Raw genomic sequence first — 69,370 nt, forward strand, 5'->3', positions numbered from 1 at the left:
TTGGCCATGGCTGAGCAGTGCTGGCACAGCATCAAGGCCGTCTCTCTAACATTCCCCCCCCCCCCAGTAGGCTGGGGGTGGGCAAGATCTTGGGAGGCGGCGTAGCCAGGAAGAAGGCATACAGGCAGCAAGAAGAGGCATATAGGTAGCAAGTAAATCTGAGGTCCCTTCAGATGCTGGGAACCCTGCGTTCATGCAGCATTGGGCAGACCCCAGGTGGATTTTCCCTTGGCACACTGTACAGATCCTGCCTGTGGAGAAGTTCCTCCTTTTTGGTCATTCACGGTGTTATACAACTTTTCTTAGAAGAAAACAACTCTATTCATGAAGGATGTTCACACGCGGACTTCTTGCTGCGCTTCAGATAACGGCAGGGCCGCGCAGGTGGCGTAATCGCTGGTACCAAGCAGGAGCTGCCTGGAGGCTCCTCTGTTACAGTCAACCAGCTCCGTTTATCCTGCGGCCAAGGGACACGTGTAGGGACACAGCCTGAAGGCCATGTTGTGCGTACAGCGCAGCACAGACCTGCACCCGCTCAGGTTAACTGTTAGGTGGATCCCTAACTGCTGGAGGTACAGTGATCTCCCAGTCAGGATCTCTGCGCCAGGCTGTTAAACTGCAGGGTAACTCGGGAACCAGAGAAGGTCCAGATCTGGAGGGGATGGTTAACCTGTGGTTACAGGGCCTCACGTTGAACCTCCTCTAAGCTCGTCCTGTGCTTACAGGGTTCTTGAGCCTCTCGGGCATCTCCCAGACTGCCCGGTTACTGCCAGCTCCCTCGTTCCTGCGTTCCCCTCCCTGCCTGCCTGCCCCACTTTGGCCCCTGCAGCAGCACTCAGCTGAGCACCCTCCGTTGCTCCTGGGGAAAAAGCGTCCTCCTTGCTCTCCGTGGCGTTCCCCCAGCACACGGTGCTGTAGCAAGGACAAGGCAGTCAGATACAGACACAGCCTGTTGAACAGAGCGTCCTGCACGCAGTGCTTCCGATAGAGCAGCTCAGGAGCAAGGAGGTGAGCTAGGTGTGCTGCCTCTCACAAAGAGCATTTTACATCAGCGACCTTCCCCGTTGGACCCTCTGCTGCCTCTCTTTTTCCCGGTGTTGTAGGTGTTAGGTTGTGTGGTTCAAGGTTCATCTCCACAAACACAGAGGAGGACCAAGGAGCAATGGCAGGCAGGGGAACCCCAGTGACCTAGGCAGAGGCAAGGGAGCACCCTGCTGTGGCTTTTCCCAGGGCTGTCCCAGGACAGGGATGGACCACGTTGTCTGGGTATGAGGCTCAGTATCAGACCAGACAAGTATTGACTCTCCCTTGCTCACCTCACAGGCTGACGGGGGGAATGCGCTTCTGTGGCCATGCCCTGCCTCTGAAGCCTGGCCGTGGACAAAAAACTGGCTGAAACTGTGAATGTTCCCAGGCAACACGTGACTGGGTGCACGTGTGTGGCAAGGTCTGTGCGTGTGAATGTCTGAAACTGAATTCTGAGCCGTCAAGCAGAAGCCTGCTTCTTGCTACACGCAACCAGCATGGGCTGGTTGTAAATTTGGGTAACACCTGGAATAAGCAAAAGTGGCGTGTCCCGAATCCTACAGTTAATAAAGAGCTAGGAGACAGAACCGTTAATTAGGAGGCTGATCAGGCATTGTACTGCTCACATAGACAGCTTAGATTGGGAAAACTGGGGGCGTGGGGTTCCAGAAAGAAGAGGTGGTGGCAAAAAGAAGGGTTCCCAGAAAGAAGAAGGGATCTCGAAAAGAAGAAGGGGACCCAGGAAGGAAAAGGTGAAGATCCTGGCTGGAGGAAATATCCTGGAAGTGGCGGCAGATCTTGGAGACCAGAGAGCTGCGTGGAGACAAGTGCCAGGGGATGCCCAGGGACCTTGACCAGCACCCTGCAAAACTGGTAACGGCGAGCAGCCGCGCAGCAGGAACCGAGGGGACGTTCTGCCTGACCTTCCCGGACCTGCAGTAGCCTCCCTGCTGGGAAGGGGAGTTGGATCAAGCAACTGCAGGATTCAATAGGAATGCATTTCACTAAGGTAAAGAGGACACAGCAGTGGATTGGAAATGCTGGTTGGTTTAATGGTAAAACTGGAATTATTCTGTGAACTGTGCATTCCTTTTAATATGGACTTAATTTAAAATAGCTGCTTTGAAGTTGTTCTGACTTCACCTTAATCGACACCTGCAATCTTCATCATCTTATTTTCTCCAACAGCAAAACCACCCCCTGCCCCTCCCCCCCCCCCCCCCTGCAAAAAAAACCCCAAACCAACCCAGGAGAAGAAAGACTTCGAGGGCAAGCTAGGCAGCAAAGTTGTGCGAGATTGGTCAAAGTGCTCAAAGTTTGCAGAGAGCTTGGAGCTTGCAATTCAGATGTACGTCGCTCAGCGTGGTGAGGGTAGTACACACCTTTCACTGGAGTCAGAGGGAAAAACAGGGAGAAGGGAGCTGCAGCGTAAAGAGTAAAGGACACAACATTCTTAGGAAAACTCTCCTTTTCCTTTCCTTTTCCTTGCTCCTTCCCTTCCAGATCTCCGCGGTGGCAGTTTGTGCTGCCTCACCTCCAGCACAGCGTGCAGAATGAAACAACTGTCACAGAATTCATCCTCCTGGGGTTCTGCAGCACCCCAGCCCTGCATCGCTGCCTCTTTGGCCTTTTCTCTGCCCTCTGCTCTGCCACTCTGATGGGAAACGCACTTGTCTTTCTGCTTATCTGCTTGGACTCCTGCCTCCACAGCCCCATGTACTTCTTCCTCTGCCACCTCTCCATCGTGGACATCTGCTAGGCCTCCAGCAATGTCCCCCATATGCTAAGGAGCCTCCTTGGACAAGGCAGAACCATCTCCTTTGCTGGGTGTGGGGCGCAGATCCATCTTTATTTAATCTTTGCACTTACAGAGTGCGTGCTGCTGGCCGTGATGTCTTCTGTTCGCTACGTGGCAATCTGCCGTCCCCTCCGCTATGCCCTCATCACGATCTGGAGGCTGTGCCTCACCCTTGCCACAGTTTTGTGGGCTTTGGCGTTCGTATTTGGTACACTGCAAGCCTCTCTGGCTTTACACCTGCCTTTCTGTGGCCCCTGCGAGGTTGTCCACTTCTCCTGTGAAATTCTTGCTGTCTTAAAGCTGGCCTGCACTGCCGCTACTGCCGATAAAGTCCTGATCTTTGCTGTTTGTGTGTGCTTCTTCCTCTGCCCTTTAGCCTTAACCCTGATTTCCTCCCTGGACATCCTGGCCACCGTTCTGCGCATCCGCTCTGCGCCAGGATGGCACAGAACCTTCTCCACCTGTGGCTCCCACCCGACCGTGGGGGGTGTCTGTGGGATACTTGGAAAGTAATGGGCACATAGTGAACAATCCAGACTCGATCGATAGAATTGATCAATTTGTGCGCCAAGGATGTTTTGTAGGCAGCAGGCTTCAAGGACGCTTTGCTTGTGGACACATATTTAGCTAACGGTAGTAAGAGCATTCCAGATGCCTTTAGAAGGCCGTGAACAGAATAAACCAGAAGACAAAAAAAGAAAGATGCCAATTAGAAGAACACAGGTGCGCATTCCACGATAAAGGGAACTTGGCACAAAGAACCTCAATTCGGCAGCTTATCTTGACCAATTAGACTGAGACAAGTTTCGCATGTTTTAGTTAATACAACCAATTATGCCTTATGTTTATGCGCGTGTACAGTGTTGATATAAGCAATTATTAGGTGTAACTAGGCGCGTGGACAGCTCATGCTGACCAATCTCTAATTTGCTTATGCGTGAACAGTAACTAGAATGAACATATAAACCGAGCTATCTTGGCAATAAAGTGGCAGCTGCTTGATCATATTGATTGTGCGCAGTGTCCGTGACTTCCGCGTCAACAAGTGGCGCCCGAACAGGGACCCTCGGATCGGTGTTGAATTCTATGACAGGAACCGACGGAGAGAGGGTGCGGAAGCCGGCTGTAGGCGAGTGCTGCCCCGGCACTCGGGAAAAAAAAACCCAAAAAACGGTACCGTCGTGGGAATCTCGTCCTGATCAGGCGAGCGGCCGGGGAGGAGATGGGGTCCACTATGTCCAAGGAAGAGGCAGTAGTGGTTAAGCTCCTCCAACATATGCTCTCTACGAGAGGATTAAGTTATGACTCGTCTACCCTGAAAGCCCTGCTACTATGGGCGAGAGAAAAAAGCTTACTCCCTACTTTTGGAGATGCTTTTGCCATTCCTACTTGGGAAAAGATAGGGCAAGAATTATGGCATAACATAAGTTCGGGTTCAAAAGAGGCGAGCAGATATTCCACCATGTGGAAGTTAATTATAGAAACTTTAAAAGATATGAAAGCTGAACGTTCGGCAGCAGCTTCCGCTTTTGCCGCACTGCAGCCCGAAGGGCCACAAGGGATGCCATCCCCAGCGAGCTTCACCTTTGTGCCACCACAAATTCCAGCCGTTGTTCCAACCCGTGTATCCGGCGCAGGGGCTAGTGCAGTCAGGAAATCTGCGGTAGCAGATCCAGAGCCCAGAGATCAGCCCTTGGAAAAAGCCGACAGCCTGGCAGAATTTCCACCGCCACCAGCAGAAGAGACGGAAAACAACTTAGTCTCTAATTCTCGTCCTTCATCACCTAAACCAGTTGCCTCATCCCTGTATCCACCACTGCCACCATCCACTCCCCCATCCCCGCTCGAGGGAAAGGAGGAACGGGCAATAGGTTCGGGGGATCCACAACTAAAGGAACTGTTACAAAGGCTGGAGGCTCTCGAAGCCCGCCTGGAGCCGTCGGTGAAGTCCGAGCCGGCATCTTCAACTTTTCCTGCACCTCCACCACCCTTCAACGCAGGATTTTCGTCGTTCCCGCAACCACCTCCAATGAATCCTTGTGTTTCCCAGGACATATCGGGTGAGATCGGTGCCGTGGCTCCTTTGCCACAGCCACCTCCGGCGACCTTATTAACAGGGGGTGGGGTGGGAGATCCGGCAAAAAGATGGAAGGGGGTAATCAGAGATGCTTTAATTGAAGGTGAAATTATTCCATCTGCGTTTCCAGTTGTGGCAGGGGCGCATGGGGGTTCTGTTTGGGGAACGTTAGACTGGAAAGTTTTAAAGGAAGCTAAGGCAGCAGTCACTCAATATGGGTTAAAATCACCATACAGTCAATCTGTTATTCAACATGTATTGTCTGCACATTTATTGACACCATATGATGCTAAAATGATTGTGCAAATGTTACTGCTTCCATCCCAGCAGATTCAATTTTATCAAAACTGGCAAGCAACCTGTGAAAATGCAGCCGCTATCCCACGACAGAACGGGGATCCTTTGTTTGGAGTGCAAGCTCAAATGTTGTTGGGGGCAGGTCCTTATGCCAGTTCAGGATGGCAGGCACAATTTGCCATAGAAGTTCTACAACTCAGTCAAGAGTTAGCTTTTAAAACGTTGAACAGAAACCTTTTAATTAGTGTGGGTACAGCTTTTGAGCTTAGTACCTGGGAAGCTATCGGAACCTCCCTATGGCATGAAATTAGTGACGGGTCTAAAGTTAAAGGTCTTACAACTTTATGGAAATTAATGAAAGCAGATCGTGCTGCGGCTGCGGCTGCTTTTGCTGCTCTCTCTCCCACCGCAAGCGAAGGAAAAACGCGGAGAGAAAAACATAATGCAGCGAGAGAGACTTTTGGAGCTTGTCCGCCTGCTCCTGTGCCCTTGACTTCTGCTCCACTCCCTGGGACTGCCGATATTAATCAGCTATCTGATAGTTCCCAAGCCTCCCTAACCATATGCTTAAAGGAAACCCTACAGAAGCAGGAGGCTGCTGTGAAGTGAGAAAACCCGCCAACCGTATCCTTTGATGCACCCCCTTCCCCCCTCCCCCCCCACTTTCCTCCTCCTCACTGCATTTGGCCTGTTATGGGTGACACACATAAGTGAAGAATGGATGATCCAACAACCAAAACAGAACGTATGGGTAACTTTGGCAAACATAATGCATCAAGAAGCTATATGTCTTTCTGTCACTACCCCTGAAAACCCTTTTTCTACCTCTTTGGTGGGGTTACCTCTAGATACCTGGCCAGATCCAATGCCTGAATTTTCCCTTTGTACTAACCCACAATCCTGTGTCGATAATTGGGATGGGGTGTATGCACACCTGCCTCAAGTAATGCAAGAACCTCAAGAGTTAGAGTTGTTAGGATCAGTCATCGTGAATGCCTGTGTGATGTTTAATTACACCTATAACACCACTCGAAAGGGTCAGAATGTAAATGCTATTTTGCCTGTATATAGAAATGCTACAGCTTGGTGTAACTATATCTATTCCAGAATATCACGCTTTTTTTCTATTCCAGCTGCTTTACCTACGGAGATGTTTTTAATTTGTGGGGATAGAGCGTGAGGGAGAATTCCATCGAAACTTAACGGGAGGCCATGTAGCCTCGGACAACTTACGTTACTGACACCCGATATCAATATGATTCCCAGTAAAAGACTCACGATAACTAACACAGGGTTAAGTAGATGACTAACAAGTTTAAGAATTACGAGATGGTTGAAAGATTTGCTTATGCATGGCTTAATTATTCTAATTGTAGTATTAGCAGTTGTAATGATTGTACCATATATTATAAAAATAGTTGAACGTATGATTGCAAAAGCATTTCATGTAACTTGGCTTGCACAAAAACAAAAAGGGGGAATTGTGGGAGATTTCATGGAAAATGGGGGACATTATTTGGAGTTAGCATAAGTAGGCCGCAGTTAGCATGAGTGGGCCGGAGTACGTGACAGCTGCAGTATGAAAGGACTTTGAACCACCAGAAAAACAATGGACACGAGGAACGTGGACAGTGGAGCAATTAATAAACAAGATAACAGAACTGCAGAGGCAAGAAGGAGCTGCAAGAGCTTTAACGCAATTAAGAAAGCTGTCATTTTGGCTTAGAGCATTCAGCTGCAGGATGGGGACTTAGGAGTTGGTTTGTATCTTTGTTAAAAATCGGGGTTTCTTTTATTCTTGCATATTTTATTAGGTATAATGTTGCTTTTACTGTGTTTAATTAATTGTGTTCATAGATCTTGTAGGTCACCTTGGCCAACATGACAGGTCAAGATTCTCGGTGCATTGCAACCGCATCACAAAACCCATGAACCAGTAGACAGGATGGCTATGACTCGTGCAGCGCGCCTGGCCAGCGAGCGCATGCGTCATAGGCTCCCCATGTTGCAACCAAGGCGGATTTTGGCACCCGCTGGCCACGTGTGCTGAAATACGTTCCTCTGCAAATGTATGAATACCGGGATTTTCCAAAGAGCATCGGGCTGGTGTACGGCAAGGCCATCGTTGCCTCCATGGGGACGCCCATGTAAAGCTGGCACCTACCGATTGCTGAGCTGAGTTTGCGGTGCAAGACGGCATGCAATGTTGCAGAATCGAGCTGCTATTGATTTTCTATTGCTAGCACATGGTCACGGTTGTGAAGATTTAGATGGAATGTGTTGTATGAATTTATCTGATCACTCTGAATCGATCCATAAAGCTATACAAATGATGAAGGACCAAGTTCAAAAACTGCAGGTTAGTGATGGTTTGGGATGGTTAGACAGGCTGTTTACCCATTGGGGAATTATGGGATGGATAAGAGATCTGTTAAAAATGTTGGGAATTGTTTTGTTAGTATTGGTAGTCTTGTTATTAATTATCCCTTGTATACTCAGTTGTTTAGGAAGGATGGTACAGAATGCAATGGCTAAAGCCTGGATTGTTCAAAAACAAAAAGAGGGATTTGTGGGATACTTGGAAAGTAATGGGCACATGGTGAACAATCCAGACTCGATAGAATTGATCAATTTGTGAGCCAAGGATGTTTTGTAGGCAGCAGGCTTCAAGGACGCTTTGCTTGTGGACACATATTTAGCTAACGGTAGTAAGAGCATTCCAGACACCTTTAGAAGGCCTTGAACAGAATAAACCAGAAGACAAAAAAAGAAAGATGCCAGTTAGAAGAACACAGGTGCGCATTCCACGATAAAGGGAACTTGGCACAAAGAACCTCAATTCGGCAGCTTATCTTGACCAATTAGACTGAGACAAGTTTCGCATGTTTTAGTTAATACAACCAATTATGCCTTATGTTTATGCGCGTGTACAGTGTTGATATAAGCAATCATTAGGTGTAACTAGGCGCGTGGACAGCTCATGCTAACCAATCTCTAATTTGCTTATGCGTGAACAGTAACTAGAACGAACATATAAACCGAGCTATCTTGGCAATAAAGTGGCATCTGCTTGATCATATTGATTGTGCGCAGTGTCCGTGACTTCCGTGTCAACAGCAAGTAATCTTTATTGGAAAATGTTCTGCTATGACTGTGCTTGTGAATACTTAGCCCGGTGCAACTGTGACTCTCGGGAGGAGATTAACTCAAGGGCGTGCCTGCCTCTATCAGCTTGATATAGCTGATAGATTATAAAGATATAACCTCCTTCCTTTTTCCTCAGATTGCATTATTTCTTCTTTTCTTGGGTACAGTTTTAGGTTACCTATGTTATAAAGACCTGGATAATTTTTCTTGAGTCAAGTTATTTAATGAATCACTCAGGACAATTACTGTTTGAGTGAATTGACTTTGGATCTTCATGAACTTCTTCCTGAAGACAAAACTGGGTTTGCATCGTTGGGACTAAAGGAGAAGAAGATACTGCAGAACTACCAGGGGGTTCTCTGAGTTTATAGTCGCACTGGTAACACTGGAAGCGAAAGCTGAATTTGCTTGCCTCTTCACCATATGTCGATAATAATAATATGGATAAAGACTATGTATTCAGTGCTATACTTTTGCACAGTTTCACAGCAATGTGCAGATGTTTGAAAGTAGTGCAGGCTCTTCTCTTAACTCATTTCCTCTTTGAGATGGTAAAATATATTTTCTGAAAGGTAGAGAAGATGAAACTATGTCAGTTGATTTGCTTAGGCTATGCTGCTTAGGGAGCTACCGTGGAACCGATCCTTTCCGTGTCCACTGCGTTGCACCCTGGAGGTTCACCTTCCCGTGAGGGGTGGCGGGGGGCGTGTGTCATGCCGACAAGTCACCTCCAGCAATCATTCCACAGGCTGTGGCTGTGCCCAGGAGGCCCGGGGGTCTCTCCCTGCCCTTGGTGGCCATGCCCTGGGCCCAGCTGCTGGGTGTCCCTGACGCCTGCTCTGCCACTCGGCTCCCAAGGCCAAGCCTGGTGCTGTTCCTCTTCTCTCGGGCCATGGCAGAAACCAAGCGTGCAGCGCAGAGACCGCCCCTATTAGCCGTCCCCTCTCTGCGCCAGAGCTAAAGCCTATGCGGCCCCGCAGCCAGGAGGAGCGGGGACTTGATGTGGCTGGACACAAGCCCTTTTCCTGGGGAGAAAGGGGGGGTGATTTTGGCAGCTGCAGCCTGGAGGCAAGCCAAAGTGTAGCCAGAGCCCTAGGCTGGGATGGTGGGTGCCAACAGCCCGCCGCGGAAGTAAGCCAGGCTTTGAGAAACAAGTGCGCGGCGGTGAGCCCGGTGTGGTGGAAGGAAAGGTTGGTGGTGTTCAGACCTGGACCATTTGGATCCGTGACCAAAGCCCAGCCAGGCAAACGGCAGCTCTTCCAAACTGTCAAAATAGCCCATTGCTGCTGTCGCCGTCACATCCCCTTGTCCTGCTGAAAGCAAGCTTGAAACCAAGCTGCGCAGCCTCTCTATTAAACGCCCCCGTTGGCCGTGTTTATACGGGATACAAAACGCGCTTCAGCCACGGGGTAAAAGCTTCAGAGCTCCTTTGTGACTTGAAGCTTTCCGAGAGTTCTTTGCCTACCTCGGTTTGTGGGAAGATGTTCGGATCTTACCTCAAACCCTGGCAAGTCTCCTTTTCCTTTAGGATTTAGTATGAGTACTGAGAGATTGAGAGAGGTACTCTCCTTGCCATTTTGTGCGTTGGTGCCAAAATTGATCTGTACCTTCAGACTATGTAAATAAGGGCATTTATGCCACAGACATTCCTTTGGTTGTGGTGATGCCAGAGGTGAAAGACGGGGGTTTGGTTCCCTCTGCAGGAACTCTGCAGAGATGCAGAGAGCACGCATGGTTTCCTCACCATTCCTTACCAGCGCACCAAGGGACATTTGCTGCTGCACTGTCAGGGGAGGTTTGGACTTGACGTGAGGAGACATTTCTTTGCCAAGAGGGTGGTCACACCCTGAAACAGGCTTCCTGGAGAGGTGGTGGATGCCCCATGCCTGTCAGTGTTGAAGAGGCATTTGGGCAATGCCCTTAATACCATGCTTGGAACTTTTGGTCAGCCCTGAAATGGTGCGGTAGTTGGACTAGGTGATCGTTGTAGGTTCCTTCCAGCTGAACTATTCTATTCTATTCTGCTCTGTTCTGTTCTATTCCATTCTACTCTGTTCCCTGTGCTCACCATGAGTCAAATACCGATGAGAGTGTTATTTGCCTGAAACGCCAGGGGCTTTTCAGCTCCCAGAACACTTTGAAGGACACATGACACAAAGGTTACAAGTGGAAACAGGGTATTACTTTTATTTTTCTGAGTCTGCTTCAGAGCCGATGCTCACAAGCATTAACACGGTGTGCCCGTGTAGCCAAGAGCAGGCTGATGCATTCTTCATTTGAGCTTGAGAAGACATTCTTTGCAGCCTGGCAAAGGCAAGTCAGAGAGCTACAGAAAGTAGCAGCAGGAATACAGGCCAAGCAGTCCCTGTATCCTGAAGAGTGAGACCGTGAAGAATGAGGATCAGGACCGACCACACGCCAAAGAAGAAGAAGAAGAAGAAGAAGAAGGAGGAGGAGGAGCAGGAGGAGCAGGAGGAGCAGGAGGAGGAGGTGTGTGGTACCGTGGGGTATTTTCCAAAGTATGACAGGTAGAGGTGAAAAGCGTATTTTTGCATTCGGCTACTTGCTCCGCCGCTGTGCTTCTTGGCCAACGATGCATGAAAGGCGCTCTCGTGCCGGCCCTGCGCTTGATTTGCATGCAGGGAGAGGTGAAAAGTGGCAGCTCCTGATGGGGCAGCAAGCCTGGAGCCCTTCCAAGCACAGGCTGTTTTGCCCAAGCCAGAACCCCTGGGGAAGTGGAGCTAAGGGAAGAGCAGAGCTCGCTCCCGCTCCAGACTTGCGCTGGGCAAGAGAGCCCGAGAGAGCCAGGGCACGAGCGGTGCCTCGGGGGTGCAAGAGCAGCAGGCAAGGACCTAGGCGAAAGGGCCCAGAGGAGCCCTGACAAGGGGCTGTGCTCAGTGCTACAGAGGACAAGAAGCAACCCCGCGGGAGCATCCCTTGGAGCCCACCGTGGGAGCCAGAAAGCTTCCTCCCCCCGGATGCGGGGCACGAGGGCCACCTTCGTGGACCACGAGCAGCGGGCACCTAGCCAGAACGGCCCAAAGGAGCCCTGACAAGGGGCCGTGCTCGGTGCTGCAGAGGAAGGCAAAAAACCCCCGGGGACACTTGCTAGCCCACTGTGGGGGAAAAAAAGCCTTCCTCCCCCCAGCTGCAGGGCACGAGAGGCCGTCTTCGTGGTGCACGAGCAGCAGGCAGTAACCTAGCCACAACGGACCGGAGGAGCCCTGACAAGTGGTCCTGCTCAGTGCTGCAGAGGAAGGCAAAAAACCCCCGGGGCCCAGTGCCAATCTGCCCCGGGGGAAAATTCCTTCCTGACCCCAGAGCTGGCGATCGGCTATTCCCTGAGCACGTGAGCAAGACCTGCCTCCGGGTCCCACAGGCTGGTCATGCCTCCCAGGGGATGCCCAGCCCCAGATTTCGTCAAGGCCGCTACCCAAGACGATTTTTCTCCTTTGCAGGAAGCTCTCTCCTCCGGGATTGACCCAAGGCTCCTCCCAGGTGTCTCCCAGAGTGTTTTGACCTCTGCGTTCAGGACCGGAGATCCCAGCTACCTGCCCCAGACTCCTCCAAGTAAGTAGCTCGAGACATTTTTTTTTCCTTTAGAGAAATCTCTACTCCGACAGCCACCTGAGACTCTTCCCAGGCATCTCCCAGAGTCTTTTGGCCTCTGCTTTCCGTACCTAACATCTCAGGTAGCAGCCCCAGACTCCTCCAGGGAAGCCACCCAAGATGATTTTTCTCTTTTGCAGGAAGCTCTCTCCTCCGGGATCGATCCAGGTTTCCTCCCAGGCGTCTCCCAGAGTGTTTTGACCTCTAGTTTACGAACGTAAGATCTCAGGTAGCAGCCCCAGACTCCTCCGAGGAAGGTACCCGTGAGGTTTTTTCTTTTTTGGAGGATGGTCTCCCCTCCAGCATTCCCCTGTGACTAATCCCAGTAACTCCCAGAGTCTTTTGACCCTTTCTTATAGGGACCTCAGATCCCATGTAGCAGCCCCAGACTCCTCCAAGACAGCTACCCAAGATGATTTTTCTATTTTTGCGGAAGCTCTCCCCTCCAGGATCCCCCTGTGACTCCTTCCAGGCATCTCCCAGAGTCTTTTGGCCTTTTCTTGTAGGGACCTGAGATTCCAGGTAGCAGCCCCAGACTCCTCCAAGGAAGCTACCCTTCAGGTTTTTTCCTTTGGGGAGGAAGCTCTCCCCTACGGGATCCGCCTGTAACTCCTCCCAGTAACTCCCAGAGGCATTTGACCTCCCTTTTAGGGACCTGAGATCCCGGGTAGCAGCCCCAGACGTCTCCAAGGAAGCTACCCTTGAGGTTTTTGGGGGTTTTTTTGGAGGAACCTCTCCTATCCAGGATAGACCCAAGGTTCCTGCCAGTAACTCCCAGAGTCTTTTGGCCTTTTCTTATAGGGACCTCCAGTCCCATGTAGCAGCCCCAGACTCTTCCAAGGAATCTACCCAAGATGGTTTTTCTCATTTGCAGGAAGCTTTCTCCTCCGGGATTGACCCAAGACTCCTCCCAGGCATCTCCCAGAGTCTTTTAACCTCTGCTTTACATACCTAAGATCTCAGGTCTCAGCCTCAGACTCCTCCAAGGAAGCTACCGTTGAGGTTTTTTCTTTTTTGGAGGAAGCTGTCCTCTCCAGGATCGACCCAAGACTCTTCCCAGGTGTCTCCCGGAGTCTTTTGACCTCTGCTTTACGTACCTAAGATCTCAGGTAGCAGCCCCAGACTCCTCCAAGGAACCTACCCTTTAGATTTTTAAATTTTTGGAGGAAGATCCTGCCCTCCAGGATCCCCCTGTGACTCCTCCCAGTAACTCCCAGAGGCTTTTGGCCTTTCCTTATAGGGACCTCAGATTCCAGGTAGCAGCCCCAGACTCCTCCAAGGAAGTTACCCTTCAGGTTTTTTCCTTTGGGGAGGAAGCTCTCCCCTACGGGATCCGCCTGTAACTCCTCCCAGTAACTCCCAGAGGCATTTGACCTCCCTTTTAGGGACCTGAGATCCCGGGTAGCAGCCCCAGACTCCAAGGAAGCTACGCAAGATGATTTTTCTCCTTTGCAGGAAGCTCTTTCCTCCAGGATCCACCCGAGACTCCTCCCAGGCATCTCCCAGTGTCTTTTGACATCTGCTTTACATACCTAAGATCTCAGGTCTCAGTCCCAGACTCCTCCAAGGAAGCTACCCTTGAGTTTTTTCCTTTTTTGGAGGAAGCTCTTCCCTACATGATCCACCTGTGACTCCTGCCAGTAACTCCCAGAGGCTTTTGGCCTTTTCTTACAGGGACCTCCGATCCCAGACTCCTCGAAGGAGGCTATGCAAGATGATTTTTCTCCTTTGCAGGAAGCTCTTTTCTCTGGGATTGACCCAAGACTCTTCCCAGGTACTTCCCAGAGTTTTTTGACCTCTGCTTTATGTACCTAAGATCTCAGGTCTCAGTCCTAGACTCCTCCAAGGAAGCCACCCTTGAGGTTTTTTTCTTTTTTGGAGGAAGCTGTCCCATCCAGGATCCCCCTGTGACTCCTCCCAGTAACTCCCAGAGTCTTTTGACATCTCTTTTAAGGTCCTGAGATCCCAGGTGTCAGGCCCAGACTTTTCCAAGGCAGCTACCCAAGATGTTTTTTGTCCTTTGGAGGAAGCTCTCTTCTCCGGGATCGACCCAAGACTCCTCCCAGGTATCTCTCAGAGTCTTTTGGCATCTGCTTTAAGTACCAAAGATCTCGGGTCACAGCCAGACTCCTCCAAGGCAGCTACCCAACATGATTTTTGTCCTTTTGAGGAAGCTCTGCCCTCCAGGATCCACCCACCTCTCCAGACAGGGTGCAGAAGTGGGCCTATGTGTATCTTATCAAGTTCAACAAGGCCAGGGGCATGGTACTGCACCCAGTTTGGTGCAGTCTCTGGTATCAGTACAGGCTGGGGTTTGAAGTGATTGAGTGCAGCCCCATGCACGACTTGGTGGATGAAGAGCTGGACATGAGCTGACAATGTGCCCTTGCAATCCAGAACACCAACCGTATCCTGGGCCACATCAAAAGAAGCATGGCTGGCAGGTCGAGGGAGGGGATCCAGCCCCTCTACTCTGCTCTGGTGAGACCCCCACCTGGCATACTGCATCCAGCTTCGGAGTCCCCAGCAAAAGAAAGACATGGTCCTGGTGGAGTGGGTCCAGAGGAGGGCCACAAAAATGATCAGAGGGAGGAGCACCTCTCCTGTGAGGAAAGGCTGAGAGAGCTGGGGTTGTTTATCCTGGAGAACAGAAGGCTCCAGGGAGACCTTACTGCAGCCCTTCAGTACTTTGAAGGGGGCTTATTTGAAAGATGGGGACAGACTTTGCAGCAGCACCTGTAGCGATAGGACAAGAGGGAATGGTTTTACACTAAAAGAGGGTAGATTTAGGCTAGCTCTAAGGCAGACATTTTTTACAGTGAAGGTGGTGCCAATCTGCCCCAGGGGAAAATTCCTTCCTGATCCCAGAGCTGGCGATCGGCTATTCCCTGAGCACGAGAACAAGACATGCCTCCTGGTCCCACAGGCTGGTCACGCCTCCCAGAAGATGCCCGAGCCCTGTTCTCCCTCAACCTGGAGCCATCTCAGGGGCTTCCGAGAGTGGCCAAATGCCCGCGGCCTGATGGACCTTGGGGGCAAGAATCCTTCCCGCGCCTTCGGGCCGCCAGCGGGTGCTCCAAGGCACTGGGACCCCGGCAACATCTCTGCATCCCACTTCTTACGTCTCTGTAGGGAGGGTCTCACCGATGCCGAGCCGGTGCTGGGCGCTGACGTGCAGCTGACCCAGGGCCGCAAGAGGAGCGAGAGATGCCTTCTCCTCCTCCAGGAGGAAGTGGTGATCGCCAAGTTGCTGTAAGACCCTCAGAGCCCAGCTGCCTTTCCCCCATCCCTGGCCCTGGCACCAGGGCAGGGACACCCCGGCACCAGCCCCCGGCCCGAGGACCTTGGTGCTGGATGCACCCATCAATGTCCGTCCCAAGGGCAGGTGGGGGACGGGGCTCTGCCCGGGGGGACCCCCAGGAGGCCACCTCCAGCTCACCGGTGGCCTGCCTCTCCTCTCTGCAGACGTGGCACCACCCTGCGCCCACAGCTCCGCCTGGCCCTGGACCAGCTGTGGGTGCTGAGCGGCGGAAAGGAGGCAGCGGGGGAGGAAAAAGAGGAGGAGGAAGGCAGCGATGAGGACAGGACCTCCATCATCCTCATCTGGCCCACCGGCTCCTGCGTTGCCGCTTTTGGGTGAGTCGTGGTGCCACGTCCCGTGGCCGGGCAGGAGAGGTTTCCAACCATGCCCACGCCATCCTGTGAACGGCCTCTGCCCTGCGTGCAGGGAGCGGGAAGCATGCCGGCAGGGAGGGATGGGGGCATTGCCAGGTCCTGCATCCCCTGGTGCCCTTTGGGTCCCCAGAAGAGAAGGGCAAAAGCAGCTGCTCTGGCAGGACACGGGGAGCCAGGGCTTGGGCAGCGTCTCTGTCCTGCCCCGCGGGGCTTCGTCCTGCCCCTGTGTCCTTCCCCACGGGGCAGGGCTGCGCAGGCGCCCGCCTCTGCCCACGGGCTGGGGGGCAGCGGGGCCTGACGCTGGTTCTCCTCTCTTTCTGCAGCTCCCAGGCACTGAAGGAGCTGTGGGTGGGCACACTGCTGGGGTAAGCTGGGGGGGATGCTCCAGGCGCAGCCAGACGGGGGCAACACAGCTCTCCAGCTGGGGAGAGGTGCTCCCACGGCTGTGGGCAGCTCTCGGGCAGACAAGGGATGAGTGGGGATGGAAAGGCTCTTCTGCCTCTGTTTGCATCAGGGAGTGGCCGGTGGGGAAGCAGAGCTGAGTGCCCGGCAGGCAGGAGCTCTGCAGGGAGCTCTGCTCTCTGCTTGGTTCCAGGCCGGTACCCGGGGGTGGCTCGGGATCCCTTTTGCTGGAAGGAGAAGTGGTGTCTTGGGGCTCACTCTTTTTCTGTCCCTTCCCGGTGCACAGGCAAGCAGAAGGAGTGAAGAGAGTCCCGGTGATGCGACTGCCCTCCATCACATACCTGCAGCAGAAGCTGAGCCGCCACCATGCCGTGAATGTCACTCTCATCTGGGCTCTGTCCCCCAAGCACTGGTCCTCCAGCCAAGCAGCAGAGGCATCACTTCTCACCTTCTTCCTCTCCTTCTCTCTTGCCCAGTGGAGGACATTAAGGGCCAGAAGCCTGGAGACCCTGATTGAGAGCCAGGCAAAGGTGAGAATGGCTGCCTTTCACCTGCTTCTCGCTGTGCCAGGGATGTCTGGCAAGTGTGGTGACCTGCAGGGAGCTGAGAGGGTTGGGGAGCCACGAGGAACACCAGCACGTCCTCGCTGGCGGCGCTGGGAGGAAACCTGCCGTGTGGGGCAGAGAGCCCGGGAGGGCAGAGGGTCCCAGCTCTGCCGCGCTCAGGCTGCTGGTGCCAGGTGGCAGCTCGCCGGTGGCCCTTTCTGCTGCGGGGCTGCTCTCTAAACACGGTCTGGTTCTTGCAGGCTGATCCCAAGCAAGGGCCTCCGCTGGTCCCTTCTGGTAATGGAGGGGGATGTTGCTACTTGGCAGGTGAGTTTGGAAAAGACAGGCAGGGAGGGCCGCCTTTCCTCCTGCAACCAGCACTTCTGCAGAACATGGGATGCTGCTGTGGCTGCCTTTCACCTGAGCAAGTCTGTTCCCATCGCTCTGCAGCAGGAGAGAGCTGAGCCCGCGGGGTCCCTTCGTTCCCACCTGAAGTCCCTCCCTTGCATGCAGGGGCATAGGGGACATTGCCAAGCAGTCGAGGGGCTGCCTGCCTCTGCTCCATCCTCAGAGCTGGGCAGATGGGTCTTTGCTTGTCAGCTGGAGTCAGCAGGAGAAGAGCTCACTTGTCCCCTGAGTGTCACCTTGCAGGTTTGGCACCCCAAGGGAGGATGTCACCTGGACGAGGAAGGACACCCTCTTGGCAGTGGCTACTGAACATGGTTCTCCAAGGACATGGAGTCTCTGCTGCTGCCCACAGCTTGGAGGAGGGCAGGGTGAGGGCTGGGACAGGTTGTCCCGGTGGCACACCAGCTCTCAGGAGCCTCCGAGATGGAGCCCCAGAGCTGGAGCTGCGGTTCCAGCTGCCCGCTCCCTGCCCATCCTGCCGCACCGCTCTACCATGCGGTGGGCAGGGCAGGCTCCAAGAGTGCTGGCCTGGCAGTCTCCATTGATGGGCTCTTGCTCTGTTTTCCTTTGCAGCTGGAGGGAGCAGGAGGAGGAGAAGGGGGCTGCCTCTCTGTGGGGGGGACAGCACGCTGCCCCAGCCCATCCAGGTAAGCCAGCCTGGACAGGGGGTCCCCAGCCCTGTGCCTTCTTGGAGAGGCGGTATCCCCAGGAGAGGAACCATGGGGCTCTGGGGATAGGGGATTTGGCTCTTCACCCCCAGCACACCCTTTTGGTGCCAGCCCCCTTGGGGAGGCAAGGAGCCAGGTCTGGGGCAGTGCTCTGGCCACTGCTGTTGCAAGGCAGCTCCCCAGCCAAGTGACTGTCGTCCTGCCTCTCCTGCAGGAGCTGCTGGCTGTCCTGCACCAGGAAGGGCCATTGACAGAGGGCATATTCCGGAGGGCTGCCAGCGGGACGGTGCTTCGGGAGCTGAGGGAGGCCCTGGACGGCAGTGTGGACGTCGACCTGGGAAGCCAGCTTGTGCTCCTGCTGGCCGTCATCTTGAAGGTGAGCACTTCTGGCCTGCAGCTGGAAGAGCTCCTGCCTGGCCTGGAGTGTTCAGAGGCTCACCTGGAGCCCTTGGCATTGCAGGACTTCCTCCGAAGCATCCCTGGCAAACTGCTTGTGACCAACCTCTATGCAGAGTGGATGACAGCAGTGGAAAGGACAACCAAGCAGGAGAAGGTGGAAGAGTTGGAAGCGTAAGTGTGGCCAGCAGCCTGCCTGTTTAGCAGGAGCTCTGACCACTGGCTGAGAGCACCTGCAAAGCTGCGCAACACAGCCACTGGCTCCCACCTGCCTTGTGCAAGCCTGGGGAACAGCTGTGGGCAACATCTGCAGGCAACATCTGCTTTATTGACGTTGTGCTCCTGTTCCCTCAGGGTGGCCGACAAGTTGCCTGCAGCAAACCTCCTCCTCCTCAAGCAGCTGCTGTCCCTGCTCCAGCATATCGGCCACAATGCGTGCACCAGCAGGATGAGCTGCAGCAATATGGCCATCGCGTTGGGCCAAACCTGCTGAGCCCAGCCAACGAGGACCTGCTCCCGCTGGAGCTGCTGCTGGAGGTGCCTGACAAGGTACGCTGTATTTCCCGTCCAGCTGCAGCCTTCCCGGCTCACCAGAGCTTGGCCGTTCAGAGGTCCCTGGCTGCCTCCTCTCCTGAGCAAATGCTGGTGGGGTGGCTGCCTGGAAGAGCAGTCCCGCGGTGACAGCCTTCTGCACAGAGGCAAGTGTCAGGATCGGGAAAGGCTGCTTCACACGTTTTCAGGCACTTGCGCTGAAAGCAAGGCTTTCCTGTGTACAGGTGAACATGCTGGAGGAGTTCCTGATTGAAAACTGCAGGAAAATCTTTGGGGAGGAGATGGCTGGCCTTTCCAGTCCACCAGTCGAGGAGCTGCCAGCGCCCATGGACAGATCCACAGGTATGAGGAGGGACTGAAGGTTGTCACAGCCTGAGCAGACAGCCGGTGTAGGGCTTCAGGTGGGTTTTGCTTTAGCTGTTGTCCACTTCCAACAAGTCACTTTGCTGCACATGCTTTTGCTTTCCAGAGCTGCCTTTGGAAGAGCAATGTGGCCCTGCAGGAGAAGCAGACGTGGAGCACCAGGCAAAAGCCTTCCTGGACGCACCACCCTCTCTGCTCATCCTCCAGAAAGCAGCAGGGGCACACACAGTGATGGGATCGGAAACAGCAGAGTATGGCAGCTCCACAAATGCTGGGACAACGTGTCTCATGTAGGAGGGGAGTTCTTGATGAGTCCAAGTAGCTGCTGTGCCTCTTCCTGGCATTCCATCTCTTGTGGCTTTCTGTGGGTTTTGTTTTTTTTTTCCCCACTGGCATGATACATTGTAAGTTTAACTGGTAGGGTTGTTTCTCAAATGTTAGGCATGTGCTTAACCAGGGGAAATATCTATAAAGTACCTCCAGAAAGAGAGATTTCAAAAGCAAAGCCTCCCACCGCAGAAGGTGGTATTGCACCAAAGGGATATCCCCAGAGCTCTGTCTCGGGAGGGCAGAAGAAAGCCCGGCAGAATGAAGTGGGCAAGGCTTTTCTTGCCTGGGGGGGACCACAGGCTCCCTGCTGAATGGCCCCCACAAGCATCACACACCTGTGTGAACATTGTGTTCCAAAGGGAAGCCCTTGGAAGACAGGGCTAATGCAAACTGGCCAAAGGGATCTTCTCTGTAGAGCTATGGTAGCAATTTGCCAAACAGTCGCTTACTGCTCCAGGGCATCCCTTGCCACCTGCTAATGCTGACATTTCTGGTTTAGGCACCTCTTGTTTTGCCTCCAGCCACCCCAGAGACCACAGTAGACTCCCTGGGATGCGCAGAAGAACTCAAGAGCCCTTCAGAGGAAAGCAGGTAAAATGAGTCAGCTTTGTTTAAATCAAGAACTGATTCCAGTTGATCCTGGCTTCACCTATCTAATTACACTGCGGGATGGAAAGGTTTGCAGGCTCCCCCCAGGAAAATGAAAACTGAAGAAAGAGAAAAGAGTCCTGGGCAGAGGAGAGGAAATGCCAACAAGAAAAGAAAAGAAGGAAGAGAGAAAAAGATGGGGACTGAAAGCAAGCAGGAGGGGCCAGAAGGTGAAGAAGCCCAGTTATGTACCAGGCTCTGCTGCCCATCTTTCCCAGCCCTGAACACTGCTCTACATCAGTCGAAGTCGCTGGCAAGGACGGCGAGGGATGGTGCTGCACAGGCTTTGGAAATTAACTCCGTGGCAGCTCCCCAGGGGCTCCCCTTCAAGCCCTGCTGTGTGGTATTACCCAGGGGGATAAGGGGCCAGAGCCATCCTGTAGTCAATGCCAGCAATAGCTCTCTCGTCTGGGCTAGAAGCAATTCCTTGTCGACTGTGTTCCCCAAAGAAATGGGAACCAAGTCATGCCTGTTCCTGCCTTTGTGGGTTTATCAGTGCTTTCTGACTCTTATCGTTGTAGGTGCCAATTTCCTGGTACTGGCTGAACCACGGTGACTCCCAGGCTCCCGCACTTCATGTCCACAATAAAAGGATATTTTCTCTTTTTTGACTGTGTCTGCTGCACGATCTTCTGGCCGAGGTAGAGGTTGTTTTGTGATTAATTGTATTGGAGGAGTTTGGGATCATCCCTTGTCCCAGAATCCTTTCCAGCAGGCATCAGGGCTGAGTTCAGGGGCTTTAGGAGTAAAGCACAGAATCACACAGAATGGCTGAGGTTAGGAGGGACCTGTGGAGGTCCTCTGGTCCAACCCCCCCGTTCAAGCAGGGTCACCTAGAGCAGGTTGCCCAGGACTGTGTCCCCTTGGGTTTTGAGTATCTCCAAGGACGCAGAGTCCACAACCTCCCTGGGCATCCCGTGCCAGCGTTTGTCCCCTCTGACAGCAAAGTTGTTTTCTCATGTGCAGCTGGAATATCATGTACTTTAATTTGTGCCTGTTGCTTCAGGTGCTTTCACTGCACGCTCCTGAGAAGAGCCTGGCTCCCTCATCTTCCTTCCCTCCCAGAAGCTTTTTATACACATTGATAATACACCTCCCCTCCCCTCCAGTCTTCTCTTCCCCCAGCTGGAGAGCGCCAGCTCTCTCAGCCTCTCCTCACATGGCAACAAGAAGGAGAATTTCCACCGGTCCTCTTTCGGACACTTTCGGAAGGCCTCCCTCCCTCTCAAATAAGGAATTTGAGACATTAATCTACATCTAGGTTTCCTCATCAGCTGTGTGATTGCAGTTTGATGTGGTGGTGCAGAAACAAAAGTGGAAGGAGCTACCGTCTGTCGCCTACCATGAAAGTCAGCTGTAGCGGAGAGGATGCGTTCGTTGATTTGCTACCTCTGTAACAGCAAGCCCATGCTCAATTGGGAATTCAACTGCAGGTTCCTCCTCTCATCCCAGCCAGGTCCCTTAGTGGTCCCTTGGCTTTCCCGGCTGCTCTGCTGGTTCCCTACTGGCACAAACCAGAGAGGAAACCGTGCAGTGCTCAGCTCTTCAAGGGCTGACATAACGAGTAAAAGGGGCAAAACTTTTCTCTCTTGTTGTCCGAGCTGAGGAGGATATGGTTTTAGTGACACCAAAGGCTTTTGTGACTCTGTCACGTTTTTCTTCTTTTGTTGTGTTTTTTTAATTTAGAGGAAAATTAATCAAGGCATCCAAAACGATTCTAGGCTTGATGGCATCAAAATAAGCCAAAAATCAGTTTGGAAGACTGACATTTCAAACTCTTCTTTCACTGTAAGACATTCCAGAACAGCCACAAAATTACAGGCTCAGAGTTGAAACCCAGTGTTGTGGCTGATCTGAAATTTTTTTCTTACTTTTTTTTCATCCACTGAGAGTTATTGGAGGAAAAAAGGGGATTTCTTTCAAAATAGAACATTTCTTTTCCTCTGTCCTCCTTCTTCTTTACCTGTGATCTGAATGTTGGTGGTTTTAATGTGGGGGTATTTTAGTGCTGTGTCACTGTAGTAATAGCTGTGATGATAGAGACACTTACTGTAGGACAGGTAGAAGTTGACAGTGGAGATCATCAGGCTGGAGAGGTCAAAGGAAAAAGCAGGGGGCTGGCGTTGCCTGGAGAGGGAGGGTCCAGTTTCCAAACTAGGTCAGCGTGTGTCCTCATCTCCCATGTAGCACGTGAATCACACGCATGACTGCAAAGCAATGTGACCCCTAGAAAAAGCTCCAGGTTGCCCAGCAGCATTGAATGGGAATTCAGCCCTTGCCAGCAGGAAGGAAACAAGCCCTGCAAGCACACGCTGAGGCATGAGACCTTGACTGGGGCTAGGGAGTATGTCAGGGGACCCACGTGAAACCCCCAGCCCCTGGAGTGGCGGCTGGAAGATGGGTAGGTCAAAGGACCCTGATGGGAGCCCTGCAGGGCCTCATCCATTGGACCAACGGGCACCTTCCCTTGTCACACAGAGCATCTCATGGGCTGGAAAAGGGATGCTCTGGACATGCTCTTCCCTGCGCTGGGGTCCCAAGGAAATTACAAGGCCTCACCGAGGAAGCTGTGTGGTCCATTTAACTCTCCCCTCTCCAGCAAGGGTATGAAGGGCATTTAAATCAAGGGAACCTGTCTACAGAATGAGGAAGCAGTAAAATGTCAGCATGCTGGATGAATCAGCAGTGGATCACCCTGTGCTGCCCTTGCACCCATAGGTGCACCCATAGGTCCATAGGTGCATAGGTTGGACCATAGTCCAACCCTGCTCCCACGTCCGTGTGCACTTTCCGAGGTGACCGGTCCCTGCCCTCCTGCCCTGGTTGTGCTCTGTAGCTCTTGGCAGGGTTTTCAGGGAGTTTGGCCCTTGGTTTCTGCTCCTCAAAATATGTTTCCTTTCCACGAGCTTTCCAGCCTGCCCCCGCCAAAGGGACAGCCCAATTCAGCACCCGTCACCAGGCACCACAGGGCTGGGACCATACTCCCGCTCACAGCAGTCGTGACACAACCAGCTTTCACAGCTGCAATACTGTTGTGAGTCCAGAGCTGTTGGCTGTCCCACACAGCGTGTCCCGACAGTCCACGTCCACAGAGGAACATACAACTATTGCCTTGTGTTTGCCGCAAGAGGGAAAAAACTTAGCAGCCCCAGACTCCTCCAAGGAAGCCACCTGAGCAGTTTTGTGTATGTTGGAGGCAGGTCAATGCCCAGTAGCTCCCTGAGACTCCTCCCAGGCATCACCCGGGGTGTTTTGTCCTCCCACTGTAGGGAGCAGAAATGATAGAAACATAGAATGGCTTGGGTTGGAAGGGACCTTCAAAGATCATCTAGTCTACCCCACCCCCCGCCATCAGCAGGGACATCTTCTACTAGACCAGGTTGCTCAAAGCCCCCTCCAACCTGACTTTGAATACTTCTAATGATGGGGCATCCACAGCTTCTCTGGACAACCTGTTCCAGCGTCTCGCCACCCTCAGCGTAAACATTTCTTCCTTATGTCCAATCTAAACCTACCCTCTTTCAGTTTAAAACCCTCACCCCTTCTCCTGTCACTACAGGCCCTGGTAAAAAGTCTCTCTGCGCATTTCTCAGAAGTCCCCTTCACATACTGAAAGGCTGCAGTTAAGGTCTCCCTGGAGCCTTCTCTTCTCCAGGCGCAACACCCCAACTCTCTCAGCCTTTCTGCACAGGAGAGGTCTTCCAGCCCTGGGATCATTTTTGTGGCCTTCTCTGGACCCGCTCCAACAGGTCCGTGTCTTTCTTGCGCTGGGGACCCCAGAGCTGGATGCAGTGCTTCAGGTGGGGTCTCAGGAGAGCGGAGGAGAGGGGCAGAATCCCTTCCCTTGACCTGCTGGCCATGCTGCTTTTGGTGCAGCCCAGGATACGGTTGGCTTTCCGGGCTGCAAGCGCACATTGCCAGCTCACGTCCAGCTTTTCGTCCACCAGCGCACCCCCAGCTTACTCGCTGGCAGGGCAGCGTGGGAACAGAGTAGGCCTTGGGGCCGTGCAAGCAGCGGCCAGCAATAGCTACAACATGGGTGTGCTACCAACACTGGTTTGGTCACACATCCAAAACTCGGCACCATACGTGCTGCTGGGAAGAAAATTAACTCCATCCCAGCCAAAAGCAGAACAGACGGTGTCTCTGTTATGGCTCGATAGCAGCTTTGTGCTGCTCTGCGTTTTATTTCTGGCTTTGCCTTACGTGGTGTATCTGGCGTGCACGCAATGGAGGGGGTGGGGCTGGTATTGCCCTACACAGTACCCCCGTCCTGTGCACTTGTTTTAGGGTGGTTTCGAGGATTCCTGAGAAGGTAAACACACACACACTGACTATAAGGCAAAAAGCAAGCATTTTATTAACTACACACATGCGCTATGCTAAGGGTATTTTACAAAGCAAAAAAAAAACCTGTTAACATACCGACCCAAGGACTGTGAAGAAGAAGAACCACCCATACATTCCATACATTCTTGTGCGGTCTTGCGCCGCGAGCCCAGTCCAGCAGTCGGTAGGTGCCAGCTTTACGTGGGCGTCCCCACGGAGGCAACGGTGACCTTGCCGTACACCAGCCCACTGCTCTTCGGAAAACTCCGGTATTTTATACATTTGTGGAGGAACGGGTGTCGACACTCACAGCCAATGAGTGTCGAAACACGCCTTGATTGTAACATAGGAAGCCTATGGCACATGCGCCCGCTGGCCAGGCACGCTGCACGTGCCATAGCCATCCCTTCTATTAGTTCATGGGCTCTGCGCACACGGCAAATTACCATAATCCATCAGTCATGTCCACTATGCTCTAACCAATAGCAGGACTTTTGCAAGGTAAGCAAAATTATGTGTGGTGCCTTGTATTCCTCCATTATTGCACATACTACCTCCCCTAACATTGCTCTACTTTCTTATCCCTATGGTCAGCATTTCAAACAATAGACAATAAACTATCTGTTCCCTGTGCTGACTGCGTTTTTTAGTTATCTACTTCTTACTCAGTGTTCATCCACGGACCAAAATTCCATCTTTTAACCCTTCCGTACACAGCACTCCAGGACAAAGCTGGCACAGGGAGCAGAGGTGGGGGTGATGACCCGTTAATGAGCCCCTTTGGTGCCTCTGTGGCTCAGGATTTAGCAGGACGGTCCCACCAGGGAAGCTGGGCTCCCCCAGCCTGTTGGCGGGTCTCATGCCCAGCTCCCTGCCTGCTGACACCGTGGGCATCCAGGTCCCTGTGTGCCCCGATACGAAGTTCGGCCCAGGATTGGTGAATCCCTGGGTCTGCTGCCATTACGACCTGGACAATTGTGCTACTGATCCCCATGCAGCGCTACAGGCTTGGGGAAGAGTGGCTGGAAAGCTGCCCGGCAGAGAAAGACCTGGGCGTGCTGGTTGACAGCCGGCTGAATATGAGCCAGCAGTGTGCCCAGGTGGCCAAGAAGGCCAATCGCATCCTAGCCTGTATCAGGAACAGTGTGGCCAGCAGGAGCAGGGAGGTGGTTGTTCCCCTGTACTCGGCACTGGTGAGGCCGCACCTCGAGTCCTGTGTTCAGTTTTGGGCCCCTCACTACAGGAAAGACATTGAGCTGCTTGAGCGTGTCCAGAGAAGGGCAACCAAGTTGGTGAGGGGCCTTGAGCACAAGTCTTATGAGGAGCGGCTGAGGGATCTGGGGTTGTTCAGTCTAGAAAAGAGGAGGCTGAGGGGAGACCTTATCGCTCTCTGCAACTACCTAAAGGGGGTTGTAGTGAGGTGGGTGCCAGTCTCTTCTGTCAGGTGTCTGGAGATAGGACAAGAGGAAATGGCCTCAAGTTGAGGCAAGGGAGATTTAGGTTGGATATTAGGAAAAATTTTTTTACTGAGAGGGTTGTCAAACATTGGAATGGGCTGCCCAGGGAAGTGGTTGAGTCACCATCCCTGGAGGTATTCAAAAAGCGAGTGGACAGGGTACTCCAGGGCATGGTTTAGGGGGCATGGTTAATGGTTGGACTCGATGATCTTGAAGGTCTTTTCCAACCGAAATGATTCTATGATTCTATGATCCGTATTTATTGCTGTGCTGTTATTCGGACATGAACGGTCGATCCCTGAAGCTGTCCGTCAGGAGTCTGTCACCGTAGCCCAAACCCATACCCTGGCGGGGCTGGCTCAGGCCCTTGCAGGAGGGCCGGCGCGATGGGCTTGGGGCGCGGGCGGGTGGCTGCAACTCCTCTGGGGGCTCGAGGTCGCTGGGCTGGTCCCGCAACACCCGGCTGGCTGAGTTGGACAGCCATGGGGGCCGGGGTGGAGGCGGGCGGGCCGGGCGGCTGTCCGGGCTGGCGGAGGCCCGTTCCCTGGTGCTCTGTGGCAGGCGAGCTGGTTTTCCAGGCACAGGTGATGGCTTTTGCCGTCGGGTCCAGCTCTCCGGGGTGCTGGGGCGGCTGCTCGGGCTGTCCAGGCCCGAGGAGCAGCTGCTGGTGTCGTGCCGGGCTCGCGAAGCTGCGGAGAGGCGCCTGCGGAGAGAGGAGGCTGCTGAGGCCCCACCGCGGCTGTGGGGCCGGGCGGGTGTGAGGGTGCGGGGCAGCACACCCGTGGGGTGCGGGCACCTGGCTGCACGTGGGAGCTGTGGGCATGGAGAGCTCCGTGCAGAAAACGGGGCACCCCGCACCCCTCGTCTGGGGCTCTGCTCGCCTGCCCACGGCTTGTCTCCTCTCGGCCCTGACCATCCTGACCTGCCTGCTCTGCACGTGCCTGGAAGGAGACCTGCCCGCGACAGACGAGGGGACCAAAGCTGGGCACAGCACTGCAGGGCCAGGAGAGCCTCCTGTTCGCCTTTCTCAGCGTGCCTGGCAGAGACCAGCACTCGGCTCCCCTGCCCGTCCCTCACCACACAAGGGCCCAGCCTCGGCTCTCTGTTCAGTGAGATGCCCTCCATCCTCCTTTCAGAATATGTATCCAAAGAGAATGTACCCCTGCACAGAAAAAAAACCCTGCCTGTGCTGAGAACACGCACGCTGGCAGTGCTCAGGTGCAGATGGGACAGACTGACTTTCTTTCTCCAAAGCAAGGCCAAGAGCTGGGAAGGTTCCTCACCACGGTCTGAGTTGCTGGGACACCCTGGCCGAGGTGAACCTCTGGGATTTACGGCATCAGGGTGATTTCTGCTGGTAGGTTCACTGGCAGGAAGATGTCACTATTGCGCTTCTCACTTTCTATGGCAATGTCATCCCTCGTTTTTCTTCCTGACCTTGCTCATCCTACGTCTGTCACTGAGTCTGCTCTTGTCGAGGCAGGGTCACTTTTAACTAACACTTGCAACAGTAAGAACAGGTTTCAGAAAAGAGTGCCCATGAATTGAGAGGCCAGTTAAAACATCTTACAGCAGAAATCTCAGTAGAGTTTGGCCAGTAACTGACTCGGCACTCCAGAATACCCTACCTCTAAATGCTTCATGGCTAATAGCAGCCATCTAATAGAGAAGTTTGGCAAAAAACCCTCCCAACAACTCACCGTTGTCTCTTCCTCCACACACGGATCACACAACACAATATCATTCCAAACAGCACGGAGCCCAAGACCGCCACGGCACCTTCTATGCAGTAGTACCGGAAATCTTGAGGATCCATCACATTTGTGTTTCTCTTGCCATCCACACCTGGAGGAACAATTCTGTGCATTAGTGTGTCCTGCACACTACTGGTAATCTCACAGGAGGTCTGACATTGCCAGGAAATGTTCTTTCTCACTTTGTTAGCATCTCTGCACCAGCGAACATGCTGGGGCTGCAACGTTTCCTCAGTTTCAGTAGAAGCAAAGGAAACTCCCAAAGCCGTTGCAAATCAATGCACTCTGGAGCCTCTCTTTCTCCTCAGAGCTTTGCTTACACTCTGGCATGGCCGTAATCCAGTTTTCCCAGTGTCACGGGTTTGCTCCCCCTTCTCGGCCACCCTTCACATTTGCACACAATTTCTTTTGCGCTTACCCACCTTCACTCTCCAAGGCTTGCTAGTGCTGCTGCCTGGAGGCTCTCTCTGACCCTTTGGGACAAGTTGTCCCACTGAACAGAACTCATGAGGCCAGGTGGAGAGCATGTGGGGGAGCGCAGTTGTTTGACCAAGCGCCTCTTTGAGTGAGGCAGACAAAAACCATCCCTGCGTCAGGGAGTGCCACCCCCAGCTCTCTCCCCAGCCCAGCACCCACACCCTGAGGGGATGGAGTCAGGCCCTCTCAGGAGACACCTGAACCTTGCTCTCTCCGTCTTCGCCTTTTCTCCAGCGTGGGCACTGCTTGCATGCCCCCAGGTTTCAGGACTTGTCTTCCCCTTATGGCCCCCTGCAAGACTGCTAATTACCTGCGTTCTTTGGAGAAAATTCATATCTCCTGGCGTGGTGGGCTTCTCCGGGGCTGGACAGCACTGCCACTGCCAAGAATCAGAGAAAGGTAAAGCCTCAGCATGGCTCAGGCACAGAAGATGCAGGAGGGTGGCACAGGTTCCCTCTAAGCCCATGCCCGATCCGTCAGTGAATCCCTTTGGACCTCAGTTCACAGGAGGGATCCCCCTCTGTTGTGCTTAGGGGGACTCAGGGCAAGCTCTGGGATGCAGGTATTGCAGGAGGCACATTCGATTAAGAGTCGTATTTCCCATCATCTGCTGAGGGTGGTTCAGATGGCCTCATTCCCAAACCGGCAAAGTTCTGAAATTCCTGTGAACAGGGTGCGGTGGGAGGTGAGCATCTCACTGCATCCACAGAGGGTTACGAGTGAGTGTCTCTCTGGCACACCGATGGCAGTAACCTCCACACCCCAGAGATGACAGTCATCCTCAGAGAGCCGTTCCTGGCTTCTTTTAGAACACTCGCTCTGTACTAATAGTTTGGCTGCTGACAAGATGTGCAGTAGCGGGCACCAGGGGAAGAGGCTGCAGACACACAGTGATTTTGATTCGTGACACTGGATGACTGAAGGACAGCAATTACCTGGCACGCCTGTTGATTGAATTGCCCCTGTTTTTTCATCAGAGACTGGCACCGCGTCACTGTCTCCTTCCTGAAACGCCTCCTTCTCCACAGTCTCACGGTCCATCTCTTTAGAAAGAAAGTGGGTCAGTTTAATTAGAAGTAACCGTTCCTCATCAGGAACGTGGTATCTTCAGGAGGCAATACTTCTCAAAATACATTAATAACACTTAGAAACAAAGCCTGGGCATTTGGGGGTGCACCTAGTCACTAGTCCAAATAACGTATCATTCACGGAGAAAAATTTAAGCACTAGACACTTTCCAGTTTACCAGTAGACAGCAAATCCTGACCTGCTGAGATTGCAGGGGATTACATGTGATCTTGTTGACATTCCACTTAGTGCATTTTTGGCAAACTGCAAGATGATGGTAAATTACTTCCTTCAGAGAAGACAGGAAGATGCTGTAACCAGTTCAGCTGGGGAAAGAGTCCTGAGAAGCACTTCCCATCATACCAACTCCACCACATGGTAAGGGTAACAGACACACACGGTGGACTGAACCGCAAGCTCTTGCTACCACATTCTGGGCACTTTCACAAGTGGCAGCGAAGAGCCCACAGTCCCCCAAAACAAGAGGAAAACCACAACCAAGTTATCTAGAACACAACTAGAAACAGACAGGCAAACCACCCGACACCGAATTCACAGCCCTTCATTTTAGCTGCCTTCAAGTTAGGTGTCTGGCCTTCAGCTGGGTGTCCAGCTTTCACCTGTCCCTGACACTGAGGTGTCACCGAGAGTCCTCAGACATCAAGGAGAACAATGGGGTTAGACCAGGCTGTGAAGCCGGGGTGCTCCCATCCTGGCCAGGGGATGCCTGCAGCCCAGGCAAAGTCTGCCGGTCTCAGTGACCCCAAGCTCCCGGCACATCCCGTCCAGCGGCCAAGGGCACTCTCCCCACCAGCGACTGGCGGGGTGCTGGCCCTCTCATGGCTTATCAGGAATCAGCTCCTCAGCCAAGTCCCTCACACACTCGAGGTGTGAGCACCGCCAGTTCCTGCCAGCTGGATACCAACGTCTGCCCAGAACAGCTTTGGCCAGTAACACTATAACTGGGGCAGCAGCCGTCCCTGGGGCTCAGCTGAACCACAACTGGCAGCAGAGACTCTGCACCATCTCTACAGCTCACCAGCCCCTGCAAGGCGTGAAATCTGAGTGTCAGCGCAGTGAGGCTCTGATCGACCCCTTCCTGCTGCGTAGGCTACGGCTTGTCCATACATGCATCTGAAACCTCAGCTTCCCAAGTCTTCTGGTTATACCCACCACGTGCTGCTTTGTCCAATTCCTTCAGGATTTCCTTTAGGACTTCTGGTGACCACTGGGAAGATTTTCCTATTTCAGCTTTAGCTTTATGCTTTGCTCTTTGAGGACCTTAACAGAAAGTATAAAGTTAAATTTCTCAAGAATAACATACTGAAAACGAGCGCTTAGTCTGTGAAGTCAGTCAGGACTGACTACTCACCCCTGGGATGCCAGGTGAGCTCCAGCACGGGACCCAGCCGAGAAGCTGGAAAAGCCCTCCCTGTACCCACATCTGCAACCAAACACCCACGAGAAGTTCCCATCATACATTGTGATATACACTGTCATACTGAATAGCAGAACATATAAGGGGATCACATAGCAACATGGCACACACGATGCAGGCCTATATTCTCACACCTGCAAGAGACATCTCGCTCACATTTGGGCTTTGAGCTGGCAGCTCTCAAAGGAAGTAAAAAGCCATGACGTACCCGTGCGATCTCCCTGCGTGTCAGCCCTGGAACCCAGCTGGGAAGCTGGATATCCATTACGTCCAGCCACATCTGTAAACAAACAGAACAGAGAAGCTCCCATGAAAGATTTCAATAGACTTCTTCAGATGTGAACACCAATGAATGCAGTTCAAACACAGGATTGCTCCATGGCACTCGTCTCTTCCTGCCACTCAGGAGCACTGTGCAGGCTGTTACTGGGTGCCTGGACCATGCCAGTTTAAAACAAACCATGCACAGAGCTGCCAGCAGAAAGGACTCCCTGGAGCTCACACCAGCTCTAAACTCAACCCCAACAAGCCCGCTGGCTTTGCAGCAGGCACTGGAAGCAGCGCAGGGTTGGAGAGGCTGGGAAAGAATGTTTTGCAAGGCAGAGCGCCCCAGGCCATGTCACTGAGCCTGACCCACTCCCTCTCTGCTCTTCTGCATGTCTAAGCATCGGCCGAGAAAATATTAAGTTAAATTTCATATGAACGAATGTTAAAACCTAAATGCCCGCTCATTCAAGTGACATACCTGTGGGGTTGCCCTGAGGCTCCCGGACAAGATCCGGCTGAGCAGTCGGGTGGCCATCGGCTACGGGCACAGCTGTAATCAAGCACGTTTCCATTAGAGGCTGTGATCTACTTCTTTCTCAGTGACCTGCAGTCACTGCAGGGGGGTCAGGTAATGACGTGGGACCCAGACATGGGTGAAGATTTCCAAAGCTGCAGAGGGCCTGGGGGACCTGGGTTCACCCAAGGAGAGCACTGCAGGGCTAGAGCAGGAATGCTCCTGTTTTCCTGAGCAGACATCTCCCAAGGACGGACGTCCCTGAGGCTGAAAGCCCGGATTCAGCCGGGGAGCGGCAGAGCCACAGCCCTGGGCACAGGCAAGTGCCCCTGCAGGCTATTGCCTGGCCCCTGTGGTGCTGCTCTGGCCCCGACATGCAGGCTGGGGGAAGGCTGCCCTGGGGCAGGGCAGCACAGGGCCAGCTCTAGGGATGGTTCCTCACCCCGCGGGTGCCACTCTCAGCCCCACCGTTCACCTGGAAAATGCCTCCCCAGCGGCTGCAGCCCCCTGCACCTCCCCGCGGGACGTCTGCCTCCCGCTGCCCGTGGAGCTGGCCACGGCTCACCCGGCCCAGCCCAGCCCCGCTGCTCTCACAGCCCTGCCACACCACGACCCCAGCCCCGCTGTCACCCCGAGGTGTGGTGGGTGCTGCGCCACGCTGCCAGGGCTGGGTGCTGGCCCTCGCCTGCCCACCCACCTAATCCCCGCGCTTGCCACGGAGCAGCCCCGACAGCCCAGGCTTGCAGGGACACCACGAAGAGGATAAGGAGGCAGGCGGGGGTCATGGCCCCCCACGCCTGCACCATGCCGCCGCTGCTGCTGCTGCTGCTGCCGCCGCTGCTGCTGGCACTGCTGGAGCAGTGCCCGTGGTGCAGCACTGCACATCACGGCGTGGCACAGCGGGGCTCTGTGACCTCACAGTCCGGCCTTCCCACCGCGGCCACGGCCCTGGGGCACTGCCCCTCCCCCACGTGTTGAGTTTTTGGATTTAGATGAAATTAAGACCCCTTCAGCATCCTAGCTCTCTGCACATCAGCACGCTCCCTGCCATCCTCAGGCACTTTTGGCTACAGCTGCTTCTGTGCTTGCTGTTTGGCCACTGCTCTTCTGTGGATTTCTCTCTGCCTCGGAGTCTGAGGACAATTATGTGGGATCCTCTGGGCTGAGGGGATGGGAAAAAAAGAAATCCATATTATTTCCTATATGTAAATGCTACTGAGGCTACGGGCTGGCCAGACTTGTATGGAGAGCTTTAAACTAGATTTAGTGGGGGAGAAGGAGGAGGAGGAAAAGGAAGAACAGGAAGAACAGGAGGAGGACTAAAAGATCTTTCCTTTCCCACAGTGTTGCATATCTGGGGACTGATACAGCATCACTTGCCATCTAGTCAGTGAGAAGAAGTCCAATTCCTGTAAGCAGCTGCAGGTTGGTACCCACCAGCATTGGTAAAGATGTGATGCAGATAATAATTCAGCAGCCTGCTGAATGATTGTGAATTGATTTTCACAATCTTTTGGTAAAAAACAAGCAAAATAAGCGTAGCAAGTCAGGAGGTAAACTCAAGCATTAATTTCATGTACGAGCAAGAAATTGGTAACTATGGGAAATGATGTTCAAGGGTACAGATAAGACGGTGGAAAACACAGCTTCAAGAAGTCATTCATCTTACTGTCTTCACTAACAACCCTAGAGAGTCCAGCATTACGGGGTCCATCTCTGCAACAGGGGCTATTTCCAATTTGAGCTGCTCTTCAATAGCAAATGGGAGGCTATAAATTGTCTCCCACAGATGGAACTGCACCATCAGGAATCCTGCTGTACAACTGCCAGATAAAGTGACTTCAAAAGCTGGAGGTGGGAATCCAGTTCCATTTAAAAAAAAAAAAAAAATCTTATCACTACTGCAATTTTTGATGTCCTCTGTTCATACCTGGAACATTTTATGTACCTACATCTCTTAACCACACCAGAGAACACGCTGAGGTAGGAAGGGTTGCAGATGTAGCTCATCTAGTCTACAGCTAGTCATCTAGGCCACAGCTGCCTTTAAGGATGTATGGCCTCACTTTAGCTTTCATTGTGCAAAACAATCCCTAGTGTCACACTGATGCAGCCTGCTTTATTTCTGAGTGTAACAAGCCCTCAAATCCCAGATTTGTGGTTTCATAAGCACAATTCTGCTGGATCAGTCAGTTCAAGAGAAAACAGACTGCCTAGCAAGTATCAAAAGTTCCCAGGAAAGGATTAATCTGAGAACTTGAGGAGCCGTCTGACCTGGAAGGGGAAGTCCCTGAATCGGATGGGACAAAGACAGGCAACAGGACGTTCTCTAGTCTCACGAGGCCGAGCTGTGTGCTGAAGAAAGGGCACTGTGACAGGAGCTTCTGGTGGAGTCCTTGGTACTACAGGAATGGCCCCCCCAGATCTCAGTTCAGGGATTTACTCAGCTTCAACCCCACCACGCCTCGTATCAGCAACGGGAAGACAGTGGATCTCAAGTAAAGGCAATGGGCTCTCACCCCGATCCAGATCCACAGTGGTCCGTCTTCTACATAGCCTGTGCAGGCCCGTCCCTGTGAGCTTGGACTTCTCTGGCCCAAGGCTCAGCCTGGAGCTCTTCCTCAAGAAAGCAGTCCCAGCACCTCTCGTCATCATTCTTCACAGGCCCCAGTTCCACAGTGGACATCGGGCAGACTGACGCCTAGAACAAAACTTGCTGGGGAGGATGCTGCCTTTAGACTTCTCCTTTTCTTGGAGGCTGATGTACCTGGACTGAACAAGAGGGATAAGCCAAAAAGTAGTCAGTGTCCTTGCACTAACGAAATCACACAAGAGCCCAAAGCCAGATGCCTTCCCTGCTCTCAGTCACACCTGTTCAACAGCTCCAAATCTTCCCAAAGCAGACAAATCAGCCTACCAGATAAGGCATGAAGCCACACACCAGCCAAAAACATTGACCCCACACCAACCAAAGGCACAGGCAGAACCAAGCAAGAAACTCACAGGCAACCTTTGCACCGAGTTTGAGCTAGAAGCACGGAGCTAGCACAGGGCTACAGCAACCACCACTGCCAAACACGGCCGAAACTGTCAAGGACACTGCATTTTTACATGTGTCCTATTGAGACGCTTCTGCCTTTCGCTCCTACATTGCATTCTTTAGTACAGGAATAGGCGCCTGGTTAATCTTCTACTTAACAGGTTACTAGATTATTCAGCTATCCAAAACAGATGGAGTGAGTGTCCTGGGTTCAGCTGGGATAGAGTTAATTTTCACAGGACAGAGAGAAAGAGAGAAATGCAGATGAACTAAACTACAAAATAATATCATTGACTACAAAGCAAAAGACCCAGAGACCAGCTGTTGGTTTTACAGGGACAAAAGCAGATGCAGGAAGAAGCATACGGAAGTGTTTGCAGGTGAAAACCTAGCACGGGACTAAAGATTCATGATCTTACCCAGTATCGCTCGAAGGCAAAGGGTGCTATCAGAGCTACTCTGATGTGTGCCAAGACATTTAATAAATTCAAGCTGCTGTCTCCATCCAGCTTAAAAACATTAACTTACATCCCTCTCCTATTTCTGAATATCCAGATAGCAAACTATCACTAGAAGCCTCGTTCCCTAGACATTTTCTGACAAACTGCTTTGTGACAAAAAGCAACGAGATGATTCAACAGGAGCACAGGCTGTGCAAATTCAATGGTTGCCAGCAATTTCCTACAGAGCAGAAACTAAGGTGATCCCAAGGAAAGTTAGAGACCTTGCCAAGTGATGCAAGTACCACAGCAACTCCACTGGCAGAAAAACTCTTGAGCTTCAGCTGGACTTGGGAAGGGATTTCCTAAAGCCTCTTTCCTCCATGGCTACCCATGCAAGCAGTAGTGGAGCAGCACTGCCAAGCAAAACAGCAGGCACAATTCAAAAATCAGCCTCAATCAATGGCCCTGAGTGGTCTGCATCAGAGATTCAAAAGAAGGAATAAGGCAATTCAACTATAAACAGAAACTTATCATTGACTACGAAGGCAGAGCAGACAGCACGGTTTGTACTATCCTAAAGTATTCTAAACGTGAGAGACATGATTTCACCTCAAACTGGGTAAGTTAAAAACACCTGAGGGTGGCACCCCAGCTCTTCTCAAGGGTGGCCAGCCGGGGACCCGCGCTGCTGAAACAACCATCCAGAGAGTGCAGCAGCATGACCACACTGGTGTGCAGCACCTTACGACATGCACTGCTGCAGGGACAGGGTTTGCTTCCACTGGAGCAGATGCTGCTTTCAACAGCTTTCACCCTAGCGGCACCCCCCAAACCCAAAATAACCCTTAGGCCTGGTAGCATTGCCCAAATCCTGGAACAAACCCTAAATCCAGATGCATACTGCCCATTCCTCTCTATTCCCACCTGCCCACAGCCATCTGTTGTTTCCAATCTTGTAAATATTTTGTAAAAGCACTCTTTTTTTTTTTTTTTTTTTTTTTTTACTACCTGCTTTGACTTCACTACAGTACAGGCTCAGAGTCCATGACAATGGCTGGTGAAGTCCGTAGCAATACAGAATTGTGTAGGGATGAGTGGGATAGGTGCCCATTAGCCATCTGGTAGTTGTTCGCAATTGACTCCAAGTCCTCTGTACCTACCAACCTTCTGACTCATTGGAAATGAGTCAGACTGCACCAGAAGTAACACTGTCTGACCTGGTCAGACATATCAGACCACAAATGGTGGTTTTGAGACAGAAAATGCAACACAAACCACCAGAACAGTAGAAAAACCAGCCAGAAGAAACATACACAAGCCAAAGGCCCCTATCCAAACCCTGAAAAGACAAACAAGATAAAAAAGGAATTGCAAAAAAAAAAAAGACCACCCAGGACACAAGACAAAGCAAAAATAACATAACTCCAAGAACCCAGGGCCAACAATCCCACAGCCGGTCTGTAACAGTAACATGCTTTAATCCTAACTTGCCTAAATTCTGGCATCCTGTAATCCTGCCATCCCACAGCCCTAGCACACTGCAACACTAGCATACCATAACCCGAGCACATTGTAGCGCTAAGATATCAAAAAATGGAACACAAACTCCCTGGACATCTCCGCCAGAGCCTGCAGGTGGCCCCAGATCTCAGGCATCACAACTTTGAAGTGGGAGTGGGACAGAGCCACCAGGACATCACCAGCATCCATCTTCACATCATCCATCACACTCTGAAAAAGTGCCTGGCTTAAACGCTCCATGGGAGAAAGGCACTCGGAGACGCTGAACCAGCCAACCATGGCCACGGGGCTGCAGCTCATCATTTCTGTGTCAGAGCCAGCAGGCGGATGACCCCATCCTCCCTGTGAGACCCCTCAGCGCAGCCGTACCCAGCTCTGGGGGGCTAGATACGGCCTCAGCTCTAGGGGGACATGCTGCCTGGGAGCAGGATCTCTCACAGGGGCACTGGGAAACCCTCCTCAGGCCTGGATGCCTGAGAAACATCTCTGCACTGCTCCGTATCTCACAAAACCAGGGGCGTAGGAAAGCTGCTTTGCTGGCCTCCAAGAGAACCAGCTCACCTGGGCTCCTCTGTGGCCACCAAGCACCTTTGCTGTCAGGCGGGTCTCAGTGTTGCTCTGCAATCGGCTGTCACCTCCCTGAAGGACGCTCTCCAGCACATGGTACTTCTCCACTGGGTCTCCCTGGGGACAAAGACTGAAACGGAGGGATGGGGTTTGCTTTGCCCCCATTCCTAGGCTGCCAGAAGAGAGACCTGCCAGCCCCCAAATCAGCTGTGGCATGTGGACACCACGTATGAGCTGCAGACGTGGACAGCAGTGGGGCTGTGGGAAGCAGGCAGGCTGTTCTGGGGTGCCCCCAGCGCTGGCAGAAAGCAGAGCTGGAGAGAACAGGGGGAAGCCCAGGGCAGCCAGCAGCTGGCGGTGGGGCCCGGCAGGATGCAGCGCCTGCAGAAATGCCCGGCTCCTTGAGCCTCAGCCCCGGGGCTGCAGCACGGGGCTGGCACTGCCTGCAGCTTCGCTGGGAAAAATCAGGCAGGGGTGACCCTGGAAACCCACACATGTACCCAGGCCCGGGATTTGACAACCTGTTCCTTTGCCCATCGCCACCACGGGATCCAGAAAGCAGTGCCACTGGCCCTGGCATGGTCCCGAGCCATCTCTCGATGGATGAGTCTTTAACCCAGCCTAAAAAGAAGAAAAATTGTCCAGAATTAAGCTGTTCTCAAGTTTTCGCAGGCAGCGTGGTTTTTTGAGCTGCCTGGTGCTGCCGTGCCCAGGGAATGCTCAAGAAACAGGGCGGCTGCCTGTACCTGCAGGCAGGCGGTGGAGCGTGTGCAGCAGGAGCCAGTGGTGGTTGGTGCAGCTGTTGAATGGGTTCAGGCTTTAAATGTGTCCAGACTGGTACGCCTGGTTCCTTTTTCCTTGCAGTTTGTATTTAGAGCTTAAACAGTATTCTTTTTAAAAGCAAAAACATCAAGCAAAAAAAACCCAACCCAAAACCAGCTGGGTAATTTTTTTACCCCCAGCTGTCCTTTTTTGCCCTCAGTCCTGGCCACTATGCAGGGCAATGCTCATCACCAATATTAGGGCTCAGGACTGGGCCCAGGGCAGGGCTTTGGCAGGCAGCACATTCCTCGAGGCTCCCGGTGATGCAGTTCCTGGGGAGTGCTCAAGAAACGGGGGCAGTTGCCCAGAATTGCTATTTCTGGTCACTCCCCATCATGCTCTGTCTGGGTCCCTGCCCCCATTTTTTAATTCCTCCCTCTCTGTCTTTAACCCATCACTATTTTCTTCTTTCTCTTTCTTTCTCTGTCTCACTCCCTGTCTGGCTTTTCTCATTCCTCTCTCTCCTGCAGCCTGTCCCCTCGTTCCTGCCTGTATCCCCTGCTCAGCTGGCTGGGCCTTCTCTCTTCTCTCTGGGCCTCCGTCCTGCTCCCCATCCCCTTCCGCTCCTCCGCCGTCTCCATCCTGGAGGCCACCGCTGTTCTGTCCTTCTGCCCCTCCTTGTCCTGATCCGCATCCCTCTGTTTCTCAGTCTCTCTGGGCTGTTTCCCGTCCTTCCCTTGCTCTCTGTCCCTGCCTCTCCCTTTCTTTCTCTCTTCCCTGCCTTTCTCCTCTCACCCTTCCCCTCCGTCCCTCTCTCCTGCTCCCTGTCCCACCTCTCTCTGCCGCTCTGTCCCCCCTTCTTCTCTTTCTCTTTCTTCTCGTCCTCGTCCTCGTCCTCCCCCGGGGAGGCGGCCATGGGGCCTGCGGGGGGCGGGGCCGGGCCGGGGATGGTGTCCCTGCAGGGTCAGGCAGCAGGAAGGCGCGCCCCGGGGCATGCTGGGAGCTGTAGTCCTGGGGCCTGCGGGGCTGCCGGGGGCCCTGGTGGTTCCCGGGGCATGCTGGGAGCTGTAGTCCTGGGGCACGGGGCTGCCGGGCGGCCATGTTGGTCTCTGCAGTCTCTGCTCCAGCTGCGGCCCGCCTGAGGTGAGGGCTGGGGCTGCCCGTGAGGCGAGCGAGGCCCTTGGGCGGGCGTGGGGGTGTCTCCTGCCTGCTGGCTGCCCGGGGGGGGCTCCAAGCTGGAGCCGGGCCCGGCTGAGGGAAGGAGAAAAGGGACAGGGTGAGGGGGTCGCAGTCCTGGGTTTGCAGGTTTCACGCAGACGCCCTCTTCAGAAAACACAGCCTCTGTGTGGGTCAGCGGTCCCTGCAGAGTTTTATTATTTGTAGCCGTTTTTATAAATACGGGACTTCACACGGGGGGCTCACACGGTGCTGTGCTTCTTGTAAACGGAATCGCTTTTATCCCGGCTACAGTCTGGAGGGAGCAAGCGCCAGCCGATAGATTAAGATGGAGATGAAAGCAAGTGATATGCTTGCGATGGTGATCCTGCCACAAGGCGTGCTGTTTATTGATCTGGGAAGACACTGCAGTGACTCTGTCAGAGGACAAGGTTTTCAGTGCTATTTCTGTATGTGACACCCAAGGGATTTTTTCCCTCTGCGTGTGTTTCTGTGTAGGCATGTGCATGAAACTTAGGTGTTTCTCTGTGCCATAACGGGGACTGATGACAGCTGGGTGGGTGGCAAGGTGTGCAACCACGGCAGAAACTTCCTGCAGCTGCCCTGCCATGTGCTTCAGGATAAAACAGCGCTTCTGGTTGTTTGCTGCCACCGAGAGCTCCTGAGGGCATGGAAAGGTATTGGGTTCTTCCTCCCTGCAGTCAGCACTGGTCCTTACTGGGTAGCCTCCCACAGCAGCCGGTGCTGTGCTCCCCTCTCAGTTGTTAGGCAAACACCTGCAGCAGGAATGTGTGGCATGTTCCTCTGATTCATGCATTCTCCACCTTGCACAGCAACACACTTGAAATACTGAAATGTGCTCTTTTTATTGCCGTTAACATTCAAAACTCTTGTCTTGGTCTGGTCAGCAAGGTATTTGGAAAACATCAGGGTTGCATTTTGAGAATAAAATAGGTTCTCATCCTTCCCCCTACCCCCGAAACTGTGTAGGATCCAGACCTTCTCCCCCTACCTCCCTATGTGTAGCCTGGCTTTGTTCATTTTGCTGCCTCATACCAAGAATATAGCAAACAACTGAGATGTGTGCTGTGTGCTCCAGGCCAAAGACAGTTTTAAATGTTCCCAGTTTATTTCATGCAGCTGTGCAGCATGGCACATTTTGGAAGGCACACTGGGATGATGTATCAGAAGTTGCTGAAAATGAGGTGATACTGGTAGTGGTTTATTTTCAGTGCCTGGTTTGGGAAAGAATATACTCAAATATTCTAAGATACAGATCTGTTAGAGAAAAAGGAGTGTAAGGTAAGGAGCATCATGCTGCATTTATTGCTAAATGTCTGTTTTCATTTCATTCAAACTAGAAAGTAAACAAAGATTGTACCTGCAAAAGAATTTGTTTCCCAGAATGAGCATTCAAGCACTGGGGAGCAGTTTGTAGGATCAGAACTTCAGCCTGCTCTGGGTGGTAAACCCTCAGGAGAGGAAAGAGAAACCCCACTTTTTAAAATACAGCTCTACTTATCTTAATATTTCTTCGTGTTAGATTGTGTTGGCGGTCAGACTCTAAGCACGTGACTAAACTGTTAAAAAAATCAAGATATTTAATTATTATTTACTGTATTAAGTCCTCTTACAAGCAGTGCACTCTATTGCCCTGTGGATAGTATAATGACTGGCATGACTGGCAATTTTCCTTTTCTTTTCTAGTACAAGAATGCATGTATGAAGGCAAATCAAGGGTACAAGTGGTGCCTCACAGCAAACCAAGGTGCGAAAACGCAGGAAAAAGCTATGGGCCTTTGCCTCGGACTCTGCAAAAGATTTACCAAGCCTGAGGAAAGTGACAAGAGATGAAATGCCACAGCGTAACTTCGGGATGGCAGGTGAGATTTCCATGCATGTTCCTCAAACGTAGCAGCCTCGTTTTGTTTGTGGATGCGGCGTTGGAATCGAACTGCAAGGCCAGTTTCCTTTACTGCACCTGGTTCTGTAGTGCAAATACCTTTCATGTCCCAAATTAAGGTGCCAAGACTCTAGTTAAACCTCTGCATAACAACCTCAAATCTTCTTAAGTGCATGATTGCTTTCAAGAGTCAAGTCCAGACATGTGACATATCATAAGCCATACCCCATTTGGGGTCCAGATTTGATTGATGTTTAGTTCAGGCTTATCTGCTGTTAGAGATTTTAATTTTCTAGTCAAAAAGGGAACTGCTGATTATGTGCATTCTTTTTCTCTTTCATAGAGTGTTGTACTATGTTTAGTAATTTGCTGTTGACAGAAATAATTTATGGTTGTCTATGAAGTTGGAGGTGTTAACGTTCTTGTGGATGAATGTACAGGTGGAGCTAACTTCTTGTATTTAACTCAAGAGAAGCATAATGATAGCTTGGAGGGGTGGATTCTAACCATTTTAAACATACCCCCCCCCAAAAAAAAACCCCATCAAGAAGTGGATTGCCTGAGCAGGTGAAAGGCAGATAATCTCGAACTGATATCCACAAATAGCAGAACTGTAGCAATCATGACCTTGAAATAGAAACATTAATGTTAAATACTGGCAGCTTAAGAGCCTAACAGTCAAGGTAGAAACTAATTTTTACCCCACCACCCTTTTTTCCTTTTTTTTTTCTTTTCTGCATTTTGATGTTTCTAATTTTATGAATACTGATGTATTTGAAACTTTCTCATATCCTACCTAGGTTATGACAAGTGTGTGGCAGATAGGACTTTTCTGCTTAGAGAGATCGTGAGCTGGAGAGTGGAAAATGGTTTTATGGAACAAGTATAAGAGGAGAAGAAGGGATAAAAAGGCTTGTATGCCTTTTTTGCCAGTTTAGTGGTATGAAAATTCCTGTAATGAAATTTCTTCTGGCTATGAAGGAACTGTGAAATGGGATCAAAAGAAAGTGTTTCCTGCTACTTCATTATGATATATGTGAGACCAGTTCTAAAAATCTCAAGCCCCTTCATCCCATTCTGTTTTTGCTATCAGAGGAGTCACTTTTATGCTCCTTCAGGTTTATTGACTTAACAGAGAGAGCAAGGAGTAGGTCTTGGTCTACTTGGCTGCTGTCCCCCACTGCTCCCGCCGGGATATCCAACTGTAGAGCTTCTGAGTAGAGAGTGATTTTGAATCAACACCTGTCAGAGCAGAGGACAGAGAACTTAAGAGTTAATTAGAAACTGATCTAATCCATTGTTTTATCTATAGAGCCATTAATTTCTGAAGAAGGCCCTCTTTTGTGCTACATGTGATTTTAAAAATTTTATTTATTTATTTATTTATTTATTTATTTTCTGCTGGCTGAGTCATTGAGCATAGTAATTCACAGGGGTCTCACTCCAGTCCTCATGCAAGTGAAGGCTGGCTGGTTCATGAGTATAACGATAGCCCATAAAATAACGACAGCCTCTGACAGAGATGTTAGCAGAAGCACCTAAACCATGGCAAGTCTGCCGTGCCAAGTGGATTACTGTTTTGTCAACTATATTCCAGTTTGTGGTAAATATGTGTTGTTGTATTCCTCTCCCCTCGACTTCACGTGATAGCTCCATTCAGCTCTGACTCTTCTAGACAGTGCAATGTCTTTTAAAAGCCAGGCTGCATGCTAACTGATGAACTAAAATGTAGCTGAGCAACTGTAGAAATGCCACTGACTGTCTTGCGTCTTCAAGGCGGATAGCTTCCTTTGGATAGGGATTATATGATTCTAGAACAATTCCAGGAAATCTGTTTGCTTGTTGGTAGCTGTTAATCCTGTCTTGATTGCTTTTTACATACTAGATATCATTTTTGAAAATGTAATATAGAGAGAGTAAGGTCTTCCTTTCTTTTTCTGAAGTCCCCCACAGGCCATACCTCTCCTTTATTTTTGGCATTCCAACAGTAACCACCGCACATTTTAAGTTTTGCATATTGACCTACCATTGTGTCAAGAGCCCGAGGTGTGGCACCAGCGTTGGGCTTCTGACCTGCAGACCCACTAGTGGTGTCCTTGCTCATCCAGCTGGGAAGTTGTAATGGAGCATGTTTTTCTCATGACATGGCTCACCTGCAAAGACAACTGCTGTTTGCAGGGGAATGTGACCATTGCAGCACCTACCCTCACAGCTACAGAGCTAAGTGGGCAACAGCTTTCCTATACAAATGTGCAAGCTTCCTGATACTTCCACATTTCTGCAGTGGGAGAAAACCAGCTGGGCCAAAAAGCTTTTTAGTGAAGTAAAGGATGGAAAAAAGACGCTTCCCAGCCTAGCCAATATCCTGATAGAGATGCAATTTTTGTTTTTAGAAAGAAGCTTCATTCTGCACCCAGGTGAAAGGTAGTTGAAACTGGTACCTTCTGGCCTTCATTCTGCTTAGTTCTTCCTCAGTTCTTTCTTTCCTCTGATTGAAAAATTGCAGTGATGAACAAGCCAGCCTGCTGAGTTTCTAACCGGACCAATACTAACAAAGAATGTCATTCCCGAATAGTAAGATAGTTGTAAGCTTCATCAATAGTAAAAGCTGTTGAGAAAGTAATGAATCAGAATGGGAGACCATTCTGCAAGTCAAATTCTTGACTATTTTCTCACTACTGTTGATTTAACTGTAAATTGCTTTAAAATAGCACTTAAAATTTGTAATATTTCATACCAGTAAGTTCTTGGTGCTGTGAGAGAAATATTGTGCTGAGAAGACACTATAAACATACGGCAATGTTTGTGTATATACATTTTGTCTTCCCTTAGATGAAGTTATCTTGTAATTTGAAGCCATAGTGGAAGGATTTTTTGTTTTATTATGATCAGACATCTAAGTGCCAGCCCTCTGCTACAGCTGCAGAATAAGTATTCAAGTTGCTTCAGCACCAATTTAAACTTTCAGTTTCCACTTTGCTGTCAATTTTTTCCTTCCTCTTCATTTTTATATTTAAATAAACAGTTTAAGTATTTGCTTACTTGGGGAGAAAACAGTGCTACCCTTGTTCTGTTGTGATAAGCTACGTAGCTGAAGGGCAGCAAGCTGAGACCCCCAAGAAGATATTTAGAAGAGGGGGAAGAAGGGGGCCTACAAGAAAGCCGGAGAGGCACTTTTGACAAGGGCATATAGTGATAGGACAAGGGGTAATAGCTTTAAACTAGAAGAAGGTAGATTTAGATTAGATATAAGGAAGAAATTCTTCCCTCTGAGGGTGGTGAGGTACTGGAATAGGTTACGCAGAGAAGTTGTGGATGCCCCCTCCCTGGAAGTGTTCAAGGCCAGGTTGGATGGGGCTTTGCTCAACCTGGTCTAGTGGAAGGTGTCCCTGTCCATGGCAGGGGGGTTGGACCTAGATGCCCTTTAAGGTCTCTTCCAACCCAACCCATTCTATGATTCCGTGATTCTATGATTCCCTTCTAAGTTCTTCAGCTGGCCAAAACTGAGGAGGGGGAAGAAGAACTACAGGTAGCTAAAGGGAAGCACAGGAGAGCAGCTGGGAGCCAACAGTGTGATGTGGGCATAAGAAAGTGCTACACTGCAGTGTGTCAGGCCAAGTATTTTCAGGAACTGTAGAGAAGAGTTAATGCCATTGAACAGAGCACAGCTCATCTGACGTGGTTGCCCTGCTGGTCCTTCATGTACAAGAAAGATGAACTCCCCCTGGAATAACTGGAGAAGACAGCTGCAGGGATTGCTGGGACATGGGTGATGGACGTATGTGATGACATCAGGAGTTCTTGATTTGCTCAGGCTAGAAAAACAAGTGGAAGAAGAGTGGGGTGACTCCTGTAAATGCAGGAGAGGGAAATACCATTTAGGCAGAACAGTTTTTAAGCTTAAAGCTGTGGGCACCAGAAAACATGTGTACCACCTGGTCCTGAGTAAATTTAAGCTGTAAACTGGAAGAAAACTCTAAATGCTTAGAAGATTTGGGTTCTGCAACAGCCTTCCGATGGAAGGAAAGAAAGCAGAAAGCAACCAGTCAACCCCTTATTGCTTAATATGGAGTTCAGTAAGTTTATGATGGGCCTGGAGATCTCTTCCAATCTCTCCTTCCTCCAAATCAACTGCCTCTTCAGGCATTGTCTTTCAAGGTATGTGTTGCCTTTTCACATTTTAATTGGTCTGATGTCCTCTTCTTTGAAGGACTGAACTGTTGCTGATTGTTGCGGACACATATTTAGCTAACGGTCGCAAGAGCATTCCAGACGCCTTTAGAAGGCCTTGAACAGAATAAACCAGAAGACAAAAAAAGAAAGATGCCAATTAGAAGAACACAGGTGCGCATTCCACGATAAAGGGAACTTGGCACAAAGAACCTCAATTTGGCAGCTTATCTTGACCAATTAGACTGAGACAAGTTTCACATGTTTTAGTTGGTATAACCAATTGTGTCCTATGTTTATGCGCGTGTACAGAGTTAGTATAACCAATTATATTTTAGCTTATGGCGCGTGGACAGCTGATGTTTAGCTTGACAAAGGTATATAAGCACACTATTTGGGCAATAAGGGGAGAACAACTTTAACCGTATCGGTGTCCTGTTGTTACTTGGCTCATGTCTCCAGATGCTTCCCTGCTACAGCTGATGAAGCATTTTGGTGGCAAAAAGGGCTCTGCTGACAGGATCGCTTCACTTGTGAATTGTGCTTAGGTGCTTGCTGACCCTTCCCATTTTCTGTCTCCATTTCTTCAGCCACTTCATGTTGCTAGATCCTACACTTCTGATAGTACCTTGTCTCTTTGTAGATGCTTAATACCTTTTGTTCCCCTTTTTATTTAAAAGTAAGTTTAAAAACAAAAACCAACCAACCCCCCCCCCCCCTTCTACCTGTTCATCACAGGAATGGAAAAAATGATTCCAGTTGAACATTGGGTTTGAAGCCAGATGCTCTTTAGGCTGTATTCTTAAGATAATGAGCCACTCTTCTATCCCTGAGATAGTGGATGAGCTTGGTTTATTCCCATTGCTTTCCTCTGCTTCTGTTTACTGGTGTTTTAAGAGAGTATTGAGAAAACCTACCCTGTGTTAGCGCGAGGTGCTGTCTGAGGGAGAATTTTTGGCAGCATCGGTATTCAATTAAACAGCACCAGTGAGTGTTCCCGTGAACTGGACCTTGATCATCTGTAGTACTAAATCGTTTGGAGGTTTACAGGTACAGGTTTGGCCCATGTCAGCTGAAAAGCTCGACAACTTCCTTGGCACTGCTCACAAGTGGGAGTGGGCCAGGGGATTTCCCAGTGGGCATTTTGGATGCAGCTATTCTGCGTCCAAATTTTGCATAACAAAATGCAACCAAATGGCCAAGGGTAATGGTGCCAGTTGGCCTCCATTTCAGGGAATGGTCCCGGGCACGTGTAATTTATTGATGTAGAGAGAGGTTTTGTGTAGTTCAGTGAAAGGAAATTGGAAAACGTGAGTGCATGCTTAGTGAGACCTGGGGAAAGTTACTTACCTTTGGTGTCTCATCATTACTGAAGTTGGTGTCTCAGCAATACAGCAAGGATAATGCTTCCCTGTTCTCCCGCTGTGGCTGTTGAGTGAGACATTTGGGCCACAGACTGTCTCCCTCTCTCTAGATGACACTGTTAAATTGGGCCCCTGCATTGCTTCCAAGGCACTCCCCCAAAACCAGACAATTAGTCTTCATGATGATGAAGAGCAACCACTGTTCTGAGTGGAAAAGCCACTCTGTGAGTAATGAAGTGCCAGTGTTCATTGCTTTCACTTGTCATTTTGCAAGCTGCTGAGGTGCAGGAAGGCTGGAGGCAAGAAGCTGTCAGCATCAAATACTTGGAGAAAATACATTTCTATCTCCATTTTACTTTCCTTAATTATATATTGTATTGGCAGGGCAAGAAGTAGGCAGGCAGCTTGCCTGGCCAGTGCCTGTGTGGTTCTGGCGCAGAGGATCAAGCGCTTCATGCTTCAGAGCTGTCAGGCTGGCACTTTTCACCACTAAATGCAGCTCTAAATTAAAGCTAAATGAAAATGGAAATTTTGCTTCAGAGCTTGATCATGTCATTTTGTTCCATCCTTTTACTTGTTCAGTGGCTACGGAAAGGAACCACTCCCTTGGTAGGAATATCCATTGAGTTATAAACATGGGTGATATTAGAGCATCTTTGTGTATATTTATGCATGAGATCATTACAGTTGCTGTTTTAAAGGTATCCATCTCTGTAGTACCTCAAACCTTTGGCAGTAGAATTGTAAATCCACGCAATGGGGTGTGAAGCAGACAAATCCAATTAAATCCTTCAGACAGCTTTGAAAGCCTCTCCCAGAGGGTACAGAAATAGCTGGTTGTGATTCTCTTGAATTGCCTTTTATGGCAGCTTGCTTAGAGTGTTTGTGACAAGTAGTCTTCTGGGGGTTTAACGCTGCAAATGGTAGGTTCTTTAAAGAAGCAAATGAATAAACTGAAGACTTGGTTTTACTCTTTTTACAGATCCGACACAAATTGGAGGCCTGAGTATGCTGCTTTTAGCAGGGGAACATGCCCTGACTGTGCAGGAGGTAAGGAACTCTCTTCTCTCCCTTACTGCAAGACCTCAGTTTAAAGAGAGGTCTGAAGAGGAATATTTGACCAGTGGGAAATGCAATTTAAGGTACATACCTCAGGTGGGACTGTAAGTGTGAGCCCTGTGATAGGAGGCTTGTATCCCAACCATGAACGTAGAGGTTGGGCCCAGATTTTATATCAGTTCAGTATTAAATCTGCTGAGTGAGTATTTGATCAGAGCAGGCAAGAGTGCCCCCTGAGAGGATGTTGTCACAGGTGGAAGGCTTGAAATGCAGTGACTGTGTTAACACACAGGTGGCTTGCAAACTCTTTTGGGCAAGGATTTCATCTGCTTGTGTAATGCCTCACACAACTGTGGCCTTGGCACCAACAGCAAAATAAATACCTGATAATTTCCATACAGTCAGTGTCATTACGTGTGCATTCTGAAGCCATGCAAGTGCTAACAAGCAATCAAAGTGTTGGCAGGATATTCCCATTCCTTATGTCTTTAGGTCTAAAAAGAAGTTTGTAGTTCAGTTGCCATCACAAACAATTTGGTTTTACAAAGGATTCTAGTAAATAAAATTGTTCCTGCGTGTTTCCAGTAGCGCAGAGACCTCTGGTCTTTCTTTAGACAGGTTAATATTTATGGTCTATTTTTTGGCCAAACTTTGAAAATTGTTCAAAAGGTGGCTTTTATGTTGGGTAAAATAGGTAGTTGCTGCCATAAATCTCTAGCCTGGAAAGAAGAGCTGTGGAAGCGAGGAGGTGTTTTTTTTTTTTCCTTTTTTCGTTGTTATTGGGAGGAAAAGCAATAATTAACTCTCTCTATGTGATACTCCCAAATGCCACATGTAGTGTGTTTAAGATGCATTTCTCCTATACTGCCAAGACTGAGCCAAGACTCCTCAGTGCTTTGCACGCTGGTGTGAACAGTGGAAGTCTTTGTGCAGCTGTGGGTACTGGCTTTCTGTGCTGCAGCATGAACAACAAGAAACATGAGGGTAAGGCTGGCAGAGAAGTGAAAAGAAAGTGATTATTTTGTGCTAAAAGGAGAATGTCTTGTAGTCTTCCAAGTTGGAATCTCTCCGCTTGGAATTTAAAACCTGTTTTTACTATGCTGTTATGTTTAAATGAGGGGGAAGGTGTATTGTAGTCACAGATACTCAGTTCCGTGAAGAAGAGTCTTTGCCTTCTGAGTTGAGCTTTCTTGTTTTTACATGAAAAGTGCCTCAAGTCGTATGATTTCAGGTGATGGTGAAGGAATAAAATCTACATGTGGATTTAGAGGCGAATCAAAAAGGATGTCATGTGACTCTGTTAGTATATGAACTTTTTTTTATCAGGATTTTCTTTTTTTTTGAGCAAAAGACACACTTCCCATGCACCTACATAAAGCCTATTTTCTCTGATAGAAGCATGCAATATGGCTTATGATGTAATACTTAACTTTAAGTCTAAGCTGTACTATGCTGTGCTCCTTTGGGCTTGTAGTATTCTTCTGAAAGCTGGCCCTCCACATCAAAGAGGCAGGCTGTGTAATCTGCTTTCCCCCCAAATGTAGACCAAAATCCCTGTCATAAATACAGTCTGAACGAAACTAGTGGAGGGATTTGTTAGAATCATGATGGGCCAGAAATTAGCCCCTACTTACTAATGAGTTACTGTATTTCAATTGTCTTACACTGTCTGAGAAGCAGGTAAGTGTCAGAGCACTTTCCCAGGGAATAGAACTGCCCCTCTCTGATTCTTTCCGAGGGTCCCCTCAGTAAAATGCTGCATCCTCCAGAACAATCCGTGCTAAGCAGCAATTTGTGTACACAATCAGCACCACTAGTCTGCAGTCTCACGTCTTTCACTGAACTGTGAAATACAATATACTGTTAAGTTTTTGTTGCTAACCCTCTTTTGACATACCAGTGGGCAAATAAAAGCCCTTCAAAAAAGTCTTAGCCTGTTCTGTTGATCCTAGGCAAGACTTGCCTTGTGAAAAACTATTCAAGATCACTATTTCACAGATCACCCATTTCCATGTCTCCTGGGAAGGCAGATATTGTTCATTGTACAGGTGTACTGGGACTCATCTGCATGTTCTTAGGTCCCAGGAGTCTTTCTGTACGCTGGATCAGAAATTTAGCATGTTGAAGTTTGATACTGAAACTGAAGAGTTCAGTAATACAAACATAATTGTTTTCCTGACAGATCTTTTCAAGCACATCACAGCCTGGAGTCCCTGGAGCTGTAAAACAAACTGAGTCTGCATTGTTTCAGTTTGCTGAGGTATAATGGCTGAAGTATGGTGGGGGAGGATGGGGGGAAGAAAGGCACCAGTAAGAGTAGTCACTGAATGGCTAAGCACCCTGTCTGATAAGGGATTCCCATCAGTAGATGTTTACCTTTATGGCAGCATTATGTTAAGAAAGTCAGAGGGGTGTGTGGGGGAATAACCAGTGATTGGACGAGATGTTGGCCAGTTGTATCAGCTGTAGCATACACAAAGGACACTGGGCTTGTGAACATTACCTGGCCTTCCATACCAAAGGCCAACTGCAGATGTTTTTTTTCCAAATGGCCTTCTAATTTACATCGACGAAAACAACAAATAAAAGGCATTCTGAAATGGCACTATGCACTGCCTGTGGAAGAGGCTGCAGCAGTGCAAAATGGCAACTGCCCCAGAGGCAGGGATCCTGTGAAAAATAAACTTGCAGGTCAAAGAAAGCTTATCCCAACAGCTGCAAGGATAGGTAGCAGCATCGTTAGGTGGTGACTTCTAAAGCTTATAAATTACCCTCAGGTATGTAAGTTCTCCTCCTTTCCCAATGTATTGAAAATGTGGAGTTCTTAAAGATTGCTTTGAAGAATGTCTTCTCCCATGTGTTTAGTGTGCCTCTAGGAACTCGTTTTCCACACCTATACTTTTCTTGCCCATTTGGGGGAGTCTGGTACTGCTTACAGAACCAGTTAGGTTAAATGGATCTTCAGGGTGTGTCTGAGAAGACTGGGAGTGGAGCTGGTGCTAGCATGGAGCAGGGTAATGAGATGAGAAGATACCCAGTTTGTCATTCTGTGTACTTGGAGAGGTTTGACTACATACAGCATGCCACCTCCTGTTAAATGTTAAGGTAATTGTGTACTGTGTGTTTTTAGCTTGGCTAGGATGGGCCTTGATGTATTTCTTGGGAGGTTCAGTGAAGAAAAAACTGATTCAGGTGCCATAAAATACCTGAATGCATTACTGCATTTAGTAAGCTAAATTATGGTAAGCAATTTGCAGTAGGCTGCTGTCAGCAGTGTACATTGCTACAAAAGAAAAGAGGGAGGGAGACAAAATAGTTATTTAGCCAGTAGCCAAGTAGACCTGTGAAGAAATGTGGAGTGTGCTGTGGTCTGATGTGCCTGGAGACTTTTGGCAGCTGTCCCAGCTCAGTTCTGGTTCTGGCTTTGTGTTCTTCATAGGTTCCCTTCCTCTTCGCCGCCTTTGCGGCAGGGTGAGTAGGAGTGCCTCTTTGTGAAGACAGCGATCCCACTGAGTAGATTTGTCATTTAAAATGGACACCTTTACCCCTGGAGTACAATCCCCTGTCACTCAGAAACAGCTTGTTATATGTATCATGGGATTACATGTATATGTATATGTACATGTATATGTAGCATGGGATTCTTTCTTCCTTACAGCCTTGGCTAGCCTGTCATTTGTTTGTCCGTCCCAAGTGCTACAGTCATCAATTAAAGCTGTTGAGGATGTGGCTAATGAGGTCTGCCCAGTGGCTTGCCACAACAGGTGATGAAAATCTCAGGAGTAAGAATTGTTGGGTCCTGCTGGTGCGCAAGCAAGTGCACTGGTATTCCAAGATGATGTGACATCCTTGTAAGAGGCTGTTTTTTTTTTTTCATTTTGGAGTGTTGTAATTTATGCTCTTGGCTTTCTCATTCTGCTCTGATCTTGCAGATACTTGGTCCTTCTTTTGTCCTTCTCATTTGTACCTTTATGGAAAGCCTTTATATAGGCCAGTGATTTCTGCGCAGTGGGCTGTGTTCCTTAGCGCGGTGGCTGTTTGCAAGCTGTCTGCTCCCATGGGTGGGTTGCTGTCCTCCTCCTTGCCATGTGAGGGAAGCAGAGCAGACAGGAGCCCTTGCTCTCTTGGTCTTACTGGATGTGTGTTTAGCAAACGCGAACAGATGGTGATGACTGCTTTGTTGAGAAGAAACAAGAGTACCTCTTGGATTTACTTAGCTAAACTCTCATCTGTTATTAAACAAAGAAAATGCTTCCAGAGAGTGGAAGCAATAAAATTGCTTGTTTAACCACCTTAAAACCAAAATGAAGCCAAAACCCCCAAACTGTTCACTTTCATCTGCTTTTCTGAGGTTTTTCTCTAAGTGATTTAATAAAAAAAATAATCAGATGCAGCATGCAGCAAGGTAGAACTTTCCTTGCTAATCCAACAGATTATTAGCATTTAAGAAAAATGCGTGCTTGAGAATGGTTTTGCTGTGTTCTCACATACTCTCTTTGAGCAGGCAACAGGTGACCCTTTCTATTTATTTCTGTGCGGAATAGAAGGTTTGAATCCAAATCTTTTGGTCAGGATGCCTTGAAGTTGGGAGTGTGAGAGCTAGTCAGTATCTTCTCTTCCAACCTGCCCTTAGGTGAAGCTTTACTCTTCCCAGGTAAAGCCATTACGTAAAATAGATGAATATATTTGATGTTTGCCTGTACGCTGAAATTATTAAATGTCTGTGTTGAAGTGAAATGCCTGTGCTGGGCGGGGGGGAAGTGGAAAAGTACCATGGCACATGCTTCTTATGCAAACTAGAATGTAATATAGTAGATATAATGCTGATCTGCATTGTAAAAAAGGCAGTAACTTGATCCTAATGATCTCCAAGTTAAACCTCTACATAAGAAGGGGCTCTGTGGTTGTGCTCCTGCAGGTTCTGATGATTCTGACTGAACCTAGCAGATGATGTTAAGACAGGGAATGAGATCTGTAATCTCCCTGAGAGCTGATTGATCAGCTGTCCTCTTACTTTGGACATTTGGCCAGCAACTTTGGCAGAATGAATCCTAAGTTTATATCTCTCACAGTTTGTTTTTTTGACTGTGAAGAGATTTTTTTTTTTTCCCGTGAAGTGAAATGTTGGCTGCCTCTCTTTCTATTAGTACTGCATGGATCTTGCTTGAATTTTGTTAGGAGCTGCCATTCTCTTGTCAAACTAAATTCTTTACTCCTTTCTTACATTTTGCATCAGGAGGCAAGATGTGCCTGCATGTTCTCAGGTTATACTTCAGTGTGTGGGTGTTTTTCTGTCTCTTTTCTGCCCTTCATATTGCACTGAAAAAATCATTAAGAGCTGAGAATGCATTACGGTAGAAAAAGTTGAGGCCCTCTTCCTGCAAAGTGCCGTGTGCAAGATCACCTAAGTCCAGTGGGGTCCTGAGTAGGTTCCCTGAACTGTCTCAAAGCAAAACTAGGATTTTGAATTATTCTAGTTCAATATTAAAAAATATTATTAATGCATATTCAAGTATTATTCACCATGTTTTAAATAGCTTGCAGTAAAATGGATGTTCTGGATTTGGGGATTTTTTGTAATGAATCTTGTTGGCAATTGTATCAACACTATTTTCAGCACAAATCCAAAGCATAGCCCCATACGAACTACCGTGAAGAAATGTAACTATTCCAGCCAAAACTAGGACAGTAAGGCAGTTTGGATTTCATATAATTTGCAAGAGTGCTTGAGCAGTTCAATGTTATGTTGAGGAACGGTAGTTGTAATGTCATCAGAAGAAAGTGAAGACAAAGAAGATGAAGATGGCAAAGATACTCAAAAGCATTATAGCCTTTGGCAGCAGAAACATGTCATTTACAGTTTCTATGAACAGTTTTCCTTCAATGTATTGTTCTTGTCAAAGATTTACAGGTGATGTTTTACTACTTTCATATCGGAATTTAGGGATTTTTAACATAAAGCTCTCCACTGAAATGTAAAAAAAGTGACCGATGTATCCTGGAAAGAAGTGCAATTACATAGACTGGATAGTTTTACTCTTGTAGTTTACAGTTCTACATGAAACGCAGGTGTGTGTTTTTTCACTTGTGCTCTGCAGTGATAAAATATCCCACAGACAAACACAAAAACCCACCCCTGGAACTTCCTCTGAAATTAGAGGTGGGTGAGACATATCACATTTCCTGCTTTTTCCGCTATCGTGCTTTCTCTTAAACTTGTTTGTATCGCTACCATAAATTCCTTGCTTACTCTAGAGCCAAGACAATGTAAGATATTTTTTTCGGGCTGGTCTTCTCCTGTCAGGCAGAGAGATCCATGTGGATGTGCTCAGTCACAGAGGCAAAAGGACTAACAGGTGGGTGCCTGGTTAGTGATGGTTCTCCCTTATCAACAGTGCTGTCAGTCATGTCAGGGAATAATGCTTTGGAGGCATTTGGGGTTTGGCAGCCCTGGACCAGCCAGCCTCAGGACCTGCAGTAAATGTGCCTTCAGATCAGCTCTCCCAGCAGGACACTGCCCAGGAGTCACTTTGATTGTTACTGTTCTCCTTCAGGAAGCATGGTACGCACCAAGCACGTGCAGAGCTGCACCTGTGCCAGGAGAAGACTTCAAGCACAGCCAGGGCTGATGGTGACAGTTCCCACCAGCTGTCCAGCTCAGGAAGATACAGGTAAGACGCCACAGAGGGGAGAGCAACTGGTTGTCACTTCTCTTGCAGGAACAGGACTTAACAGCAGAAGGGAGGCAGGACGAAAGGGCTTTGGAAGTCCAAAAGTGCACAGGCAGCTGGAGCAGTCATGTGAGAGCAGAGGAAGAACAGAAGGAGATGCAAGTGACCTGGCTGGGAGAATGCTTCCAAGGTAACATCTGCCACACAAACAGAGAGAAAGACAGAGGCATTGGGAGGTCATGGAATGGGTGAGAAAGGTGCCTGGGTGAGAGGAGAGCACGGGGAGATGGGAGGCAGTGATGGAGATGGAGGGGAAAATTCCAGGCTGTTGGCAATGAGGACGCTTGTGCCGTGCAGAGGCCTTCTGTAAAAGCTCTGAGTTCATCTACTGGCTTTGGTTTTCCCAGGCTGTGCTTTGTTGAGCCTGAAATGGGGCTCCTGTTCTCATCCAGATTTTTGCTCTGAAACCATTCAAGTGCTGAGGACTGGGATTTTTCAAGAGCATCATATTTCTCTTTGGGCTTCCTGGGGAGGGATTGCAGTCACGCAAGAGCTGTTGGGGAGCTCAGTCTTCTTCTGGAATGCTCTCTATGGCACAGGAAGACAATTGCTTTGAGCTGCCTATATTTCTGGAAGGATTACCTACATTTGCCTTCCACCTGAAATAGTGCTTAGTGGCACTTGTGTTTTTTTAAAAAAAAGGGGGGAGGTTTGTGTGAGTAGCTGAGTGCTAGTATACAGTGAATTACCTGCCTCTGCTTAGAGTAAATGGTTTTAGGAGTAAAAATACCCATTTTGTGTTACAAAAATTGGTTCCCTTAAAGACTCAAGTGCTTGCTGATGGACTCCTGGCTGATAAAATCTCTTCCCAGCTTGCTTAAGCATTAAACAGTCTTTAAAGTGGCATTCAGATGATCTCGTGTGATTTCTTGCAATTAATCGTGGTAGTCTAAAGCGTACTACTAAAGCGTACTAAAGTGTTTTGGTTGTTAAAAACTAGGATGAGAAGTTCATAGAAACATCTTCTGTGCGGGGTTTCAATGAGTTCAAGCTATTGTTGTGTCCAGTTGAGAGTTTCTGATGTTATTTTTCCCCCTTTCGGAGGGAGATGAACATGCCTATCTTGCCCTCCAGCAGCGAGGATGCCATGTCCGGGTTCAAGGCCATGCCATCCTCAAAGCTTGTGTCCCAGAGTTGAGCATGGAGGGGCGTCACCCTGTGAAGGTTTGGTGTGTTGTAGCAGTTGGTGCGGTGAGGTCTGGTGAATGGCAGTGGGGTGGAAGCAGCTGTTGGGGGGTCCGTCATTTGCACAGCCCAGCCCCCGCCCCTGGTCCCTCCCAGTTGGGTCAATGGACCCAGCGCAGCCAGTAGATCCTGTTGGAGCTCCTCTGTGTGGCATAAATCCCTCGGCATTGGGGATTCAGGAGAGGTAAAATTGGAATCTGCAGATCTCCTTAGATGACCTTCAGGAGCTGTGGGCTGTGGGTGGGGACTGGCTCTTTCTCTGGTCCGGTGACTGGTGTCATTGCTCATAGGAAGTGGAAGAGCTTTAACAGGTGAATCTGTCGTTTCCCTTCTCCTGGGGGTTACGGGAGCTGTTTTGGAGGTGAGGGAGATGTAAATTCATGGTCTTGAGCCAAACTGGACAGAGCAGAGGTGGACTGTAATTTGTCTGACCTCAGTTGTATATATGTAATGTAGTTGTAATCGTCTCTGCCTGCACAATTGGCATGAGGTCCTATTTTGTTTTAAAGGAGATATAGTGAATAAAACCAGTGAATCTAGTGCATGGTCTTTCTGACCAAATATATAAGTATTTACTTTAGGATAAGATAAACAATACCTTGAACTCACTGGTTATACTGACTTAACTCTCTGTTGCCTAAAAATGGGACCAAGGTTGGCTTGGACATGGGTGTCTACATGAGAGACATCCACGTTTAGTCAGATGAATCACACCCCAGTCTCCTGTGTTCCTCATCAGGTCTCTGACAACTCTGCTGTTAGCCCTTATTGAAGCCAGGTACAGTCTCTGTCTTATTTATTTATTTATTTATGTGACACAAAGGAAAGTCAGTCTTAGACATTCAGTTGCAGAAGAAAGTTTGTGTTTGAAGATCATGCTTGGACCTTCGAGTAGGTCTAATTAGATGCCTTTTCCTCTTCGCTTCATCCCTGATAAATTTAGGCACTCTCTGTTTGTCCTGTTTCTGAGGACCACTGCCCAAGGCGCCTAGCATTGCACAGGGAGATTCTGTATCTCATTTTGCACTGTGGATTTTGTTAGTCATCAGGAGTGAAGTATTTTTGGGACATAAGCTAACTAAATTGCACTCAAGTGAAAAAAGTGCTCTATAACTTCCGAGAGATAATATTGGGATATAATCAGAATATAAATATTTGGAGCAAAAGATAGTTAAAAAGTTAGGTAAAAATTATGAGCATAGTGCTATTTTTTTAGTTTGGATTTTTATATGTTTTAGATTTAAAGTTTGAATGTAAACAAATCTGGTGGAATTGGTGTGGAAAACATGTTCAAATTACCAAGTATTTCTTTCAAACAAGAATAAGGAAACTAGCAGCTACAAAGAGTGTTTCAGCTTTAAAGTGTTTCGTATTTTTGAACGCAACTCTCCAAGTTTCTGTTAAATTGAAGTGGCCTAGAAAAACAATCTTTTAATTCTGTGTCACCAATTTGATGATCCATCCCTTCTAAGAAAATTATTGTCAATGTCGCTTAGTAGAGACATAGGCGATTAGTGGTTGGGCTATGGCCGCTCAAGACGTGTCTCATTTTGTCCAGAAGACTCTAAGGCTGCAGCAAGCACCCAGATGTCACAGCAAAAACTGAGGATCCAAAAAAGAAGCCTGCAAGTTACAAAGGAGGAATGGGCAAGTAAAAGGCGAAAGCCTGAATCCCATCTGTCCTAAATAATCAACTGCTCAGCTCTGTGCTGGCAGCACAGGCCACCTGCAGTTGAGGGTCTTGGGCACAAATCTCCTGCAGTTAAGTACTTACCTCCTTCCTCACACAGGAAGGAATAAAAAATAAAAAGAGATCCCTGTTACTTAGTTCAGTAAAGGGAAAGGAAAGTTCTATTTAGATATATTTGCCTCTTTTGGAGGATGGACATTAGCACAAAGGCGAATAGTGCCCTAGTAGCAGTCGGCTGGGCAGGCTGAGGGGATGCACGGAGTCTGCTCCCAGGGAAGCTGTTCCACTTTGTATAATTTAGGAACTGTTGTATTGGGGGTTTGAAGCCGAGTTCGCAGCAGGCACATTGTAGCTCCTTTCTGTCTGTCTCTCTCTGGCCCATTAATTGTCCCAATACCACTCCGGATTTACAAAAAGTGGGTCAGCCGCCGTTAAAGGGGGATTCTGTCCTCAGGATGCCTGCAACCTCGAGCTCAGCCTTGCGCTTGGTCCATGAGAGAGCCATGGCTCTAACTGCAAATCTGAGTGAGGAGGGGTTGTGGATATAGGAGTTTTGCAGGGAGCGTCTGAGCTGCTGGGCTGCTGGCCAGGGTGAGACCCGTGCCAGCCAATTCATCTTTTAGCTCCAAATGCCTTTTGATAGAGATGCAGGTCTCCTGGGGATTGTGGGGACGTGCTCCTTCGTCTGGAAAAGATGGCTGAGTTCCTGGCATAAGAAGGGCACTGGGATTTAGAGGTCAGAGTTGAGGCAGATATTCAAGACGGCAATAGCTGTGATCTTTAGTCAAAAAAATTTATTTTTGTATAACCAAGCAGGTTTTTTACCTCTCCTCTGCTAATGCAGTGTGGAATATGAGCAAACAAAGAGAAATTGACGTGGTACACACTGGACACACTTAAGTATTTGTTTTAAAATATGTGTGAGGTCAAGCTAGAACATGCTTTGCAATTTATGTATTTACTGCAGTGAATTTTCTGCTCTTCCTGGCTGTCTTCTGTGGTTTCCAGCCTGCTTTCACCTCCACAGAAAGAAATACTGTGTGTATGAAAGAGGCCGTTCTCAATCTTCCCTTAGGAGGCGGGGGGGTTTGTGCTCTGCTTCTGAATTACAATCTGTATTATTTATGCCAATGTTCAAAATATCTTTCTGATTCCCTGGTGAAAGCATTCTAACCCTACTCCAGCTACATTTTACTATGCACAACTCCTACCAACCATCAGTTTTTATTTCAAGTCATTTTTCATGAAATAACACACATTGCAGCCAGAATCCTGTGTTGCTGTTACATGGTTTTCTTTACAGTTTTCCAGCTGTATTCCTCCTCCCCATGATAAACGGTGTTGCCAGTATTTCTTGTTATCTTAGAATACACATGGTAAGGATGGTTGCTGGATGTCTCATCCTTTTTAAGGCCGTGAAGACGCATTCCGACAAGGCCTTTTCCTGGTCCTGGGTATTCAGGGATGCAAGACGTGCCTATCATCATCAGCACTGTGGAGGATTTAAGAGAGATTGTGCACCTGAAGGTTAAACAGTGCTTCTGTGTCAGAAACTGAATTTCAGCAAGCAAAAGCAATTTCCCCAAATCTTAAGTTGTGTGTCATTTTAATGCTGCAAAATGTAAGTAATGATCCTTGCATACATCTTTCTCAATTAAGTGTACAGTGGATGTCTTCTCCTTCAACTAGTCTGGAGCTTAAAAATCAGCTTAAAAATACTGGATAGAATAATTTTTGCAGCACATAGCCTCAGTCCACTTGGAAGAAAATTAGATTGTTTACACAAGTCTTAATGTAAGGCACAAAGAGAGCCCAAGGTTCTGAGTGCCCAAGGATGCTCTTTTAAAGTAGGTTAACAGGCACATAAACACCATGTAATGGCATAAGGACCCCCCAGAACATCTTCAGAACAGCAGTATTTTATATAAGCCGCTGTTTTCATGCAACCTCAGCTAGCGTTGTGCTGCTCTTTACAGGATGGGGTGAGTGGTGTTGACTTTGGCTGTGTGGGCTTAAATATGTTTCTAATGTGCGCGTCAAATAATTACCTGTTAAACAGACTGCCAATCTGGATGAAGCCAATGCTTCCAAAGAAGATGAAATAAAAGCTTTGGTGATACAGTCCTGCCATGAATATGATCCAATCAAGTAAGTGTTGATTATGTGAAAGCTGTTCTTTGAAGATTGTGGAAAAATTGCAGAGATGTGTGTTTTAACAAGAGACACACATGCATACCTTTTTTCTTTTTTCCCCCAAAACCTTTTAGTTACATGAAGAAACCCTTGGGTCCACCTCCACCATCATATACTTGCTTTCGTTGCAGGAAACCTGGCCACTACATAAGGAACTGCCTGACAAATGGGGTATGATTGTGGGGGACTTCTGGTGTTACTTAGTTTTTAATTGTTTCACCTTGGCAGTTACGTAACAAATACATGAATACTCATATTAAGAATTGTTTCTCTTGGGGTGAAATGCAGAGGTTATATGGCAAAGTTGCAAAGCCCTTCAAAATTCAAGGGGAAGCTGGAATTATAAAGGTAAAATTTTCTTTCTAGGTTGTAGACATTAAATACATCCATAGATCTTTCTCTGTGAACTTTCACGCATATTTTTATATAGTTCTGTATTACTGGAAATTTTTCTGGTTTCCACTCTTTTTAATGACAGTTCACAGTTTTTATTATTTTGTATAAAACCAAGACATTTCTCTTGACCCCATCTATTGAATATTTGCGTGTTTTAATTACACTAAGTCCCTGGTTGAGTATTGATGCCATTTCACGTTAGTTACTGAAGGTATACACGTGAGGTATGAATTCAACCTTCACTTATAGACGGTGAACGTAGGTTTTTCCAGTGAGCGATTCAGAGCACCAGATTAAGCTCTCACTCTGAATTGTGCTTTGGAGGAGGAGCAGTGGGTTTGTGTCTCTTCTCTGAGTGGATGGTGAGCTAAGGGATATGTCAGCCTTAAGGAACCTGAAGTTAAGCCAAAGAATGTCACTCAAGTTCAAAACTCTGCTCAAGCCTTTGGAACATCCTGGCTATATTCATGTAGGAAAATAAGTATTTCAGTTGAGCAACCCTTACGCTAAGTAAAAGGAGAGGATTAAAAGCTTTTGCTGCTTAAAATAATCGGGGAAATGTCATTTTAAGTGTGGGTCTTGAGGTACGTCTGCCTCTCTTTTCTTGAACAGGACAAAAATTTTGAGTCTGTTCCCAGAATTAAAAAGAGCACAGGAATTCCAGAGTTTCATGATAGAGGTGAAAGATGCCAATACAAAGGGTGCTATGCTGACAAGCTCTGGAAAATATGCAATGCAAACTATTAATGCGTAAGTATGGAACTAAGTGGACTGACCAAAAAGTGAACGAGAGAAACCACGCGTAAATATCTTGAATGGCAATGCAACCAAGTTGGCCAGCATCTGTCATTACAAGGGAGGAAGCACTGTCATTGTATCTTAACCTGAAAATCTGTGACACTTTCTAGTATTAAAAGAGGGTGGTCCTGCTGTTCATGCCCCTGGAAGTTGGTTAAACTTGTGGTATGCTAAGAATCTGCATTTCTGCAAAACATTTCAGTAGTGTTTACAGTGGAGTCGTTTGCCTCAAAAGCTCATTTTGCTTCTGTTTTATGTTTCAAAGGCTTCTTGCCAAATTTAGCAGGTAGCTGTTGGACTGAGATTTCCTCCCCCTCTGACTTTTATTAAATCCCATGTGTGAAACAGACTGAAGTTCTCCTGTTGCTATAAACTAAGAAAATACTACCATGTGCTGACAAGAGTGGCTGTTTTAAAATGCACTTGGTAGCACTTCTGGTTTTCCATCATGGATCTCCTTTTGTAGAAGCTGTAACACAGATTTCTTCCTTTTATAAAATGTGATTACTTGGAGACTACCTTTATCCTGAGCCTGCAATTTACATTTATCCTCTGGCAAAGGAGAGGTGGGATTCATTTCACCTGGTTTCTAGATGTCACAAATTATTTTTCTAGTCTGAGCTTACTTCTTAGTTGATCCAATGAATGGGAGAGTTCTGCAGAAGGACGGTTGTTCCTCCCTCTTCTAGTGTTGCGGCTATAGAAAAGTAGTTTAAACTAAGCGCCTATGTTTTAGAAGGCTAATGTGGAGTGAGAAGAATTCCATCTCCTATCTTCCTTTGATAAAATCCAAAGCTTGGAAAAGTTTTCCTTTACCCATCTTTAACTTGTTTCTTTTTCCTTCCCCACCCCTCCTCCAGGGAAGCTTATGCTAGAGGAAAGAAGGAAAAGCCTCCCTTTTTACCAGAGGAGCCGTACTTCTCCTCCTCCTCGTCCTCAGATGACCCTGTTCCAGATGAGTTGTTATGTCTCATTTGTAAGGATATTGTGATAAATGATTTAGTCCCAAACAGGATTTTAATTAAAGTTTACAATTTATTAAATGAATAAAGGCAAGCAAACAGCGCTGGGTGCGCTGGGAGCCTCTGCTCTACCAAGACGCGCGCTGTGAAAAACAACACAGCTTCTTTTATAGTCTAGCGTTAGTACTATAGTTAGTTACTACTATTCATAATAGGCGTGTTCTCCCCAAAAAAACTTTCCACCTCCTGGCTGCGCAGGCGCAGTAGTTCTTTTTGTATCTTTTCGAACTCCCCCCAGTAACTGAGGGGTCCTCCAGGCAATGCATCTCCGACCAGGCTCCCCACTGCTCAGGCACAACAGCAGACATCTTGTGTAACAGCCGACACCCTGCACAATACCAGCTGTGGCTACCAAAAGCCAAACAAGTTCAACAACAAAACATAACAGACACTTCCCTTTTAACAAATGCATATAACAAATTGCTTATACACAGTTATCTCAATACACCGCATACTCACACATACCAAGGGTCACCCCGTTCACAACATCATTCAACACCATGACAAATGCCTCAGTTCTCCCTTAAGATCTCTTGCTTAACACTGTGTAGTTAATCAGCAAAACCAGTTTTGAGCTAGCAAAAAAAAGAACTATATACATGCTATCTGTTTCCTCTCGGTCTGCGGTTATACAAAGACCGACAAAGTGGTTAAAGATTATAAATTCAGCAAGGGTCACATTTTACTATGCGACTCTAGCATTGTTTTATATTGACACGAATCAGGTGAACACATTTCACAGTTATAATGAGTGATGCAGCTGTTATTCCCTGCTGTGGAAACAGTTATTTTGATGAATGTAAGTGTTACTCCCATATTTGTTGATTCAAAACATCACATCTGATCTTCTGAAAGCAGAAATAGGACATAATGAAATAACTTTGTTACCAGTTCTATTTAATATTTAAGTATACGCTGAATATGAAAGCGCTCTTCTCATATAAAGGGAAAAAAAAAGCCAGGAAGCTTTTCCCCCTTTTTTACTTATCTGTTAAATCTTCTTTACATGTGGAAGGATGAGTATGAGACGAGTGGCTAACTGTGCAGGTGATTATGGTATTAGATATTGAATGCGTTTAGTTTGTCCACAGCCCTTTCTCTCATACTAAATTATATAGCCAACTCTGGGGACTTATGGTGGTCTGCAACAAGCAGATAGTTAGGCATTTAATCCACGTTCTTCTCCACGGGAGAGTTGGTTAAAACCTTGAGAACTCGAACCTACTAATGGTTTTTTGAGACGTGTTTTATTCATTAACCTCGAGGTTGGGGACTTCTCACTGTACTAGATAGTGGGAAAAAGACTAGTTGAAACATCAAGACACAGCCTATGCTACATCTTCAGATGTTACAATAGTGAAATTTCAAAACTGTATAGTTATTTGCTGCATACTAGAAATTTTTTACACTATTGAACATTTATAGCTTCATGCTCTCAATTCAAGACCATATTCACCCAGTAATCATATATGTGTTTTTATAATTGATTAGAACCCCCAAAACTTCCTTAGTTTGGCTAAATACAATTTTGATTTTTCTAATTATACGCAGGTATTAGAACAGCATTACTGGAATCTGAGGAACATACATACCCAATGTGTCATCAGACAGATGTTTCGCCTGATGCTTTAATTGCTAACAAGTGTCTATGCCAGGTAACATGATGACATTTATGTAAAGTGCTTGTAAGAAAAGGCTATTTGTAAAAAGCTGAAAGGGAAGAAAATATTAATTTACATCTCCTTAAGCAAGGCATAATTGAATAAGGCTAAATTTACTTTTCAAATACATTATCTGTTGTTGTCACAGAAGCTTACAACTCTTCAGAGACAATCTTGCAAATTCAGGTCATGCTTTTGTGTAACGTGATTGCCTCGCTTTCAAATTCAGCGTTAACACTGAAGTACTTTAAATACAGTTACTCTGAGTTACCAATCATTAGTATCAGTGTTTAATGTGATGTGTTCATATATCTGTGTGTTGGTTTCTTTTAGGACTGATAGCATTTACAGGAATACACAAGTAATTTTCCTCTGTGAAGGCTTTTGTTCGTATATCTGCTGAAGTTTCATCTTACCTTTTTTGTAAATGTTTTTCTGCCTCTAGGCTGTGAACAACTTCAAAAATGGAACTGGCTACACAAAAAGGCTCCGTCAGCAGATTTGGCAGCAACAGCAGCAGCAGCCGCTACTGCCACCTCCACCACCACTCATGAGTGTTACACCTCCTGCTGCTCTGGTGACTGCCGCTGAACCTTCTACATCTTCCTCTCTGTCAATCAGCAGTTTGTTGGAAGAGAAGGTAAGCTTTCTTCCAACATATGCAGCGATTCTTATATTTTAGTAGAGCTTATTTTCCAACTGTCTGCATTTATTCACAAGGGCTATCAGGTTCCTGTGCAAAGACAGCCAGCAATAGCAAGTTGTCTGAGCCCCCAAGGACAATCAGTACCTACCACTGGTAAGGAACTGTAACTTTAGAATATCTTTTAAAATATTATCTTCAGATAAACTGAATGGGATTTTTTGCTTTTTCCTCTCTCCACTCCAAAAGGTCATCCAGCGAGAACCAGTACAATTTGCTCAGCAGGTGGCAGACCAGGCTGGGAACTGTAAGTATTCTACAGAAATTCAGTGTATTACTACTTGTAAGCTGTTAAACGAGGCCGTAGCACTTAACTTCTGCAACAGCTGATTTATAATGAAGTAAGTATGCAGAAGATCGTTGTGGAGAATACAAGTGGTTGTTAATTTTTAAATGGCCTAATTTGAATTGGCTTTAACAAAGGGGATCTGTGCTTGCAGTAAAATTATTTAAAATAAAACTCCAGTACCTGACTGAAAAGAGGACTCTGAAAAAGGAACTCTTTGGGAGGAAACCATAATTACATATCAAAATTAAAAACAATTAAAGGATCAGGTGGAAAGCCACCCTTTTGATTAGTGGCTGAACAGGGCTGTAGAAACTGATTTCCCAATAGAAGTCAGCCTGCAACATTCTTTTTCTAACAACTTAGTTGACACCGATTGAGCAAATTCTTGGAAAAGTCAACACTGTTATTTTATGACAATTTTGAGTTTCTTCACTTTAGTCAGCCCAAATAGCCAAGCTGCTTTCTCTCAGCTGGAGAGAGAGGAGTCTGTTTTATCTATTATTGCAGTGTCAGGTCAGTCCTTCCTTTTGGTATATATGTGTTATAGATAGATTGTAAGGGTGCACTGTGTTTATAAAATCTTAAAGATAAATCAGAACAAAACCCAGGATCCATCCCACAGATTGTCTAAAATCTCCAATTCAGTAAGCAAGAAAATAACAATTCAGGGGCAAGAGCAGGCCAAATACATCATCATGAGGCAACAGCATAGGAAGCGTATGTGGAAGAAGATAAAAGAAGTTTGAGAGAAGATGAGTTAATATCTGTGCCGTACGGGCTGCCTCTGAATCTCTTGGCTAAATAACTTCTGAAAGCTAGTATTAGTACCATATTAGTGCTATACTGCTTGCAGCTTATTAACAGTTTTTTTGGTTTGGAAGCAGCTCAGTCTTTATACTGAGTAGTTAGCAGTGTAAATTCTGCATTTGATCGTAGTTTAGGAGAAACATTAAAGTAGCAAACCATGTTTTCTTACACAGTTATCCTCTCCTTTACAGGCAGTTGAAGATGCATATGTACCAGTTGTCAAGTTTGAGTTTGATGGCATTGAGGTAAGCATTTCACTTTTTTTTTTTCTTTAAGTGAGTAAATTTTTTTCTCGCTTTGGAATAGGATAACTTTTCCAGGGACCTGTGACTGTGCTGTTTTGGACCACAACCTATCCCAGGAGAAGACATTGCAGTAGAATTGGAGCTTATAGGAAAATAAGACCCTAGGAAGCCTGGCAGGCACGGGAGCATCAGGGACATCTTTTTCTAAACCTGTGCTGTAGACCAGGGTAGCCTGCTTCAATAGCATTTATCTCTAGGATTGTGCAGAGTGGGAGCAGAGGCAGTGTCCTTGCTAACTCTTCTTAGCTCCGACAAGCGAGCTTTCTACAGAGGGATACGTAGAGTGTAGTTCACTGTGTGAATCATGTGAGCATACTAAATGTTTTGCTGCAAATCCAAAATGAAGTGGTCATGGGACAAACAATCTGGAAAATGGAAAGTAGAAGTACTCATTTGACTCCTGCCTAGGTTTGTCAGCTGCAGGAATCCTGCTATCTTGAATACCTCTTATACAATGAATAAAGACCTGCATGCTGTAGTACCTAAGCAAGTTACTGCTTGGTATCACTATCATGAAGACATTTATTCAGTGACCTTTTTGTGGCCTTTATCTGGTACAGACATTCACAGAATAGTTTTCTTGCCTCAGACTGTACTAAACCCCAGATACTTCAGGATCAAAAGGGCTTACTGCATAAAGAAAATGCTCTCTCCTTTGCTGAAGTATAGTTGAGGTGATTGAACTTATGTCTTAATTCTATGATTAATTTTAAGTTCCCTTTTAATTGAAATTCTAAGTCTAGAGTAATCTTTTTCAACTTAAAAAACCCTCTTCCTTTCCCTAGCTTAAAAAGAAAGGGGTGATGGAATGAAGGTTTTGTAAATAAAATATGGAACTTCTAGAAATTTTATGGAATCTTCTCGCCAATAAATCTTGGGAGATGTATCTATACAAAGTACCACGCAGCCGCTCTCTCACTCCTCCTGCCCCCCTCTGGTGGGATGGGGAGGAGAATCAGAAAGGAGAAAAGGAAAAAAAAAAAGTAACCTTGAGGTTTGAGATAAGGACAATTTACTGGGACAACACAAAAAGAGACATTACAACAACGGTACTAATAAAAGAATATACAAAACAAGTGATGCACAGTGCAACTGCTCACCACCCAGAACCCAATGCTCCTCCACTTCCCCCACCGAAAGCCGAGAGCCCCCCCCAGCCCGCTCCCCTTTTATATACTGACCATGATGTCACATGGTACGGAATAGCTCCTTGGCTAGTTCAGGTCAGCTGTCCTGGCTGTGCCTGCTCCCATGTTCCTGTGAAAATTAACTCTATCCCAGCTGAACCCAGGACAACCTGTTACTAGGAAGTTCTGTACTTCAACATTTTTTCTTACAGGCTGCAGAGTTACTGATGAAATACTACACCTAGTGCCAAATAAAGAGAACGTCCGGCTCACGCTCCGTGCAATTAAACTGTGGGCAAAACCTGAGTAATGTGATTGTTTGTGATCTTTAAACTTTTCAGAGGCACCTCATGCTTAAAAAATAATAGCATTAGAAGTCCTTCAGCTTTGGACAGCTGTTTAAATAACAGTTTTTTACCCCCATGGGGTAGATTCTGTGTGTTTTTTAATGGGGGTAGAGTGGAGAGAAGAGGGGAGTGCCTACAAGACAAGGTGCTGCATTGCTTATCAGCAACCTGACTACAAAGGATAAAAATGCCAAGTGAAGTATAAAAGCTCGATACATAAGGAATAAGAAAATACCGTTTGTGCATGTGACTAAAGCAAGTGCTAGAAGAATGGCAGAACCTTTTCCTTAAGGGAAGTTGGAGTGAAGCAGTAGCTGTAGCAGCGCAGGCAAATTTCGGAGGAGCAGTATTTTGGGAAGTGGTGTGGTAACGATTCTTTTTCTCATCGCTGTGAGGACCAACACTTTTAGCCTTGTTGCACTGCAAAAATAACTGACTTTGAGGCTGAAGTGTACTAGGTATTTTATAGATTGTGAGGTTGGTGCTGTAAATTTGAAGGAATATACTTGGGTATTGAAAGACTACAGGCTAACAACAGCGTATCCATTGTAGGACATGGCATTTACTCCAACATGCTGGGATTCCTTGGTAGGGTTTCCTGGGCTGTGCTAGTAGCAAGAACGTGTCAGCTCTATCCAAACACTTTGGCTTCTACTCTGGTTAAGAAGTTCTTGTTTTTTTCAAAATGGTAAGAGCCATTTATGACTACTTTAATTTGCAGAAAGTAGTTACACTTTTTGAGGTAGTTCTTTATATAAGATTTACACCAACAACATTCAATCCTACCCTGAATTACATGGCAGAGTTTTAAATGGACAGTTAGTTACTGGCTTTTCTTATACAGGGAGTGGCCAAAACCTGTATTGCTGAAACAACACAAAGAGAGCAATCTTAATTTACCAGTGTGGGACCCTAGGGTATGTAGACATTGAATTTGGAAGCCTTTAAACTTTCTTCTAAGCTAAGCTGCTGGTGCTGAGCACAATTGTTTTAACATCATAGGTGAACCCATGAGACCGATATAATGTAATGCCTATCATCACCCCAGCCTATCAACAGCAGAACTCTACATACAACGTATCTACATCAACACGAGTGGTAATGGTAGAGGAGTTAAAACATGGTAAAGTTCCTTCTATGCTTATTAACTGATTAAAAAGTATAATTCTTGCTCTATGAAACCACATTATCTGAATTGCTTATATTCCACGAGGTGTTCCGCCCTTTTAGGCTGAAGAGTTCTCTGGGAAGTATATCTGTTGCAGGCAATAAGGGACCAGTTTTACAATGAACTGTTGTAGTAGACCTGCATTGTGTCAAGGGAATCCCTGCTTTTTGGTCTGTCAATCACTGTTCAAAACCTTTATCATATAAAGTTTATATCATGCTCTGCTAGTCTTAAAAAAAAAAAAAAAATGGTAATAAGGTTTTCAACCTTAATTGTAAGTCTTGCAGTTACAAGTGAGATTCTCCAAGGAAAATCAGACTGGCCAAAGCTCTTTGAACCACAGAACTTCTTTCAGAAATACAAGTATGTATGAAATCTGTTATCTGAACTTGAAATTATTTACTTACTGGTTAGCATAGTGAGTTTTAGCTTGCAGTCTAAATGGAAGATGGCATTGATGTTTGTTTTTCAGAAACTGGAGGTAGTCATATGAATTTTGGTAAGGATAAGTATAGGGAAGATAGAAAAACTGTATGTGTTATGCCACTGACACTTTTTATTAAAAGAAATCAACTCTGATACTTAGAATGTAGCAGAACACAATTCTAAAGGATGTAATCAGTTTTTCTTCAGTTAATACTGTGCTGAATGCAGGATATAATCTGTCTTGTCTGGAAGTCACATTCTGTACATTTAAGGCAGTTTTGGTTTCACTTGAAGGAATATAACATCCTGAGCTAGGATATTAATTTTTCTTTTCTTCTAGACATTATATTGTGCTGACTGCTAGTGCTTCTACTGAAGGGCATCACTTAGAGTGGTAAGACTTGCTTTGAATGTGGGTTCAATAGATAATTGACACTCAATTCAGTGTTGCACTACATTTGTTAATACAGTTAACAAAAATAAAGCATTCAACTGTGCAACTAGGCATGGAATACAGTACCAAGTTAAGTAGGCAGTTCATCAGCAAAACTAAAAGCTTTCTTGTGAAGGGAAGTTAACGTAAATCTTGCTGTTTCAGAAGTTAACCTAAAGATCTAAGTCATGATGAGAAGGAACAAAGAGGGTTAGTGTGCGTATGCCTGAAGGTCAGATGCTCTGTGTCATCTAGAGAAGCAGATGCAAGGAGTCTAAGGAGACTACTTACCCAACACTACTTCAGTTAGGAAGATGTTCCTTGTTGCAGAGCCTGAAGTAAACGGGCATTACTTGATGTCATCAGATGTGTAGTGGACACTGGAGAGCTACATCTTTTACTGACTTATAGAGCAGTGGTCTTCAAACTTTTGTGCACTCCTGTGAGCAAAAAAAAATATAAATTTTTGAACGCATACTTGCAGTATGTATCTACTTATTTGCAAGTTACATACACATTACTGAAGTTCTAGTGTTTTCTTCCCGTAGCCAGTGGATTGTCTTGTGCACCCCCTGGCGTACACCTCCCCCCCCCCCCCCCCACTTTGAAGACCACTGTTATAGAGCCTTAGAAGACTTGGTTTCATAACTTTTTTACTGGATGTAATATTTGATTTAGCACTAGATTGCACTCAATGCTAAGTTGCTCTGGTTATGTAGTCAGGCTGTTCCAGAGCCTCCTTTTCTCCAGTGAAGTGAAACAAGGCTGTTTAATCTGGGTGAAACCTGACGGTCTGCACAGAGCATCTGAATGATGATAAATAGTATTTACTAAGTTTT

General features: G+C 48.0%; 4 protein-coding genes and 1 pseudogene across 6 annotated transcripts in view; 4 read left to right on the forward strand and 1 right to left on the reverse strand.

The window, feature by feature from the left end:
- Positions 1-445, forward strand: part of LOC128138634 (electroneutral sodium bicarbonate exchanger 1-like) — a 151,690-nt gene extending 151,245 nt beyond the window's left edge. The window contains exon 20 of the mRNA XM_052779818.1: positions 245-445. Within this exon, the coding sequence (XP_052635778.1) occupies positions 245-328 (84 nt within the window). The 3' untranslated portion in view covers positions 329-445. The remainder of the gene's footprint in view (positions 1-244) is intronic.
- A 53-nt stretch (positions 446-498) lies between these two features.
- On the forward strand, positions 499-3,337 carry LOC128138643 (olfactory receptor 2A2-like; annotated as a pseudogene).
- A 14,176-nt stretch (positions 3,338-17,513) lies between these two features.
- Positions 17,514-22,570, forward strand: LOC128138638 (uncharacterized). The gene is made up of 8 exons (XM_052779824.1): positions 17,514-17,631; positions 17,867-18,028; positions 18,113-18,222; positions 18,403-18,597; positions 18,825-18,942; positions 19,070-19,884; positions 19,971-20,582; positions 21,630-22,570. Exons 1-6 carry the CDS (start codon positions 17,529-17,531, stop codon positions 19,255-19,257), a joined length of 876 nt encoding a protein of 291 aa, XP_052635784.1. The 5' UTR covers positions 17,514-17,528; the 3' UTR covers positions 19,258-19,884; positions 19,971-20,582; positions 21,630-22,570.
- A 3,418-nt stretch (positions 22,571-25,988) lies between these two features.
- On the reverse strand, positions 25,989-38,429 carry LOC128138644 (uncharacterized). Of its 3 annotated transcripts, XM_052779826.1 has the most exons (11): positions 37,563-38,428; positions 36,811-36,933; positions 33,765-34,017; positions 31,210-31,281; positions 30,673-30,744; positions 30,399-30,470; positions 30,200-30,307; positions 28,894-29,001; positions 28,269-28,337; positions 27,428-27,572; positions 25,989-26,430 (listed from the first exon to the last, which is right to left on the reverse strand). In XM_052779826.1, exons 3-11 carry the CDS (start codon positions 33,898-33,900, stop codon positions 26,001-26,003), a joined length of 1,212 nt encoding a protein of 403 aa, XP_052635786.1. In that variant the 5' UTR covers positions 33,901-34,017; positions 36,811-36,933; positions 37,563-38,428; the 3' UTR covers positions 25,989-26,000. The 3 variants fall into 3 exon arrangements, with proteins under 3 accessions (XP_052635786.1, XP_052635789.1, XP_052635787.1); XM_052779829.1 differs by lacking the exon at positions 28,894-29,001 and having other exon boundaries at positions 37,563-38,429; XM_052779827.1 differs by lacking the exon at positions 30,399-30,470.
- A 23,617-nt stretch (positions 38,430-62,046) lies between these two features.
- Positions 62,047-63,921, forward strand: LOC128138645 (E3 ubiquitin-protein ligase RBBP6-like). Its single transcript, XM_052779830.1, has 4 exons — positions 62,047-62,064; positions 63,372-63,566; positions 63,647-63,725; positions 63,819-63,921. The coding sequence occupies exons 1-4, from the start codon at positions 62,059-62,061 to the stop codon at positions 63,878-63,880; spliced, it is 342 nt and encodes a 113-aa protein (XP_052635790.1). The 5' UTR covers positions 62,047-62,058; the 3' UTR covers positions 63,881-63,921.
- The last annotated feature ends 5,449 nt before the right edge of the window (positions 63,922-69,370 follow it).

Source organism: Harpia harpyja, unplaced genomic scaffold (genome assembly GCF_026419915.1).
Source record: "Harpia harpyja isolate bHarHar1 unplaced genomic scaffold, bHarHar1 primary haplotype scaffold_79, whole genome shotgun sequence".
NCBI lineage: Eukaryota > Metazoa > Chordata > Aves > Accipitriformes > Accipitridae > Harpia > Harpia harpyja.

Bases quoted from the DNA above. Each gene is read 5' to 3' on its own strand.
- LOC128138638 (XM_052779824.1), top strand. From the start codon at position 17,529: ATGGGCTCTTGCTCTGTTTTCCTTTGCAGCTGGAGGGAGCAGGAGGAG. The intron at 17,632-17,866 runs GTAAGCCAGCCT...CCTCTCCTGCAG, and splicing joins CGCTGCCCCAGCCCATCCAG to GAGCTGCTGGCTGTCCTGCA. The intron at 18,598-18,824 runs GTACGCTGTATT...TCCTGTGTACAG, and splicing joins TGCTGGAGGTGCCTGACAAG to GTGAACATGCTGGAGGAGTT.
- LOC128138644 (XM_052779826.1), bottom strand. From the start codon at position 33,900: ATGATGACGAGAGGTGCTGGGACTGCTTTCTTGAGGAAGAGCTCCAGG. The intron at 30,745-31,209 runs GTATGTCACTTG...GTTTGTTTACAG, and splicing joins GCCTCAGGGCAACCCCACAG to ATGTGGCTGGACGTAATGGA. The intron at 30,308-30,398 runs GTGAGTAGTCAG...CTTTCTGTTAAG, and splicing joins GCTCACCTGGCATCCCAGGG to GTCCTCAAAGAGCAAAGCAT.
- LOC128138645 (XM_052779830.1), top strand. The intron at 63,567-63,646 runs GTAAGCTTTCTT...TTTATTCACAAG, and splicing joins GCAGTTTGTTGGAAGAGAAG to GGCTATCAGGTTCCTGTGCA. The intron at 63,726-63,818 runs GTAAGGAACTGT...CCACTCCAAAAG, and splicing joins ACAATCAGTACCTACCACTG to GTCATCCAGCGAGAACCAGT.